The 72,089-nt window shown below is 38.0% G+C and overlaps 1 protein-coding gene across 2 annotated transcripts; it reads left to right on the top strand.

Moving 5' to 3' along the window:
- The first annotated feature begins 51,694 nt into the window (after window positions 1-51,694).
- On the top strand, window positions 51,695-68,580 carry LOC137117001 (carbohydrate sulfotransferase 1-like). 2 transcript variants are annotated; one of them, XM_067495628.1, is made up of 3 exons: window positions 51,695-52,049; window positions 52,776-52,820; window positions 53,650-68,580. In XM_067495628.1, exon 3 carries the CDS (start codon window positions 53,696-53,698, stop codon window positions 54,980-54,982), a length of 1,287 nt encoding a protein of 428 aa, XP_067351729.1. In that variant the 5' UTR covers window positions 51,695-52,049; window positions 52,776-52,820; window positions 53,650-53,695; the 3' UTR covers window positions 54,983-68,580. The 2 variants fall into 2 exon arrangements, with proteins under 2 accessions (XP_067351729.1, XP_067351728.1); XM_067495627.1 differs by lacking the exon at window positions 52,776-52,820.
- The last annotated feature ends 3,509 nt before the right edge of the window (window positions 68,581-72,089 follow it).

The following is a 72,089-nucleotide window of genomic DNA, read 5'->3' as shown; positions in this document are numbered from 1 at the left end:
CAGTCCTTGAAATTCAAGGATGACATTAGATATAGCTTAATAAAGTAATGCTGGTAATAAAGTATGAAGGAGAAATATTTCAGGAGAGCATTCTCTGGTGGAAGACATGCAACAATACACAATTCCATTCTGATTGTTTGTGAGAATATGTGGAATTTTGTGGCCCATGGTTTAGAAGTACTAACTTTACTTTTATGGAGTAATCAAAACAATGTTCCACTTTTCCAATATAAACATTTGAAACACACGTATGTGTAATTGGGCTGTGTAAAATGCATAACTTCAACAAAAGTTGAGCAAGGCTCAATGTAAATATTTTTCTTAATACTTTGCAAAACCTCCTTTTTTAGAAAAAAGTTGTTTTTTTTTTATGTGGAAAAAAATGAGACATATTCTTGAATATGTCTTGAAGCAAGACTTCTTACACAATGAATCTGACTTAGTCCTAGTCAGTACAATTTTCCGGAGCACAAGGTGACATGTTCAAAACATATTTAGCTTGAAAATTGTTGATTGTCAAGTTTTATCAAAATCTATCCATTTTCTGTGCAGGGGCTGGATCCTATCCCAGCTATTATTGGGTGAGTGGCAGGGTACACGCTGAACAGGTCGGCAATCCTTGTCATTTCATCTAATCTCAGTAAAGTAAAGTAAAAAGGGAAATAACAATGATTGAAATAAAATTATGTAATTAAAAATCAAGATGGAAATGAGATATATGGAATATATGAGAACGCTAAATTTACAAGTTGCATTTAACAGTATTTACGTTATGCAAGATGTCGATAACAGTGTATGTGGGATCCAGTGACCCAGACTCATAGTTTGTGTTCATCATTACTTCTTTTTCCCTGCCTGCATACATATTTACAAATTGTTCCATTCTATCTGATTAAGCTCCATCACACACACACACACACACACACACACACACACACACACTTTTCAGATGATCCTGCCTGCAGTTGCTTTGTTCTGTTTTCTATTTCTTTACACCAGACCTATCACCTGGAGCTCATTCAGGTCAATCCAACACATTCTCACCCCACAGTGTCACATAATGCTGCTCCTCGTGGCTTCAAATATTGCTGCATTTAAAGTCCTTTGGCAGCTCATACGGACACCACAGGTACCTTCTGGTGTCAATATTGGACTACTGGCACCATTATTCGGCACCACAAACGATTTTACATACACACACATATGTGTTTGAGTTAGGGAAAACAACTTAAGGTTAAAGTTTAGTTAAAAGACAAATTAAAGACATAAAAACTAAGCATTATATTCTTTCATACAGTGACAAAGCAAAATGTTAATTGAAAAAACAATTTAACTCCATTAAAACGAGCTGATGTGTCTGGTTCTACCATCCAACCACCCTGGCCAGCTCCCTTTAAGCACATTTCACTCTATATACCATGTCATTGCTTCAGGTGTCAAATGTTGGAGCGCTGGGCTTTTCATTGTACTTGACTGACAGCCTCATACATCTAATACTGACCAAGAGTCACCTTTAGTGTCCATATGTAACATAAAAGGACTGGACAAAGTGACACTTTTTAACACCTTGGGAATGAGAACAAGCCGTTCAATACTCCCTGCATACTGTACAAGCCATACACTACTCTCTAAACTGCTAGATCACCTCCGAAATCTTCTTTCTGGGTCCTCAGCTGTGTTTGAACTGTCTTTTCCTTGTCATGGACTCCCTTTGAGGTTAAGGGCTCTATTTGTTGTTTGGTTATAGGCACTGTAGTTCTGGTTATAATAGCATTAACTAGCCTAGCTAATTAATTGTGCTGTTATTCTCCTGCCTTCCATTGGACATCTACATGTAAACGTTAACTATGTGATCTGCCTGACATGCCTACTGCATGACTACTACTGTACCCGCCTAAATATTTACCTCATTAATGGCATTCTGTTAATTATTATCTACTTGTTTATTTGGCTTTTTCCTGTTAACTGTTGTTTTCCTGAAGGATTGCCAGCTGGCTAAGAAAAGCAGCTTGCTGAAAATCTGTGTGAATTATGTTTTTTTAGATTAGAAATTTTAAGTTTACTAATCCTACCTGTGTTTGTCAGTCTGAAATCTGAAAATGTGGCATTCTGATAGTGACGTGTTGTGTAGTCTTTTTTCTTTTTTTTTTTTTACTTTGCCTCACTCTTCTCTTTTCACTCCTCCTTAATAGTACCCTGACTGCTGGTGGAGGTCTTTGTGGATCTCACTCTTTTTCCTAAGGGAAGCTGATAAAATGAGGGCCTGGGGTGGGATGGGCAGGACATGATCTTGCCTGCATTAGGATCAGCCCGGGAGGAGTGCAGCTAATCAGAGGAGGGAAGTTTGTGGTCGATGGTTTTCTTAGCTGAACGGATAATGTGCTGCAGCCTCTGAGTGTCGTTTTTGGTCGCTGCACTGTACCAGACAGTAACGGATGATGTAAGGATGGACTCCACAGTGCCAGTGTAGAAGCAGTTTATGTTGTTTTAACTAATCAATTGTTTTAGATGCAATTACAAAGCAGCCCATGTGGCTTTGCAATAGCATGTGCCAGAAGTCGAGACTAGTCAAAATCATTGTAACATATGTTTTTATCTTAGACCAATATTAATGTCATGTTGACATCAAATAGTTGCCTTGTTGATAACCAGGCTGAACCTGTCTGCCAAGATTAAAAACAATAATTCAAATTGCCACATACACATACTGTATAAGAAAGTTTCATAGTAGGGATACAGGCTGACAGAAGTAGCAATACATTCCAAACAAATCAAAATTTGACATGTCTTTGAAAGCAATATGGTGGATTTGTTGTCTTTGATCTCTACATGCGTAGCTTCTGTCTTTTGTGCATGCAGCATTTATATATTTTTTTGGTTTAAATTGGCCCTGAGCCAGCCGGAGCTGAGGTTTGACTCCCACTTTTTTAGTGACTGACAGAGCAACGTGACAAATGAGACAATTACCTGCAGTCAAGGATGGTCTCATCTCTGCTCTCCTTTATGCACCGCTGCTCCTTCTGCCCCAGACTCACTGCTGCGTATGCCCAGGGCATATAAACTACTGCCCAATGATGTCGGGCTTTCACTTTTGACTTTTTCTTCAACCCTCATCTGATGATGTTGACCTGGAGGCGGGACATAGTGCTATCCACTTTTTTACTGCTGCAGCTATGTTTTGATGGAAGAACTTGGTGGTGGTCATTAGACAGATATCATTGTCCTGACATGCACAGACCAAAGACTGGCGATAAAAAGGAAAAGAGGAGCCTTTTAATTTTGCTTATGGTTACGGTAACATTTGGAGAGGATATGGTCAAACAAAAAGGCACATGAGCCAACTGCAGGGCATTTCAGGCTCTTTGGTATGATATTGGTAGATGTAGCGTATTTTTAAAATTATTGTTGTTATAATTAAGTATTTAGTCCTCTAGCTTTAAAACTGAGGGTGTACAGAGGGCATAATTTACATCTGTAGACGGACTTTGCATTGCAGCTAGAGAAGAAAAAAGGCCAGTGGTGAACCTAGAGTGTGTTGGGGCTCTACAAAAATGTATGCATCATAAAACCATTATGCTTAAGATATGGAAAATACAATAAAATACACACGACACTGCACAATAACTTAGAGTAATACGCTGTAGAGATTTATAGTACAATCGTCCAAATTTCTTTGCATCTAAATTTTATAACTTAGCATTCATAGCTTGACAGTTAGCTTCATTAGCACAGTTTGTTTTCACTGAACCATGTGCTACTTACATAGAGTGAGAGTCAGGGCCCCAGGGAGGTCTAAGACCCGTAGTGTCATTGCAAACTTTGCACACACCCAGTGCTGTACATAGAATAACTTTTGGCAGCCCTCGGGGCCCCCCTACTGGCCTGGGGCCCCAAGCATTTGCCTGCCTTGCCTGCTGGCATGAAACACCACTGAACAAGGCAACACGTTGGACGTGAGCTTTAAACACTAATTCCTCAACAAGCATAGCCATGGACATTATATTCCTTTAGCTGATTAACAGAAATAAATAATGTGTCTGTGCTAAAGCTAAGCTAACTGCCTCCAGCTATGTTAGAAAAAAATGATGTTATTTGTTAAGTGCCGAGTTTTATCTACAGAGTCTATTCACACCTCAACTCACTGAAGTTGTTCAGTAAGTATAATTTTCATGGTTTTGAAAATAATACAGCTCTGAGTTCAATCCTTTTTGATTTGACCTCACATTTTGCCCATATTTTCTCACTTTCTCTTTTACATTTTGTTTTTTTGAGTTGCCACAGGTAACAGGTCACTGGCTCTCAAGGCCAATCACACTGAAGTGGTGCTTAACAGAGGGCACCAACATTTAATCAATCTGTCTCTCAAATATAGACTAGCTTGATTGTATTAATGGGGTTAAAGAGAGTCATACCAGGTCATTATTGTATGAAAAGTAAAAAGAAATCTGAAGAAAAAGAGCTGAAAAGGAGGGAGAGGATAGATGGCTTACACTGGAGCCATGATTTTTCTTACACTGGTGTAGTGGAAGTTTAAAGGGGGGTTGGGAAAAAGAATGAGACTCTAAACTGCAGAGAATGGTAAAAGGTGGTGGTCTGAGAATGAAGACCAAGGGGATGAATGTGTGTAAGAATGAATAATGAGCAAGGTGGCATAGCTTACAGGGTTTTGCTGAGGTAGTAATTAAAGAGAAATGTGGAAGACCGAATACGATTTGTGAAAAGAAAGTAGAAAATGGTCAAGGCTTAATATTTTTGGCTTAATATTTTTGAGCAGAGGCATGAGACTTTTTAAACCATCAAGTCTGTTTCTAAAGGCATTTAAACAAGATGAAGAGGAACATTATTCAAAAAAAAAAAAAAATGAAAGAAACACAGCTTAAAACATCTGTCTGTGTATTGGTCATGGAGATAAGTTACTGTTTGGAGTTCTCAGATGAGTGAAGTAATTGCCTCATTCTGAATCATTCTGAGAGCTAATTTGCCAAATAATTTGAAGAGGGCAGGGCTAATTGCATGTAGCCTCCCAGGTCAACTGTTCTCCGGGTTAATGATGGTGACAATTGTGACCTTATGAGGATAACAGAGTGTGTAAATAATAAAATTTACAGTCTGTGCCCCTCAAATCTGCTTTTCATTATCACTGGTTATTTAAAACAACACTAATGATAATACATTTTAATTTTATTATTATTATTTTTTTTATTATTATCTTCTAAACATTAAAGGCACTTCTTTCAAACATTGAATGTACTTGTTTTCAGCCGATATCACAAAGTTGAAGCAACTCAGTCTGGTTTCCCCTTATTTACATTTGCACATAGGGGTCATGTTCTGGTCCATAAAGAAAGTGATTAATTGGTCTGGGCAATTTTTAAATAACCTCATTCTGCCACGTGTACTCGTGGTATTGCACCTTTCCCTTCATTTCTCTTCTTTCTTTTTCTCTGATGAAGAAAAATGTTAAAATTTGATACAGAAGATGCTCAAATAGGTTCTCAAACTCTGGTTGTCCTACTGAGTGTAATGTTGTTTGTTATTGTGGGAACACCTGCAACGTTGCAGGTGGAAGGTCAGGTCAAAAGCTTAAAAAACATCACTCACACAGTCTATTATTTCCTGCTGTTATCTCAGAATGGAGGCCATGGTTACTGTGGTTCTCACACACTCGCAAATAGAGTTGTCAGAAGTCGACTGCCATTCTTTCTTTGTTGATGATGTAATAGAAATTTGTGCATGAAAGCTTCAATTGTCAGCTGTCGGAAAATGTGTGCACTTTTAAATAGATGTTTAAATACATGATGATATTTGTCTGTGACCTTTTTATATACAGTATTTCTACAAAGACATGGTTAAATTATTGAATGTGAAATGTGATGGGTGGTGTTTTTTCCCTTTTGATTTGACTGCTATCACCCCACAAACCAGAAAATAGATTTTTTTCCAATTTTTGTTCAACTATAAAATTTTGTATTGCCAAGTCTATAATTGTATTTAATCTTATTTTTTTTGTGTGTGTGTGTGTGTGTGTGTGGGGGGGGGGGGGGGGGGGGGGGAGGGAATAGGGTGAAGTTTTGTGAATAACATAACCTTAAAATAAGTTCTAGCAGAAAGCCTGTTTTACAATGAAAGATTTTTATAAATCCGTTTAAAATATCGTTCCCTGTTTACTTTGTGCAACAGTATTCATACGTAGTTCTTGTTACAAGGTGATTTTATGCTACCCATGCTTCCCAAAGAAATACAAAGGTGATTATTTATATAGTTAAATGCATTATATGAAATATTAAGGCAAATGCATATTCTTAAAATATTAATGATCAACAAAACTATCTAAATATTTATGGCCAGTGAACCAAGTATTATTGTATTAATTGATATAAATATGCTTAAGCCAAGTGTCCTATATTGTATGTACAGTGAATCAAATACTGTTTTTACACAGACATCTTAGTGTGTAATGGGTAATAAAGCTCAAGCTGTTTTCATATAACTGTGTATATATATATTTAAACTTCAGGGACTGAACTTGATTAGCAGGGTATTGGGGGATGGAGGGGCAAAAAAACACGTAAATTCCTGCTGACTGAAAACAAGTTCTCCAAATTACATAAAAATATTGAATATTTGACTTCAAATCCTGAAAACTCACACACAAAGAGTGGTTTGTTGAACATAGTGCATCTTCATGAAAAATCATTCAATGAAGAGTTCAGCCTGTCATTCAGTGTGCAATTTCATAACACCATGTATCTCAACTAGAAAATCCATTACAGTTTTATATTAATGGCCTTTTGTAACCATAAGTCACTCTGTGATAAATATTTGTAGACATAAAATAATGAAAAGGTACTCTGGTAGCAAGCCAGCTCAGAATTCCAGTAAGGGTGATTATTTAAATTAAAATTTGCTGGTATGGGAGATTAGGGCACAATGCATATTCAGATGCAAATTTTAGGCATTTGTCTGTAAAGCAGTGGCCCATATAACTGTACTTTGCATGGTACTGTCCTGCCCTGCTTGAGACGAAGCAACAGAAATTAAAAAGTTTATTTGATGATACAAGACAAATACATAATACAGTTTTATGTATATATGTAAAATAAAAATGTATTTGATATAACCAGTGATAATGAAAAGCACATTTGAGGGGCACAGACTGTAAATAAAAATTTTACACACTCTATTATGTCGTTATCCCCGTACATCTTTAAAATAGATTCCAAAAAGGAAGTACATCAACATTGCAGCATGGAGCTGGCTGGTGGCAGTGAAATTATGTCTTGGTTGATTTTAGTTATGCACATTTAATTGCATCCCAATTTGCATCTTACCCTAATAGCCAACAATTGAATCCAAAATCCACTGTATACACAATTATTTTTTTTACATGTCGTGGTAAATCAGCTCTAAGCAAACCCTATGGCCAGAGTTGCCAAATAACAGAGATAATATCTTCGCTACATAGTACTGATAACTGCTGAAAGCCAATCCAAGGAAGACTTGCCCAAATACCGTGAGTGCTAGAATTCATACTGTAGATTGATTACGCTTACTGGCCAATTTATTGGGTAAACCTGACTAGTACCATGTTGAAAGGTGCGCTATTACATTGAGATCTGGTAGTCATGGAGGCCATCTGAGTACAGTGCACTCACTCTTTTGTTCAAGACGCTAGTTTGAGATGATTTTGTCTGTAGTGCATGGTGCCATACAACACCACTGTCTTTAATACAGAAGGTCAGTGGTTGATTCTTGACCAGGATGTGGTCAATGTCCACTGTGGGCTCATAGGCAAGGCTTTTAATTCTGTCTGCCTCCCTACCTTTTTAATAAGGAGAGGTTGAAACCCAAGAGTCACGCCACTTCCAAACAATATTTGTAATTTGATAGAACGGCAACACTTATGATCTGTAATGTCTTTATTGAATACAAATATTAAACTTACAAAGTGATGTTGGAAAAAGTATTGACAACGCTTGACTTCTGACTAAACATCAACTGGAGTCAGGTTCAATCATTTATCGATCATTAAATTATGTTTTCTATGCTGCTGTACACACGGCTATTTATATATTACTTATCTCCTGGGACAGATGCAATAAAAGGTTTGAGATCAGCCTCACTTTCCTAATCTTTTTAATATATTTTTTTATCCTTTTAGCTCATAAATTAGCATACAGTCTGACACCTCCACCATAGTCATTGTTGTGGTATCATTTTAATGTCTGAACTGGAACGGAAATCTACAGACTAGACTAACCAATGAAGTTTTTGTAAATCCTAGACACTGCAAAGTGTTGGATTGAATGATCAACAACCTTGTCTTACTATCTGCAAAAACCTCTGCTATTGAGTTGATTTAGACTACTGTATGAACGATGTTCAAAAATTTTTAAGATCATCTGAATCTATTAAATGTGTTGTGTAATCATGTACATATAATAGATCTTTGACTACCAATGTCAGACTCCTTGAACCAGATTGCAGTCTTGCTTTATCTGATAATGTAGACCATATGGTCAAACTTTGGGTTTCCTCACTGTATCATAAAACAGTGCAGGACTATAGTACTAACAATAGTAAGATTTTCTGAGGCTGGTTGGACACATTTCTGACATAGCCACACGTCAGTGAAAAATGATCCTTAGCAGTGAGACAGCATAAATCAGTAACTTAGACTTTGATTTGAAAAAAAAATTGGGCCACTGATCAACCTCTGAGGTAATGGTGAGATAGCATGTCCAAAATGCAGGAAATTATAATAGCTAGTATATAATTAAAGTGGTATATAATTAAGAGTGGGTCAAGTACATATACAAAAGAAACAGTACATACGAAAGAATCTACAGCATTTGTTTGTGCTGTTCTTAGCACGTTTGGGTGAATATATGTGTGTCTTTCGGCACCAGTGGTGGCACTGACTGATAAATAGGCCTTCAGATGTGCATGAAGCCTATCTCTGGCATTGAGGAATATTGGCCCTTCCTGCTACTTTATCATGGAAAGGCAGCTCTGACAGAAACCCTGACACAGAAACCTCTCCTAGAAGGGAAGTGGGGACAGCTTGGGCATAATTAGAATTAATGTGGGGATGCGGAATAAGGAAATGAGCCATCACAATATGGATCAGCTCTTCATTTCAATTTTATGCTTCACTCGTTGAATTTCATGGGTAATAATGGATAGGCAAGGCTGCCTATCACTATTGCTTGTGATGACAGATATGTATGCACTGTTTCTTTATGCTCCTGTAGGCAGAACAATGAGGGAGAATGATATAGAACATGTGACCAAACTAAAAAGACAAGACTGCGGTGCAGGTAGAGAACACTATTATTTATATATTCATTTATTTAGGGCTTTTAGCCTTTATGTGACATTTCACAATGGAAAGCAGGTAGGAAACAATAGCATATGAGAGAGGGGGTGTGACATGCAACAAAGGTTCATAGCTACACTCAATCCATGAGTGTTGCAGTTAAGTGGCATGCACAGCACCCAGAGTACTTCATTCTGACCTTAATGGGTTTGGCCCATTTTCTGTCATTGGAGACCTCCACCAGTTACAATGTCTATAAAAAGGGCTCACAACCTTTCTCCCCCTTAACATTTTTTGACCAAAAATAAAATTATTAAAATTAATAAAAAAACTATTATATAAAAATAAAATATAATAATGAATATAAGTAAAAGATAAACAGCTCACGGCTTGTCCCTTCAGGGCTCGCCTGTTCGGCACGTTGATTGGGCATGAGTTTTTTACGTCTGATCTCCTTCCTGCTGCAACCCTCCCATTTTATCCGGGCTCGGGACCAGTACCAAGGTGGCCCTTGATGGCTGGACGGGGCCACGCATGGTGGGTTGGGTTTCGATCCCACAGCCTTCTACATCCCAACCCAATGCTCTACCCACTGATCCACCATATAATTAATATAAATACGTTGCAATAATATTGACCCTCTTTAAATTGACTCACCTAAATCACCACTAGTGCAGCCAGTTTGTTTCCAAAAGTCACACTATTATTTAAATGAAGATTAGTGCGGTGTTCTGTAAAGTGTACTCTAAATACACCTGCTCTAAATCGTGTGTTAATTACCTAATATTTAGGTTTGATATTTTAATTCTTGTCAGGATCCTGACAATGATCAAAGCAAACTAATCTAAAGTGGCTCAGGAGGCAGATGGGTAGGTCCAATAATCACAGAGTTGGCGATTCATGCTGTCTTATAGCTTCTGGCAGGCATGACCTGCCATTGATGTTTGATTGTTACAAGCTAAAGTTTCTATTTGGTTTGGATAAAATCACTACACAAGTCAGTTTATATTAGTTTATTTTAGTCAAATATAACACAACAGTTGAGCAATAGAGCATAAAGCGATGAGTATGTAGTTTGACCAAAATAATTCTAAACTGTGTCCAGCTGCACAAACTTCACCGCCAAAACTATTTGGTGTCCACTCAAGACCTGACCTCCCCAATTCAAACTAAAATATTAACACTCTATTGCTTAAAAATAGAACAACTCAGTTGGGACTTTACCAGCACATGCTCCTTACATTGTATGCCTGAGTAAGTTTAAATGGTGCAGCATGTTACATGTAGTTCCTTTAAAGATAACTGGGATGGTAATCTCTGTTGGGTATTTCCTCTCTGCTGACAATAATTGTGGGTTTTGACAAGCACAGTTCATTAGTGGGTATTTGGACAAAGCTTACACAAGAGAGCACACTGTCAATGAGGCGTAATATCTTTCTCATAATGGAAGGTTTCAAATGCACTGGCAAACCTCCCATAGGTCTTCACTTCATCATGCCTTTGTTATGCTCTATGGGGTGATAATATAAACTAATGCATACATATAGTGCACATGTACTGACCTGAGCCACTATTCTCTGAAACTTGAGGCTAGCATGCTGTAATGAGAGCAGAACTAATTTATGAAAATGTAGGTTACTTCTTACCAGCTAGAAAGAAGAAACATCTGCTGTTTTATGCATACCAGTTAAAGATATGTTTTGCATAATTTAAAATCATTTTAGTAACATTAAAACCTCACAGCTGTGAGCTTCCTTTTGATTTCAGGATAAAAAGTTACTTCATTGACTAATGAAAAAAATAAAAAGGGCCAATTAAATTTTGTTTCAATGCAATTTGATTAAAATTAAATGGTTAAAATGATTAACCATTAAAATTGCATTTACCAACCGTTTCTGCATACAAGGGATATTTCTGAAGGGAGAAAATAAAGTCTCAAGTGTAATTCTGTCTTTGTGACTGTCTTCATTTGAACATAAGCTCATATGCATTTAGATGTTGACGTTTGAAACACTAAATAATCCCATTGAGAATAATGTGCTAAAGTAACTAGGCTACATTTTAGTTCAGTAAAGTTAAGTTGTATATAACGGTAATTTATATAGGGTTGGTTTTGGTTAACTGTGACCATGTTCTGGGGTCATTCCTAGAGAAATGGATTTTGGTGGTGGTGATTCAATGTAACAACATTTCACATTTTTTACAATGTTGAATGATTTGAAGTAAAGCACTGTGAGAGATGGGCAAAACAGGCAAAGTAGACAGAATGGAGGGAGCCAGACACAGAACTGGTTGCTCTGACTATCACAGATAACACAATAATTTAATTTTCTGTTCTTTACTGCAGTGAATATTATTCATCTAAATGGAGTGAGCAACAGTCACACTCAGAAAGGAATGATTGAATGTCTTTCAGAATCCTAAAATATTTTTCAATGAAGGGTTTGTCTGCAAACTACAACAATGTATTGAACCAAGACAATGTAACTTGTAGAGCTGGATGGGATTAGGCTGTGTTTTAGGTTGCTAAAATGCTTGTGTGGTGGGAAAAACATGTTGGTATTTAGCTCAGGAAAGTTACCTTACTAAAATCATGAAGTGCTGAGGGAATTATGATTCAGTGCATTAAGAGCAAACACTGTCTAGTTCGTTAATGCGGATTATGAAAAAAGCATAAACTAGATTGGGGTTCTCAAATTCTCAAAAATTTTAGCCAAGGACCCCTTAGAGAGCAAGGGGTTCTAATTGTTGTACCAGACACATCCAACACAAACATTTTCATAAAACACATTGTAGCTGCTTAACCTTTTTTTTCCAAATATCTGTATAATACATTTGCGGCAAAAGTGAAGTTATCTTGCAATTTAGAATGAAAAGTAAATAATGACTTAAAAGTACGTATTGACATCAGTGTGCCGTCCTTTTGTTACATAGTTTGTTTATTTGTGGAGTTATGGTTGATAGGAAGACTCTAATGTCATTTTCCACATGTGCCCTGTGCTCAATCTTTATTGTAGTCAGAGCTTAGAATGATGACTCACACAGGAGCTGTAAAGAAGTGGAACAATATTTTCATGGCCTCAGAGGTCAGATCAGGATACCACTGTGAAAGAGTGAGACCATAACTCTACACAAGACCTGCTGGATTTTCACCTTCAGTGTCCAGTCACAGGATAACTACAGAAACTGCTCTTCTGCCTTAAAAGAAAGGCAACATAAAGCTGTTGCAACTGGGACATAAGGACCTCACACCCAGTCCCACGTATCAGTGTTCGAATCAGAAAAGTATGAACTGAAGTTCTGGGTCAGTGCTGTGAGGTGAGAGGCTCGCACAATTTTTATTAAATCCACAGCCACGTTGTTTGCTTTAGCTAAGTCTTTCAACTGGGGAAATTGACTCCCTCTTCCATTCTTCCTCTCTACAAGTGATTTTTTTTATTAAATACAGCCATTTTGTCACTGACCCCAGTATGGATGTATAAGCTCCTTAGAAGGAAAGGATAAAAGCTGTGGAGTCAAGTGAACACTGATAGTTTCAGATAGACAATTTCAACAGCCACTTCGAGTCAGAAACAAGTTTTGCAACATTATCCTTCATAAACCTAGAGATTTCGCTGCATAGCTCAAACACCTGCTGCACAACAATATAAGCTCTTCAATAGTGTATGACTCTTTACCTTTTACAATAAGATGAGCTACCAAATAAGATGCCTTCTGCGCTTCTTCTGAAATAGTTGCAGGGTTAACCATTCCCTTTTTTTAGCGAGTGCATTCTGCACTGTTTCTCACTTATTTTTCCTTTTTACCTACACACTCTGGATGTCTTAGCCTGCTTCATAGCTTTATTTCATAACAACTGGAGACAGGTGGCACATTGTGGTCTCCCAGCATGTACATGCACATGGCGGCAGCTGTGGTGCAGGAGGAGTGGTTGTCCATCAGTCCCACAGTTGTTTTTCAATCCATCTAACCATTGGTTCAAAACTAGCTTTACTGTGTACATAATGGCGATTTATTGTGCGGCCTGGTGCAAGTCATTGACACCACTTGGCAAGTTATGAAGACCATTCCTAATAGAGGGGGGGCACTCTCACCCTCGGAGGTGACCCTGCTTTGAGAATCACTGGAGTAGTCTAGATTAGTAAAGGGGCGACTGTGGTGTAGGAAGGTTGAGCGGTCGTAAACCAATTTCGCAATTGTTGGTTTGATCCCCGGCTCCTCCGGTCAAATGTCGAAGTGTCCTTGAGCAAGACACTGAACCCCAACTTAGTTGCTACCACTGAGCATTGGCCAGCTGCTTAGCAGCTCCCCCATCGGTGTGTGAGTGTGTGTGTGTGTGTGTAGGAGTGTGAATGGGTGAATAAGAAGCAGTGTAAAGCGCGTTGAGTGCCAATAGGTAGAAAAGCACTATATAAGTGCAGACCATTTAAAGAGACTATAAGTAAATCTGTTATACAGAGGATGAAAACCAGAAAAGAACTTTATCAGCAAACACAGTGGTAGCTTTTTCCCCAACAGATAAACCTTAAACAATACACCATACAGCAAAAGTGAAGTATTTAATGCATGCCATGTGTAGTTGTAAATAAATAGGCATGAATAAAACAAATATGTTGTAGCTAGCATTTCAGCACTAAGTGAACTCATACTGCATGTGGCACATACTCATACTGTATGTGTATAATTGCCTAATAACCCTAGTACTCTTACAGTGCTAGTAATACAAAGTCCCATCATCCATCTTCTGCAGGGCACATGCTTCCAGCAGGCTTCCAACTCTGCTGATCTGCCTCATCATTTTTTTATCAACATCTAGCATCACCTCATCTAGCATATACTCTGTCATGCTGTCCGTGATTTTGTGCGTCCGTAGTATTAAAGTCCCTGTTAGGTAAAATCATAGATTTGTTGCAGAATATGATGTAGACATCAGCATGTAATTGCTGAAAACATGTTAGAAGTGTGTGAACTGTGTAGTAATGCACTGTGGATTAAGACCATTAAGTAGTTTGTCATCATTTCTGTGGTCATGTTTTTTTGGGTGGAGCTGAATTATTGCTCAATGATGCACTGAAGGTGTTCAACATTTGAAAGATTAACATATTAACATAAGACGCAGCCTTTTTCAACCGTATGGTAGCTTTTTGAAAAAAGGAACTAATATCGTTTATCGAATACTTCGTTTTGGAGGGAGGTTAAAAAAAACAATTTCCTATGACTCACAACATTTGCTGGCAAAAAGTCATGGCTCAACTTATGAATCGAGCATAATAAAGGGTCAGCAAATCACAGCTAGTTTACACATGTCTGAGATAACAGCAGGACACAGAGGACTGAATAATGTATATTTGTTTGTACAATGTACAGACAGATTACCGATACAATGTTGGAATAATATATTTATAACAGCATCAGGGGTTTTATGGAGGTAGACAAAACTTTATTGTATCAGTTTAACAGAAGGTTTATATTTGGAGGTAGATGATGATGATAAACAGTTGACCAAATGACTTTACCAAATAATGTTAAGAAAGTGATTTGCTGTTAGATATTTACATATTTCCACCTTTTGCTTTATTCTATTATTTCCATTACTTGCGGTCCCAAGTTCTTGGCATTGTCAGTCCCACTGAGAGGCAGCTTCTAATTTCCTACTTTCAGCCAGTTTTGTTAAATTGTCTGAGTTTGCTGGTTTGAATAGAGTTTCTCTCATCACATGTCCATTGAAACAGAATTATTAAAATCCAAAAGCCTATTTTCTGTTGTTCTGAGTTCTGAGGTTTTCAGGATTTTATTAAAAAACTCGCTCCCCATGGGTAAGTATACCTTGACATATTATAATATCCCTCCTGTAGTTGTTTCTCCTTCACAATCCCTTGATAGAGGTCATCACATTTATGTTCCTCCATTTACATTCCGAAAGTGTATGTTTTATTCCTTTTAATAAATGTACAGACATTTTTAAAGTAATGTTTTCACTTGACATTATGGGTTACTGGGTGTAGAATAATGAGAATAGCATATCCTAAATTGTACAAGCAGCATAATTAAACCTTTAAAAAATATACTTTAATGGCTCATAAAGAGATATACAGTTGGTCAAAATCTAATGGCTACAGTTTAAGATGCATAAACTCTTGTAGAAAGAAGGACCGTGTGGAAAACTGGGCCAACAAAGCAGATGACTTTGAATCCAGTGTGAAACATCTTTTGTTTTCCTTTTGCAACCACAAAAACATTACTTATATAATGTCTGCTATGTTACTTAATGGAATGTACAAAACATATTTTATGTAACATAAATAAAGCAGTCATTTAAGTCAAACCACAACATCTTTACAAAATATCTCTTGTCAGAGTATCCAGTGCCACAATATTAAAGTGAAAAAATTGATCATTCCAACCAGATTTCAAAAGAAAGAAACTTAATTCTAACAAATATACTCACAATGCTGGTTATGGTATAATACCATAACCAGCCCTGGTACAGTACCTCATAGAATAGTAAAACTAATACCATTGTGCTACTATAATGTATTTTTTAGCCTACATATTTATTTGCTTGCTTTATTTGCTTGCATCTAATGCACACACAGAAAAACTCAACCACTGTGTATTGATATAAACCATTACTCGTCACCATCTGCAAGCACTGAAGGCAGCAGATCTTTTAGTATTCCTAACATGCAGGTGGTGACTGGTCTTATTAACAATGAAGCCCAGAGGAATTTCGCTAGCAGAATTCCTCCACAAGTCCTTTATCACCTGTTGAGGGAAACTGAGCGTATGCACTGTGAAATAAACATAAGTATATGCCTACCCACTGTTAAGCCCCAGTGGCCATCATCTCCCTGACAGAATAAGTCATTGCAGTAGCCATCTGAGAACTGAGTAGAGGTGGGGATGTGAGACCTTTAGAAAAAAAACTGCAAAACACTGTGATCATTTTGAAGTGTTTCACAATATATCAAAAAGTTGTCAAACACATAAGTGTTTAGAGAATACTATCTGTGCTCAAGACACATTAAAGGTTCTGCTAGACAGGTAATGTTGGCACTAGCACTCTGCCTTTAGCTTTGTCATAATTGCCATCAGCATTATATCTCAGCACTCATTATACTTATCTTTAATATATATTCAGGTGTTTTATTGTTTTTATATGCACCATGTGACACAATATTTTAGATTAGTCCTTTTTCTATGTTTTTGCACTTCAGCACCTTGGTAAAGTAGTTGAAGAAGCAAAAACACAGTTATTTTACGATTATATATTATAAAAATATGTTGTTTTTTTAAATTAAAATAATTGAGGTCATTTCAGACAAACGTTCTCCATTGGTAAGCAGCATGATGTGTTGCTCCACATGCATCCAATGTAATACCTAATAGTTAATTTTGACAATATCACACACTCAACTGTCTTACTAGGATGGTAGAAGAGCATACAAGCATACATCCATTGTAAGCCTCATGATAGTGCTAGCTTAAGTTTCATATTGTAAACTATTATAAACAAAAAAGCACAAGTTTCATCATTTTGGTTAATGTAAAGCAAGAAAAAAAAGCATAGGTGTCATATAGCAATGTAAGTACTTTATAAAGGCTCGCATAGATTACAAATATGTAGGTATGTCAGAGTTAATTGTGATATAAAAAAGGACATTAAAAAAATTGCTAAATGAGTTTTAAAAAAAAGTGAAAAAGCATCTCATCTCACATACAACAAATATTTGAGCCGATCCACCACATTTTGTTATCACTGAACCAAGTGTGTGGGTATTTTTTCTTCTATAGCGGCTTAATTATATTACAAAATAATCTCACAACTTTACTGCACCATCACTGGAAATAAAAAGAACTACGGCGCTGTGTTTAATGCACTCAGTCATTATGAAGTGAGCTGGGATCTGATTAAAACATTTAACATTAATGCGAGGTGTGTTAAACAAAGCTCTGTTTCGTTTTCATTTGTTTATTCCACGTAGTGTTCAGTGATTAAGAGGTTGAGTAAAACTTTGCATGCAGGGCTTTGACACTGATGCAATTAAAACTCTACAAAAGTGTGTTTATGGCTGTAATTTCAGAGTTCAGAGTGCTGCTGGGTTTCTACTCTGCCAGACAATCTTCATTCTGTGTTAGTGATCTGGGGCTGTTTCAGACCTGGGATGACAGGTGTTTGCAATTAACTACCAGATGGGATAGAGAGCCAGCAGTGCTCTGGACCCTAGGGACAACATTTAAGGAAAACTGCTCCACACCAAACAGCATATAGTGTAGATGACACGTGTTTTGAACAGGGTAGAAATGTGGGTCATGAAGATACTAAACAGATAAGATTTTCTACATGTATGCAATACTTCTACCACACTTAAGATGATGATGTAAATGTGAGGTGGTGTGATAAGGGTGTGCCTGGTAACCATGGTCACTGTTATCACCTTCCAACAGTGCTTTGTAATGATTTGCATCATACTAGCTTGTCCCAGTTTAAAAAACAGAAAATGTTCTGCCCATTACTTTTTACTGTATTGCTTCACACTTATTCGACATCAAAACACATTTTGCAGGAACTCCATTAAACTCCCTCCTATTAATTACAATTTCACAAGAGTGGGTTCACAAGTTGAGTTCAGTTAAAAGGATTTTGAAGTACACTGTAATTAAAATGCATTCTGCCTCATTCTTAATAAATGGCTCGAATGGTGCATACAAAGTGGCCTTATGTGTGGCAATCTACATTTCTGTAGAAAAGACAGAAAACCTTAGAAACAAACTTCATGCTCATGAACATATGGGCCTATTGGTGGATCAGTGGTAGAGCATTGGGTTGGATTTCAGAAGGGCACAGGTTCAAATCCCACACACCAGGTGTGGCCCTGCACAGTCACCAAGTACCACCTTGGTGCTGGTCCCGAGCCCGGATAAAGTGAGAGGGTTGCCGGCAACCGGTGTAAAAACACATGCCAAATAAAGTTGTGGGACATGTTCCGCTGTGGCAACCCCTGGAGTGACAAGCTGGTGATACGATATACATTTTTTAAATGTTTTTAGGACATAAGAAAACCTTTATTGACTTTATGACATAACCATTATCATACACAAGCATTTTTACAGTTTCAGACATTCAATGTGATGAACTGAATTGTAGTAAGCAGCAAAATGATTGTTTAAGCCTTATAGAGATTAAACAAGATGAACGGAATCTGTATTATTAGCCTGACTAAAATTGACTGGATGGTTAAAAATAGATAAGTCACAAAAGTTATATTGCAGCTGGTTACATTAACACAATATACTGTATCTAGAATAGTAATGTCACTAAGCTTGAGGGCATGTATTACTGCCAACCCTACTGAGAGTCAGTATCCCAGTCTTGTGCAGCATTCAGCACTCAATGTTTTTGTTTGTTAAATAGTTTATTATATGGGTTGGAACTGCTAGATGTGCTGAATTTCGTTCCAACGAGGATGAAAAAAAAACTTTAAACATTTTACACAATCTGTTTTCAAAGTAACAAGAAGAAAGAAAATTTCATAAAATCATACAAAATGTAATTTAGGTTAATTTGTGTCAGTGTTCAATGAATGAAAACATTAAATCCTAAGTGGTGTCACAGAGTTTTATGCAGAGCATCGCATGTTTCAGATATTATCATCCCATTCCGTTGTCATCATGTGTTCCTATCAGGATCATAGATATGGGTAAAACATTTTTACACTTCAGTGAGTTGTCATTATGGACTGGACCATTGTCCTTATAGTCATGATAAATAATACTGAGTTAATCGGGTTGTAAAACAAATAAATATTTGTTTGTGTTAAAAATAACTACTTAGTTTGGACTGTATATAATTTGCAATAATATGCACTTATTGACCTACTGGTATCTGCATTTCCCCCCCTCAAGTGCATCTCTGGGGGAGTTAAAACAATTGATGGGACTAAATTGAACAGTATATACAGAGATAAACAGGATTATACTGACTTCAAGTGAAGCATGAGGGTTAATACTACTCAAAAGATTAAAGACTAGCAATTCAAAAAATGACAAATAAGGATTCATTGTGGGGTTGTCTTTTCACGATTTACCTTCACTCACACTTACATCACGCAAGTGCTTGCAGGATCTTTTTGTGACAAACAAAACAAAACAAATCAAAACACAGATAGGGGTGCAGTTGTGTGTTCGTGCAGGCAAGACCGAAGGAAAAGTGTAGTTCAGGTTTTGACACCAAATGGCAGAAAAAAATATAAAAGCTTGATAGTACCTAGTGTACCTAGTACTTACCATTTAATGGCAGCTAAACACAAACACTCAAAAGTGCTGTGAGTGTTGAGGTTAGGTTCATCCCAGATTTCTTTTGTTTTCTGTTTTCATGGGTCACAGCGAACACAGACCATTAGCACCAAACAAAACCATGAAACGGATTTATCAAGCACAGGAGCTGGATGAATAAATGTAAATATAAATGTAATGTCAATGGAGGACAAAATGGAGGAATAAAGCTTAAGACAGATACTATGCATACATGTATAGTTAATATGTGAAAATAAACCAGATAAAACATTTTCTTCTCTAGCAGGTTTAATTTCAAGTAGTTGGTGTTAGCTACCAAACATTAAGTCTCAATATAGGACACCAACAGTCTCAGGGATCAGGTTTTGCTGATGTTTCCACCACTTGGCCAGTAAAATACTCACAGGAGACTGGAATAATGCAACTCTGTTGTTGTATAGCTTCCTCTGCTGCTCACAGTGGTGTCAGTGGCAGGTTCTTTTATTATCGTAATCCAATATAGAGGAAGAAATATGACTAGATGCACATTAAAGCCAGTGCCTTGCATTCATCTGTTAGGTGTTAGTCGCACAGATTCTATGCAAAGGGGCTGACCTGAATATCCAGAGAGGATTGGAGTTAAGTATGTCAAGGATACAAGCAGTATCATAAGCGGGTTATTTTATCAAAGGTTGAGCATAATTATGAATTACTAGTGTACTGTAATATGGTTCAGTGTTGGTTGTTTGTTGGTCTCTGCTGGTGTATGTTTGCTTTAGATAGTTTACAGTTTAAATATATTGTGATTCAAAGCGCATTTCCCCAGTAACCTTATACTGGTGGTACTTATATTAAAGCAAGTACCCAAAATATCAAAGTGATTTTTGGTTGTGTGGTAAGTCAGCCAACAAAGGGAAAATGAATGTTTTCATGCTGACAGCAAAATTAGTCGTTGAAATGTAGAACATTACTCTACTTACAGTTTCTGTTTGATGTCTAAATATACTGTATTTATTTCAGCTGATTATATTAATGGTTCAGTGCCCTGACTTTCAGTGTAAGAAACCATTTCCCCCACTGCTTTTAACATTTGCCCGGTCGATGTTGAAGTTCTACTTTCACACCTTAAATCGGTATTATCTACAGATATCCCCTTACCTGCTGCCAGTCACATATATGATTGTCAAAACACAAATGTTTAAGTAGGTCATCTTACTGATGCAGTTAGTTGCATCCAGTCTGCGGTTATTCTGCTCGCAGGCATCTCCTGTCAGTTCAGGCAGCTCCACCAGTGAGGCTGTTCATTGACTGGGAGCCCAGGAGAAGCTTCATTGAAATCCAACACATCAAACATGCCTGGAAGGCATTTCCTCACCTTCTCCAAGAGCTGGTCCTTTTGCTGAGAGGAAAGATGCCTCTCAGCAAAAGACAGACGATGCATCACTTTAGACAGAGAGGAAAAAGTTACACTTTTAAAAAGTCTTTTTTCTATGTTTTGAGTTTTCCATTTTTCATTACGTGCACAGTGCTCAACGGTAATTAAATAATGATAAATATAGAAAATGCATTTCTTCATTCTTGCAAATTATTCTCTTTTATGTTCCCACCCCTCACCCACCTTTCTCCAATATATATTCTTTGGTGTTTGCATTGCCTTTCCTACTCAAACTTTTGGCTATAAGAACCATCCGACCAGTGTTAATAGAAAGACAAAACATTTAAATCCGAAAAATAAACATTTTGTGGTCTTCAGCATGTAAGTTTGAGCTTCATCTCAAAAGATGATTTTCCATTACAGGAATCTGCCAACTTATAATGTTAACCTTCAATAACCTGAACTGGTAGAGCAAATGTTGTTGATTCTGATTTGCTTTCCCATTGTATTTCACACAACAACAGCAAGTGGATGTACATAATTGAAAATGTGATTCCTTTTGGTTAAGATCAAGTGTAGTGATGCACGTTAGGTATAGTTTATTCATAATGTGATAGGAAGACAGACATCACCATTTGTTCATTCTTTATTTATCATCAAAGAGTTCTTCCAGATGTTCACACAGCAGAACAAATTGGAAAGAAACAATGCGGTTTATGTGGTTTTGTTGTTTGTTGAGATGTTACAACTCTTAAAAATGGGTTCAGTTAAGTTATGGGTTATATAGTTCTGATAAAAATTAGAAGATATTTTAATTTTAGTATTTATTTTTTTATTTTGTTATAAAAGAGGTAGTTTTGTCATTAAAGTGTGATCAGTCTAAACATGTCCCTTTATGTGTTTTCTATATTACACTTTCTATACTACACTCTATATTATATTACTATATTACACTCCATGTAATGTTAAGCAAACATGACTGGAACTTTTTAATACCAACAATTAATTTACAGTGAGGATTTTAAAGCTGTCACATGCAAATGTTTGTTCTGATTACAAACAAATTTTCCAATGAACTTAACAGTAAGCACAATTTATTTAATTGATGATTTGAACTGATTATTCATTGATAGCTTTATCAAAAAGGAAAGTTTTAAGCTTTATTTTGAAAGTAGAGCAGATGTCTATCTGGAAATGAGTTCCATAGAGGAGGAGCTTGACAACTAAGGGATCGGCCTGCCCTTCTACTTTTGAAATTTCTAGGAACCAAATAAACACTTTGAGGTCTAAGTGATGTATTGGGTTAAATTGTTAAATGGTTAAATGTTGTCACAGCGAATCATGTGCCTCCATCTAACCCTGTCCTCTTCATCCTCTTCTCTCACACCAACTAACTTCATGTCCTCTCTCACTACATCCATAAATCTCCTCTTTGGTCTACCTCTAGACCTCCTGCCTGGCAGCTCCAACCTCAGCATCCTTCTACCAATATATTCACAGTTTCTCCTCTGAACATGTCCAAACCACCTCAATCTGGCCTCTCTGACTTTATCTCTAAAACATCTAACATGAGCTGTCCCTCTGATGTCCTCTTTCCTGATCCTGTCCATCCTCATCACTCCCAAAGAGAACCTCAACATCTTAAGCTCTGCTACCTCCAGCTCTGCCTCCTGTCTTTTCTTCAGTGCCACTGTCTCTAAGCTGAACAACATCACTGGTCTCACCACCGTCTTGAACATCTTTCCTTTCATTCTCACTGATACTCTTTTATCACAAAACACTTTTCTCCACCCGTTCCAACCTGCTTGCACTCAACTCTTCACCTCTTTTCCACACTCTCCGTTGCTCTGAACCGTTGACCCGAATTACTTACAGGTCCTGCACCTTCTTCACCTCTGCTCCCTGTAACTTCACCGTTCAACTTGGGTCCCTCTCATTCACACACATGTATTCTAACTTGCTGTGACTAACATTCATTCCTCTGCTTTCCAGAGCAGACCTCCACCTCTCTAGACTTTCCTCCACCTGCTCCCTGCTCTCGCTACCGATCTATGTGTCCACATCAGGTGCTGGAGCTCTGCAATAAGTGGAAGGTAAACTGAAATCAGCCCAATATCCGAATATTTGAATGCAAAGTGTCCTACCATACGTCAAAAAGCCAAACATGAAAAGTGGATCCTTTAACAAGACGATGACCCAAAACACAAAACAAATTGAACTCGGAATGATTAAAAAGTTTATAGTTAATGTTTTTTGAAGGCCTCCAGTCGGATACATATCAAAAAATATCAAAAACATGTTGATACATTATGAAACACTAAAACACTGGAGTGTCAAAATGTTTAATTACCAGCAATTTCTAAATCAATATTTTACTATATTTTTACTATATTTACTATATTTTACGGTTTTCAATAAATATTGCTAAGCTAACCAGCTGACACTTTTCTGGCTTTAAGTGAAACTATTCCCAGTTCAACTGAGCTACAGTGAAAAACAGGTAAAGTAATTGCACTGCTCTGAAGGTCCTCATGAAAATTCAATATCAATGTATTTTCATTCTCACCACTGTATTCCTTTGGAGCACCTGTCAAAAATGGCTCTGCAGAACTGGCAATTCAACTCAATATTAACTCAAATATCCTCAGAGTCCCTCTTAATCCTCTGCTATTATCACTTTGCACCCGTCAAGTCCCAGTGGATTGATTCAATTTTTTCGACATTTGCTGTTGTAAAATGATTTTTTGGAATAGAGGAGTCAGTAGACATCTCTAGAGACAGAAGAGGTAATAAAAATATTTTAAAAATGAAGATTGAAATGCTGACAGATGACACATGACATATTGCTTATTTGTTTGGAAAAAATTATACCTTTTTTGATTAGGACTAAAATTGGAAATGATTAAAAGCTGGCCATGAATTAAGTCTATTTATTACCAGCCATACACAATATGATCAGAGGTGGTGACTTTACTTAATTACTACTGAGTACAAATTTGATGCAATTGTACATTACTGTTATACTTTATTTTCATTTACATTTAGTCGTTTGAGGTATAAGGCAAGCAAAAATCTAAGTCAAAGTGAAAACATTAAACTATGGGCTATGAGAAGAAAGGTTTGTGAAAGTGAAAGACAGAACACATAGGTTTTTATTTATTTTTGATTCTTTATTTCAGTATTTATTTACTATTAAAGCCAATCATCTGTGGGCGGAGTGCTGTAAGGCGGAGGGAGCGTAGACCTGAATGAGAAAGTTGACGTAGGTACGTGCTGTTGAGTACTTCCTTTTATTGTTACTTTAACTTTTACTCCAACACAGTTCAGAGGAAATTACTTTATTTTTGTAACATTTAGTGGACAGTTTGAGTTACTAGTTCCTAGTGATTAAATAACTTACTTCAGATTACAACATGTTAGTACATAAAATGGTTAAATTGACAATTATCAACAATATGACCTCTCTTTCAGAAGTTTTTTGATGATGTTTGATGCCTAAAACAATGTCATTTGTCTTGCAACTTAAGTTTACCCTGAAGTTTTTTGCTTAACCCTAATGCAGTCCTGTGTGTACGTGACATCATTCCCTTGACATCAAATAGTGGTGCTCCTAGGGCGTCCCGTGCTGATGCCAGAGCATACAAATGTCATCCAATGGCGATGCCAAAGAGTACCTTTGGTGTTCACTTAAGATGCCAAAGGAAATAAAAAACTGTGATATTTGACACCTTAAGCAGTGCCATTATCTGAAGCTGTGGGATGAAAATGTGTTGCAAATACACAGACTTTTATCCCGTGCTAAATAAGAACTTCTGTAACCATGGTAACTGAACACAAACTGTATATATTACATGCTGTATATTAATCTTATATTGATATACAGATATACTGTAAATATAAAAGCACAAGATAGAAATGAGAATAAACTATCACAGATGAAAACTAGACATTGTTATTTCAGTTTTTGTTAACTAAAACTAGACTAAAATCAAATATAATCAAATGACGAGTTTGACGGAAACTGTGTTACTTTTTCTTTATAAGCCTAAGACTAAAATGAAATCAGTGCCAAAATAAACAGGATTTGCTATATTCAAACACTGCCGTCTATGTTGCATTGAGTCCCTCCTGCCAAAAGTGATTTACATACAGTACTGCCTCATACATACAGATTGCCTCACCTTGTAACAATATTGGTCTTTACAGATCTAGTCCTGTGCAGTATCTTACCTGTTCCTATGGCTGCACTCTTCTGGACAGAGATCTCAGTTGATCTCAGATCTTAGGATCTTAGATTGGTCATTCTCAAACATCTACACAGGTTTGTCCCATTTTGACTTTGGGACTTTCAGCCTGTACTCGACACAGTTTTTCTACACTATTCCAGCCACTTGGTTTTGGCGTTCAATGTATGCCCTGCCTGCTAGAATCTTGTACCCCGCTGTTATGTGCTGGATCTCGGGGGCATCTTTGCACAGACTGCATCTGGAGTAGACTCCAGCCTCTCTTGATCTCAGCCTGTTTCTGTGCCTTAAGGATCAGTGCTTATGTCCTGTCTTTTAGTTCAGCTTTGTCCAGCCACTGGTAAGATTTTTATATATCAGCCACTTCTTCTATCTGCCATTGGTACATTACATGCTATGTTGTGTTCTGGCAGTACAATCCCCTCAGTTCTTATAATCTTTCCTCTCTTTGTTACCATATGACCGCACTTATTCACTTAGAATTGCATTCTGATGTCCTGGCTGTAGATCCTAGTGTGGATGTCTTGTTCAATCTTGGCATACAGCTTAATGCCATCCATGTAGAAGAGATGGCTGATTGTTGCTCCATGTTCGTTCAAGAGAAGACAATATCACATATTGTACCGTATGAATACCTACCCTATTCACATTTGTCCTGCACTGTGTGAAACCAGCATTCTCACAGGTTTGCTGCACATCATATTGTGTGATGTCAGTCTAGCACAGTCTTGTTTCTAATTTATATCAGATTGACCAGTACATATTTTGCAACATGTCAGATGAATATCAGGTGAATTATTGCAAATAGAAAATATGCTCCAGCAGAGCCACTTTCTCAGCTTGTTCCATTTTTCTGTTCCTCTAAAGAAATTGGCTGCAAAACACACTGTACATGCCAATATAGCATGTATGTTTTAGAAATGGCCTATTTTCCATGTTTGTCCAACAAATCTCTTGATATGCACCATAATGCTTCTTTTGCAATTCAGGCTTTTGAGGATTTGTGTGCCAGAGCTTGAATGAAAAGATTCTTTCATGTGGTGTGAACTGTAATACTGTAGTACCTAGCACTGTAATACCCAAACTGTCCCTCATAATGTTCCTCATCCGCACATGAATCTTGCAAAAAAGAAACAGCCAACAGTTGCTGAAAATGAGAATCTGCTGGAGAACCACTGCAGAATTAGCTGAAACTGTATGCACCCCAAGCAATTTGGTATAACTTGATCGATGACACTTTAATTAGTCCATTACATTCTCCGTTATTGTCACAGCACAGGTTTGCGTCATTGTTAAAATGTTTATTGATAAGGCTACACATTTAAAAAATGCTGCTGTCTGCTGCCTACATCATACAGAAGCCAAAATGGTCTATTTCATTTGCCTTATATCAGTTATTCTGTAAAAAAACACCCAAAAGTCACCCAATCTATGTAATCACAGTAACCATGAGTGTAACCATATTTGGAATGTTGACTGTTAGATCCATGTGCTTTTTTAACCATTTACAAGCCATTTACTGCTCACTTTCATCTGAAATAATAATTTAACTCAGTCAAATACGAATGAACCCTTAATACCCTAATAGACTTTAATATTAACATTTGTCATTTAATTATGTGTCCAGAAACTCAAGTAACTTGCTATTGTTTTAAAACCTCTTCAAATGATCAAATAGCATCTCTGACCCCTGCTTTGCACAAAAACTGTTTATAAGTCCACTGATCACTATTTATTTTGTAGGGTTCTAGTGAAGTATGATCAGCAAATTAACCACTGCTGTCAAAATTTAAGGTGGGAGGTGGGATATTTTATGTGCACCAATTTAAAACAACTCAGGGATCGAATTGGCTCATGATCTTAAACTCCAGTCATCATCATCACAGTATGCTATGTTGAAGAAACAACAATAATGCCTGCTGTGATCAAAGGATCTAAGCACAATTTTGGACCCCTGTTCAATCAAGATTATCAGAAATGCCTCTGATCCTTTCAGAAAATGTCAGTGATACTACACCAGCTACAAGCTTATGGTCTCTTGAATCGGAATGTGTGCAAGCTCAATCTCGGGCTCCCTTTGACTCACCTCAGTAATTGGTTTCACAAAGATCTACAATGGCTGTTAAGATATTCGTAAAGGGGAGCCAGCATTGCCACAGGAAGACCTGACTGAGCAGTAAACCGCAGTACAGAGCAGCAGTGTGATGCACTCACTTAGGAAGTGTAAAAAGAGGGAGCTCTCCTTTAACTGCTGCTCATGATTAATTTGAAAACAATTAAATTCAGTTGACACAGAGTTAACAATAATCAATGAGGATTTTCACCAAGCCTCATCAAAGCATAAGAAAAAATTCAAATGATGCTAACCATATTTCCATATAGGCATATTTCCATGTTACAATACTTTAAAAAAGAATGGACAATAAGATTGAATTTTGAGATGTAAAACATTTTATGTACTAAATGTATCAAGCACTCCTACCTCCAGCTTTTCAGATGTGTGGGTTTGTTTTTAAGTTCCGAGTCCGAGTCGACTGTATATATGGTAAAGTTATATGTGGAAGAAAATATGAATTATATTAAATGTATCTCCAAAATGGTTGACATTTTATGTTTGTTTTACATTGACTACTTACAACACATAATGATTACAATCATAACATTTGTATGATTACAGCTGTTTTTGTTAAATAGTGTAGCTTATTAACTCAACTCTTAATGTAATAAGCACAGCAACTTTGCAGGTCTGTGTTTAACTTGTTTAACAGGTGTATAACAAATTGCTCATACAGTTTACATTACTGGCTAACTTTGTTGCATGTTTGTTGAATGAGTATTGTGGCAGAATGATACCAGAGTGTGTATATAAGCAGCTCACCCCTCGAAATTCCTGCTCTCTGTTTAGAGACACTTCAGAGTAGAAGACAAAAAGAAATAGAGTCCCTCAGCTTGAGAACTGTAGCAGTGGAGTAGAAGTTTTGAAGTACATCCAATTTAACCAATTCTTTATATTAGTCCTATATCAGCCCTGATTTTCAGGAAATCTTTGTATATATCAGGCAAGAATGATGCCCCACAAATCAACCGTCTAGGTTAAATTGATGTAGAAGGACGAAATGTTTAATAAAAATGCCAAAGTATCCTTGGACATGTGAACGTCACTTTGGTTAAAAACATTTGCAAAATACGGCAATGTAAATGTAAGGTATGTCTGCGTAGCTGGGTTGGGTTATTCTAATAGCACCATCCAATGCCTGAAATCTCTCAGCAACACAAATTACTGTGTGCAACGCAACATGATTTCAAGTCAGTAATGGCAGTTGTCATTTCCATTTGCTTCATTGTCATTTGAGAGGCTTTTGCTCAGATTTACACAGTTGCACAGAACATATCAAATGAGCCTATTATGCGCACTAGCATTACAAATTTATAATAAACTGTAGCTCAATTAGCATTGACAACTCAGCCTGTATTTCTTGGACAATTAGTATCCTGGAAATTATTGCTACCTTCAGGCAATAATTTCATCATAGGGTGAAATTTTTCAGTCATTTTTTTCCCCATCTAACCAGAGTCATGAGTGAATTAGATATAAACTCATAAGAGCTTTTAAACGAACAGTTTGTGTATCCACACTTTTGTCCATACACTGTTTTTTTTATCTTTTGTTTTGGTAAGTCTCTAAATTTGCAAAGCTCATGGGTTGTCACATCATTCCCTTCAAGACAGGGACTTGGACAAAACATAATGAATGAACAGTCAAAGCGCTGCAGTGCAGTAATGAGAGGGAGATGTCAGAAGAGAGAGAGGCAAGTCCTGATGTGCTGTCACAGAGGATATTCTCAAGGCCTGATCAGCCTCTTCTCTGCAGGCGAGACGCTCATACAGACACACAAATGCACACACACACATTCAAGCCAAATAACATCCACAAGGCACAGTGGGTTGTGTGCAAAACAAGGGCATGCACACCATTCTGAATAAGTAGTGACTTGACTTGAGCTGTGAGGATCCTGAGGGCCTGGCATGTCACCGCAGTCCATCATTCCTCATGCGCTGCTGCTGCTGACAAGGTCACAGTCTTCAAAGCATCTTCTCAGCTCCTGCCAAATACACTTCTTTGAAAAGAGCTGTCTCATTCAATTAACCCTTTGTGATCGTATATGATTGACAACTAGAAATGCTAAACATTGCTAAGCTGTCATTTCCTCCAACAGCCATGTGAGAACCAAACCTTAAGTACTAAAGTGACAACTCTTGAGACGCCCTTCAGGGTTTTGCATTGTAAATGTAAAGTTTAAATTTGGAAAAATGGTTGTATTGCATATGAGAGAGATGCAGTAAGCAATCGGTGTTTGTATCTCTAAAATGGAAATGTGTGACATACAACTCTAAATTGGACAAACAGTAAATCCGTTCACTTTTCCAAATTTTGGAATATCCGTAAAGCATTCCATAGCAACCCTTACTTGTCCAGCTTAAACAATCATAAGAACTCCCATACTATATATCTCAGTCACTAATTTTTCAAAAGGTTTCATTATTTGCTTATTTTACATATTACCCAGGTTCAAATCCTGGCTGACTGTGGTCTTTCTGTTCTCCATGATCTCCCTGTGCTGGGGTTCCCCTGGGTGCTGCATGTTAGGTTAATGGTGACTCTAAAGTGCCTGTTGGTGTGAATGGTTGTCTTTCTGTGAATGTCTCTATTGCCACAGTTATTAACTGGGCTCCATATTTCTCTCTGTCCTCTCCTCTGGACTGGCCCCCACAGACACACAGTGTGAAGAGGAGCAGCAAGAAAGTTCTGTTTTACCTGAGTTGACCACAATGCTCATTAGCCACAACTGCAACAAAATCTTTTTTAGTTGTAGTTTTCCATTGAAGCAATCAAGACTGTAGCTAGTGTTTGGTTTTATTATTATTGCTAGCAGGCAAACGGGAAGGTTCTGCAAAGTCTTAAATTAGAGGAACAGTGTTTCATCAAATGTTTCACTGTGTATCTCTTTGCACATTGTATCACTTTATCATCAAGTTTTTAAACATTAAAAATTAAAATAAATTTTCTTGAATGAGAAACATTCTGAGTGAAAAAAAGCAGGTGGGTCTATCAGTGTCTCAAAGTTAATGTGTCTCACCCAATTCCAGATGCATATGAATGGGAAGCTACTTTCTGTGTGGCTATGGCATTAGTCATTAACTCCAGTCCACAGTTTGATTCTATCAACATCCATTTAGTTTTATATCCACCCATCACATTTTACTAATCTAATCTCATCTCCAAAAGTCATTTGAATATATGGCAGTTTAATAAAAGGTGAGCAGCACATACTGTGCTGTACAGCAGCAGCTGCTATAGTCTCCTGTCAATGCAAGTGTCAACAGAGTTGTTCCTTCCAAAAAAAGAGGAAATAAAATCCATATACTATTCCTTATCACTGAAAGCCACAGAAGACTTTATTCAGTACTGAAGATCAATATCAGCAGGATTTCTCAGTAGGGGTTGGGTGGCTAGCTGCTTTTTCAAGACTGTCTGTAGTTTTATAGTGGAGGTGCCCTGAAACCTTCAATGATCCCTGAGTCAATCTGTGAAAGTACAGCTTTCACATATTCCCGATAGTAGTCATGATGAAGAGTAGAAGGGAGAGAGGGCATCTGTGAGCAGTTGGCACCAATATTTCTTCCCATGGGGAGTGAGAACAACTCTCACATACACTTTGGTCATGGGATTACACACCCATGTGGCTTATGATTTGAAGTTAGAGCTGAGTCATCTTTCTGTTAGTATGCACATGTATTTATGCTGGAAGTCATATTGAAAGAGACTTTCAAGACATAAACTAAGTACAAAAACTGTGACAGTAAATCATATGTTTTTCACCAGACAGGATACTATGGGTAGTTTTACAGTCTATACAGTAGTTATTAGTTCCAGTAAATGTTTGGACATGCAACCTTTATAAGGATTCAGCAAATGTCATGACAATTTGTTCTATAGTTGTCAAGACATTTTGCTGAAAATTAAAAATAACAACCATGAAGTTGTGCTAGAGCAAAAGTCAGAGGATCCCAAACACCAGTAGGACTCATGCACTTGGTCTATGAATGTGTAACGCAATCTTATTTCAATCAATCCAAATTTTGAATTCTCAATCTTAGTCACCATTGTGGATTAACAGACCAACACCCCCATTAAAGAGGAACACTGCCAGCATGACTTAAAAATTATAAATGTGTACAGGTTGTGTCAGTTTAGTTACCTTTAGGAGCCAAATCCAGAGGCAGGGGATATGATGAAGCCATCTATACTTGAGTCAACACAACAGTAAGGCGAGGCAAAAGTAACACGACTTCCAAAAAAACTCTTTACTTCAGCCTGTTATTATTGATAGCAGATGTAAATAAGGGTTGACAAGCTGGAAGAGCAGCCTTACAGACTTACTCAGCAGTGGTAAAACAACAATGGCAGAACAGGCCTGGGCTCTAACAGTGGCCAAGTGGCTGTTAGTTGTAACAGACAGGAGCTTAGCAATCCTGACAGCGAGGACAAGCTTGGCAATAAACAACTTAGTGTAGCAGCAGCACTGGCAGGTTTGGTTACGACTTAGGAGGAAGTAAAATATGTTAAATTACAATCTCATTGACAATATCATTATCCATTATCTGTGTACATTGCATAACATCATGCACTACACAAGACAAGTTCATTTCGGCAAAATGTAGGTTGGAAAATGGGGCTGATGTTTTAGCAGCTGTACATTTTTGACCACACTGTCTTATGATACAAGGCAGTCCTGTACCGATAAATATTAACCTTGAAATTATAGAGTATTATGGGGAATGATTGACACATTTTACATGGAAAAGCATTGTCCTTCCTCAAATTCCTCTTCACTGTCTGTGGGAAGGGGAATAAAAAGCACTCAAATGTTATTTGTTGCTATTTTTATCATGATCATTTCACCAGAATGCTGCTGCAGCTGCTGAGAGGAAGATCAATGTGGAGGTGAATGATGAGCTAGAAAAAAATATTTTAGAGTTTAAAAAAAGGGCTGACAGTAACAGAAATGGAGAAAAATAAACTACCAGCCAGAAGAAGACCTCAGCAGAGGAAGAATTTTGTGGGAATGTATTTAGGTCTAAGAAGGGAAACTGAACTATAATGTGAAAGACAAATGGACACGAGGCAAGATCTTATTATGTGACGTGCAGTATATGTTAAATCACATTCTGTAGTCCCGGACGAGTGAAAGTTTTTTCTGTTGCCCAAAATATCTCTTGTTCAAAGGTTGATTTAGCCACTTGACCTGCTGCACTACTGTTAACAAGAAGCATTTTGCATTCAGTAACACATTCTCACATTTCCTAAAACATTGTTCATGATCTAAATTCATCTACAGTCCACAAAGTATTAGACAAGAATCTCATAACAAACCACTGAGACAAGCTGCAAAAATGCAGGCACCACGCTAATGTTCAAGGTAAGGTAGGATAGATTACCATTAAGTGCTGTGTGTTTTAATTAGATAGCTTTTATGTTGTTATTTTTTTAAATAAGTAAATGCAATGATTAATGTCTGCAGGTAATCGTCTAAATCTTAATCTAAATAAGTCAATGCTAAATAAATAGAAGTGCACTAATTTGCACAAAGATGGTGACAGATAAGCATGCTTAAATGATAAATGTTATAATTACAGGACTAAAACGAAATCATCTTAACTTTTACTTTACATTATAAAAAGTATCACACGCTTTTATTCTGTGCTGCTATCTGAAGGATTGTAAAAACTTGGAACAATAGCTTGGTGGCAGATGCAGTATTAAATGTTCATCTTGAGCTGAATAGCAGCAGTTATCACTCTGGGTGAGATGTTGTCTTGAAAGGTTAGTTTCTTCTCTGAATATTAAAGGTGATGCAACCTTTGACAACTGCTCTGGTAGATATTAATAAAAGATGCTCTATCTCAATTTTTGATTTTGCAGTATGTTTGTGTATTTATCTATAACCATCTCCAAATCCTTGACCTCGATTGCATTTTGCCTTTGTGGCATTTCAGCAAAAATACAATAGTGCCTGTCTAAAGCAACATATTGTCAATGCCATGATTTTCTATTCATTTATTTTTTTATCATATCACATAAAATGTACTAAGTACAGAATGTACAACAACTAAAAAGCTCCAGGAGTGAAGTAGAAAGATTCCAAAGTTCCTCAGAAAAAGCTGAGGCAGGCTTTTTACTGATATATGCTGGGGATCGAGTGTAACAAAACAGCCTACTAGATGTTTCTCATTAAGTCAGCTATGCTAATTAGCACTCTTTGTTTACTGTATGTTTCTATCACTTATACCACCAGAGAGCCAGAAAAGAGAAAAGAGATGTACACCCAGGGCGAACAAACATGACTGACAGATGTTGCATTTCAGTGCCTGAGCACATCTACACTCTAACCTGCACTACATCACTGTAAACTGCCTACACAAAGAAAATACCAAGCAAGGTCTCCAAGGATTAACACTTGTAGAAAACCAGCAATCCACATGTGTTATGGAAAAAAAAATAAGATGAAATGGTTGTGAATGTTTATCACACTCAAGGAAGTCTTAAAACAGTTTTACCGTATGTATAGTCATAGCTAATGCTAATGCTGAGGGAAAAGGAAAGGAGTTATTTTTCCCCTGTTTGCTGCAAAATTACATTTACATGCAAATGTCAGTACATTTTCAACAAAATCTGTGAAAACAAAACAAAGTAACTTTTAGTAAGCAGAAGGTTCAGAAGCATTAAATCCTTAAATTAAAATATTAAACATGTTAAGGTCACAGAGAATGGCTTAAATATTTGTACATTTTAAAAAAATTAGATCACTAATATACATTTTCATCAAACTAAATTAAGCAATGCTACCAAAGTGAACACCATAAAAAAACAGCAGAAAGTTTGTAAAAACATGAAACTGCCTTCTGACAGATACAGTATTAAGTATTGATCTTGTCTTTTCCAAATAGCAGAGTTATCAGTCTCTGGGTGAGATGTTGTCTTCAAAGGTTAGTGTGTTTGCTGCATTTAAAAAGTGACAAAAAGTTAGATCGAGCACCAGAGATCTGCATGAAAATGTGTCAAACCCGTTGAACCAAACACAACAGACAGATTTGTGTGTCAGCCGCTCAGTTACAGTCCAGAGCTCAGCTAGACTGGAGCATGTATACATCACTGTATACAGAGTGTTTGTGTATACACACATCAAGGATAGTTTCATACACACACTTCTATAAGCTCACACACTCACCAGACAGAACTCCGCTGTTTGTTTCCCTTCACTGAGCCACTTAGGGTTGAGTCGACAGACTAGTCCACTGAAAATAAGCTTCACATTTCTACAGTGTTTGTTTATTATGTCTCTTTAGAGAAGAGGTAACCATAGTAATCACAGCAACAGGCAGACTTAAAAATCATTAGGTAAGCCAGTTCAATGTACCTGAAGAGTTGTTATGTGTCGTAGAGTGTGTCACTGACAGATGCTGTTTACCTATGATCTTAGCTGCACTCCTTTGGCAGGGGTGTGAAGTCACACCATACAGCTCAACCAGCTTTATGTCATCAGGTAGTAAGCAGCTGATTGTTATTTGGGTTTGACAGCGAACTGCCATCATTAGTAGCTAGTGAAAAGAAAAAGTTCATTGCTTTTCTTTTTTGTCAGTCAAATTCAAAGAAACACAGACCTGACTTCCAGCCATCAGTTTGAAACCACCTTGTAACAAATGACAAACTAAAAACAATCAAATGGACTTCAGATTGTAGACTTCATTAAAAAAAGAAGAGAAAACGTCTAAATGACAACTAGCTTTTTTTTTATTGTTGGACGAACGGTGGATTGTTGGAGGAATATAAATACCCAGACCACTCCACCACACTCAAGATTCTAAGAAAATGTGCACAGTTTAGCAGTTACACAAAAACTGTTGTTTATGTGTACTGTACCTATATGATTAATTCTGCTATGCTTTAAATAAAAATTCAGACTTTAAACTCAACACAATTACACATTGTCACTACCTGAACAAATGCATGCCTAATGTCACACAATTATCAATTTAAGACATTGTTAGCTCCACAGATGTTATCACATCTCTAGCTTCACAAACCTTATAATGACACGCTTCTTTGATTCTGAGCTTGAAGGATTAACAGCACTTGAGCCACCAGACATGACATAACACATAATTTTCTTAGACAATATTAGTGGGCAGTCCCTCTTACATTAGAGCCTTTTTATTCTTACTGCTAGTATCAAACTGTCTGACACTGTCAAGACATAACATGTTGTAACATGACAATTATTATACTGTCATGCACATGATGGAAATGTTGAAATAATTATGTCTCCTACTCTCTATAGTTAAGTGTGTAACAATTACTGTGTTTTAGACTATATTCCCAGTTGCCAGATTACAGCTAAAACTAGAGCCTTTTTCACAATGTGAGGAGAAATCAGCCCTGGGCTTTGTCCAGAGTGTGAAGAGTCCTCACAGGAAAATCTCTGCTTGATTTCAGTGACCGGTCAGTGTGGACAGGAGGCACAACATGATAGAAAACGTAAGCTGGAGGAAACAGTGTTTTGTTTACAGCACATCAGAGCCATGCCCATCACTTGACTACTTGGCAATGGAGTTGTCAACATGCCCCATTCACTTAGTGTTTCACTAATCATCCAAGTAGAACTTGTTGTTGAACACACAGTTTCCTCCTCCTTAATAAGCCTGTTAAAGTGTAGTGAGAAACAAAACCACCCTGGAGGTTACATGTAGGTAGCTAACAAACTTTACTCAAACTGAATAAGCTACTTGTTGGAGTGGTGAAACATTTCAAACTAACAAATCTAACAAAATGACTAAGCTTCCAAATAACCTGACTTAAGGTTTTCACAAGTAGATGGATGATGTGCATTGTGCATCTGAGTTGTTTTATTGTGCCCACTGCATTTATTCAAATGAATTTGCCTACAAACCATGCCATATATTTTAAAAGTAAAACACCTTGGGACTACTTCTACTTCTAGAACAGTGTGTTCCAAGATGAAAACAGTTTGTATGTGTTTATTTTACATGAACACGTTTGTAAAATAGATCACAGACGTTGATCTGCTCTAACAAGATTAAAATACCAAAAGCATTTTGTAAAAAGTATGTTCGCACATACAGCTCAGGCTATTTAATTCCAGTTTCTATAAACTCTTAAAGTGCTAACACACAGTGACAAGATGAAGGTACATTAAATATTATGTACAAGCAATAGATGGGATGGAGGGTGGATGGGTTACATGTAGTTTATTTAATTAAATTAGGTAGGTGGCATAACAAGTATGTTTGTATATAGTACACAGCAGGATAGTTATGAGAGAATAGTTGTATGTATGGTACATACAGAAAATATACATGTATACAGTGTATATACATATACACTACATAAATATTATTATTATTTATGCACAGTGGTTTTATACATTTTATAATGTTATAGCACAGAGTTTCATCCATGACTGATGAAATCTTTATAATTGTGATGGTGTTCAGAAAGAAATCTTTCTTCTATCTGTTTTTTTCTGATGTGCAGTCTGATGTGTGTTTTGTGGCATCAAGCAGAGAGATGGAGAAGGAACAGTTTTTTAAAGGATTTTAGGATTAGGATTTAGGACTTTCTCTCGCTGTGTCCTGACTCTGGAGTTGTGCAGCCCATGAGCAGTGGGCAGGTCAGCACCCATGATCTTTTCTGAAGCCTTGACTGTCCATTGTTGTGCAGCTTGTCTTCTTTAGCGGCTTAGCCAAACTAGATAGTTATGTATGTGCAAAAAATACACCCAGGGATTGCAGTGTAGAATTGGATCAGCAGATTAAACATCCGGAGTTGTTGCAGAAGGTACATCATAACCTGAGCTTTTTTTTTTATTTCATTTGATTGTGATATTGAATTCTCTTTTCAGGTCATGAGAGATTGTGGATCCTTGAAACCTGACAGATTTCACAGTTGACATAGTACTGTCATATATGGCGAGGAGACTTCCTAATGAAGTCCATTGTCATCTCCACCATCTTAAGTGTGTTCAGCTCCAGGTTATTATGACTGCCCCAGAGGGCCTGCTGTTCAGCCTCTCGTCGATTTGCAGACCGGCAAATGTAATTTCAAAGCCATTGTGGTGTTACACAGAGCCAATGCATAATGATGCGCTGAATAGCACATGACATTGTTGTGGAAATGAGCCTTTACGTTGAGCTGCACTGAAGAATTTTTGAAAAACTCAGTGATAAATCATGCAGCATGACGAGAAGTGTGACCTCCTTCTACTATTTCTTGACAAAGCACCAGTACATCATTGTAAAAACATCATGCCGTGCATAACATAAGTCTTCACATATTAATGCATACATAAACACAACGATTTTTATTTTCCACAAATTGCAAACCTTTACCTTCTAATTGCTTTATGGAGCTTGCATTCAAACAAAACCTGCTTTTGTCCCCCTAAACACATATTGATAATTCAAATGAGATGCCCAAGGATCTCTTTTCAGCATCACAGAGTCTGAAATGCCTCTTTTCAGATCAGTGCAATTGGCTCCAATGAAGCATGAAAAATGGACCAGTGACACTGAAAACCCTGAACCAAAACGAAAAGAAAACATAGAGGCCCTATGTCTTTTGTTGATGAGTGCTCCTTATACATGTAAATGATATACTTTGAGTGGCCAGCCCAGAACATCCTCACTTTCATGCTGATGCTGAACTGAATGGATTTCCCAGAGGAAGGATGGGTTAAATGGGGAGGGCCAAGAGGAGGGGGCTCGAAATCTTACAGAAAGAGGTTGCTGGGTGAAAAGGGGTCTTGCTCTTGGTAAGGATTGGGTAAAAAGCCGTTTGTTCATGTCTTTATAGTTCCTCCCTCCACTTAACTCTCCCTTTTTCCACACTGTTCCTTGTCATTCCAGTTCCAGTGTCTTTTTAATTCAAGTTTTTTTTTTCTTATGGGGAGGGGGGGGGAGGGGTAGGGGGGGAGGGGGTCACATATTTGTGAGAAACAGAGAGGAACACAAAACTTGGGGTAGCTACCAGACACCTGAATCGGCCCTCTCAACCCTGGCTGCAGCTGATACAAATCACTTGCATTTGCATCCCTGTAGGGTCTGCCCATTCCCTGGTTTTTATTCCACCCCACAGATAGCTAACTGCCAATCCAGTCACTGTGGAAATCAACTTCTTTGTTGGTCATGTTTCTATAAGTGGATGTGTGTGGGTTTCTGTTTGCGTGTAGAGTAAAATAATTTTGCCATTCAAAAATAAATCCCTGATTGACTGACTCCTCTGATTTATGTCTTTCCTAATCCTCACTAAGCTAGGTTGATGCTGCAGTTTAAGCTGACAGTATAGTTAAAAAGGCTCACAATGGCAGAACAACCTCTTGACAAGTTAGAATATTTCCTCCTGAGACCTTAAGAGGTAGATTTCTCTACTTTTAAATCTTTCAGATTCTCATCCTCATTTCAAATTTCTCCTCATTCCAGATTCCTGTTTTGCCTAAGGATATACAGTACACAGGGGCTAAGTGGCAGCCCAGCCTTCAATTTCTTAGGTTCTCTTTTAGCTTTATGGAAGCATTCAAACATCGAACATTGCATTAGCTGTGTGTATTTCTAACACACACAGTAGATTAAATTCTATGTAGAAGTGTTGTCCCTTTGTGTTAACATGCATGAACTTGAGACGGTATGTCTCATGGCATATCTGGGTCAGGTTAGGTCAGCTACAAGCAACAAAACAATCGCAGTAATAGCAGTGGCAGGAGTGCATGTTACTGCTAGTTAGGATTGTTTTTAAATGAAAAAATTACATTCAAAACAGCAAGAGTTGAACGAGATGTGTGTGGCTTCTTGTAAACTATTTTTTTTTCCAATTTACTGACCACATAAGGTCAGGTTTTAGCACTTTTCTCAGCAGTGTATTAGATTTTAAATATGATAATTGTGCTAAACACAATGACTTAAAGGACATTCTCAACTCTTTCAGGGAGATGTGTAGGGACTCTACTATTTGGGAAATGCCATTAATTCAAATTGAAAAAGGTTTTGAGAATACTAGTTTACAAGTGTGTGATTTAAAATGATCTCATGGTTTCTGATACACAGCCACTAAGAACGTGGCCGTCTGCTATTCTGCAATCTTCAAATGCATATTATGCACAAAGCCTTACATGTGTTTATTAAACGGTGTTGAATACACATTAAATATGTGAACCGTGCTACTTTAAAACTGGAGTTTATTCTGCAGTGTCAGTGTAAGTCCATCTACAGCTTCATAAACTCCAGAGCTGTGGTTAGACTGTTGGACCTAAATCTGCACTCTAATCTAAGAAGCAGGTCTCCTGCTTGGAACAATTAAAATGTTTTGCTCAACCTCATTTTGAAAATCTTAGCAATAATGTGTGATTTGCTAAAATTCTAAATCTTTACCATCCACTGTCTAGTCAGAGTTGAAGAATTTACCTCTGCTTGTTTTCCTTTTCCACAGAGATCTCTATATATTGTAGATTAGCAAGTAATGTTCTTAGTCATGCACGTCATGTTGATTTGCTGCAGAAATATGACTATCCTTCTGTTATCGCAGTGGGAATAAATCCCAAATCCCAAGAAACTAAAAGTTTTACCCTATTCAGAGGGTTATTTTGATTTTTTTTTATCAGCCCATAACTGTGACTTAGTAGGCACCTTACTACATCCTAGAAGGTGTAGTAGCTTCTTATCATAACATAAGAGTCCACTCCACCTAAATTTTGGTAGGATTTTAATGAGGTCATTATCAAATTTGTTTAGGTGTAAAGTCTATGTGGTTAGGTTTTGGTACAAAGAAATCTGAGTTAGATTTAGGGGAAGATTGTTATTTGACTGTCAGTTGGAAGTAGGAAAAAACGTCATTAAAACCTCATGAAGTCATTTTTGTTTCTGTCATAAAAACTAGAGTCACTCATTATCAAACCTCTGGAAGGTAAAAAGTCACTGAATGTAAAAGAAGTGGATGACTAAAACCCTATAACTGTTCAAATTGACTGAGAAATGGACAGATATCAAAGAGTGATCTTATATTGTGCCAAAAACATATGGCGTGATAAATACTTGGGCAGAAGTATTTACATTAACTGAGGCCATTCTTAGCTACAGTTATGTTCATTGTTTAACAGGATGTTAAACAATCAGTGTTTGAATAACCATATGTGAATATTGTGTAATATATCTACCTTTAAATATAAGAGCTCGAATTATTGCTGACAAAAATAAATATACACTATACCTGCAGGTATTAAACCAAAAATGTTGTGTCAAAAGACGCTTACAATCCAGATCTGTTCTTATTTCCTCATTGTCCTGGTAGTGGAATTCTTATGGACTGCAAGAGCTGCAGCTCAGTCTTGTGTCTTTATCTTACTCGATCTGCAGCCTTTGTGATCCATCACATCGTCATGTCCACAAACACAGTTCTACCTGTCCTTTCCAAAAAATGTCTCCACTGTCTCATTATGCATTTCTAGATGCAGATAGACATCTTCAACTCCACCTCTTGAATACAAAGACAGAATTTTTGGTTTTCTCAACCAGACATTCAATGCAACACAACTTAGGATGTTCACTGATTGCCTACCAAGTCTGAGTACAATTGACCAAATCTCAGCTGTATATATCTAAAGCATGCAGCTTTGCCCTCTACAACATCAGAAACATAAAATCCACCGTTTCTGAATATGCTACCCAACTCCTCATGCAGGCCCTGGTCATATTTTGTCTTGAGTACTGCAATACCTTGGTGTGCATGCGGGCAAAATCAAACCTGTGTAGATGATCCAAAAAGTTTCAGCACTTCTCATTTTTGATCAGAAAAATGGAAAACATCAAATCACTCTGTAGATCTCTGCACTGGCTTCTTGTAGCTGCCCACATCAGGTTTAAAACTTTCACTCTTACCTACAGAGTGCTCAACCTAACAGCACCTACCTATATGAACTCCTTTATCCAGGTTTACAATCCCTCCCACCCACTGTGTTCTGTCAAATAATTTCATCTGGTGGTCCCGTCACCACACAGCAACAGATCCTAAGCAAAGCTCTTCATCTCAGTTGTCCCACAAGCTGCCAAACTCTGCAAAGCCTCACTCCCAATATTCAAAAAACGATTGAATTCAGAACTTCCGCAACTTCCCACGCACACAAAAAGACATTTTCCTATCTGTCCTATTTTGCACTTGGATCTAATGGAAGGAAGACATTTCTTCTCATAGCACTTCACATTAATGTTTTCTCCTTGATTTAGGTTTTTTTGATTTCTTTGGACCTGACTTAGAGAAAGGAAGTATTACTACATTAACCGTATGGAGAAAAATATATAGCATAAAAATGTTAGTAATCCCAGCTTTCATGCTCATTATTTCATGTTTCCAATGAGATGGTAGCTTGCAGAAAGGTGACGCATTGCAGATAAAATTACATTTTAAAATGCTGATTTTAAGGATGCAAAACTTCCACTACCAAACAGGCTTTCAGGGACCCAGATTACAGTCCACTGCATTAAGCAGGTCAATAAGAACAGAGCTCTTTAATTTCTCTTATCTCCATAATTACACATAATCTTATAGTTTGTCAGTATACTGTATAAGATAAAAATAACAGAGTTTCATGGGTATCCTGCAGGGACCAAATGATTTAACTGGAAGGCTTTTCATTCCCTTTCAGTTCTTTTAGATAACAGGGTTCTCTAATCTAGCATTAAGGACATCTGTCAAATGTAAATGAGTCATCCCACAAGCACAGTGCATGTCAGTCAGAAGAGCAGAAAGACTCATAGAGGCACATTCTTTGACCGACTGGTAATTTCTTCTATGAGGATTACAAACGTTTCACGGCTGGAACTGATGAGTGCAGAGGTGCCCTTGAGAAAACCCAAACTACGCTCAGTCGGCAGAAGTGTTCACTCCTATAGATCCTAGAGTCTGTTGGGGCCCTAGGCAAAAATGTATGAATGATAACTGCTATGCTTAACATATGGAAAATACAATAAAATACACAGGACACCACACTGCACGTAGCACACACAAATTTACAGTAATACACTGTAGCTATTTACAGTACACTTGCAACTTTCTTTGCATCTAAATGATAAAACTTAGCATTCATAACTTGACAGTTAGCTTAGTCGGACACAGCTTTTATCAGTTTACCATAGAAAGTATTGTCCAAGTTAGCTGATTTGCAGCATGCTAGCTAAGCTAACAAGTTGCCTTCTGGTGACTCTGGCAAAACTGGACACGTTAGGCTGCTCTGCTAACTTAGTTAGCTAAGTTAACTCATGTTAAATGTCAGAGTCAAAAAAATCAATGGCTTTGAGCTTGTCCCTTCAGGGGACAAGTCCCTCAGGACCGACACCAAGGTGACTCTTGAGGGGGTTTGGTGGGGCCTCACATGTTGGGGTGGGATTCAAACCTTTGGCCTTCTGTATTCCAAGCCAATGCTCTACTACTGATTCACCAGGCCCCCTCATTAAATGTCAAAGTAAACAAAGAAAGCATGTGATACCAGTGGAGGTTCTGTTATTCAACTGTCTCTTCACCACAAATAGCTGACACTACGTAGTTTATTATATTTCATTGTTAATATCTCCACTGCTTCTTGCCTTTTTTTCTCTTGTACTTCTTTTTTGCTCCCATAATGATAATGCCTCTTAATTTTCGTCAGCTTGTTTTATAAGACCTGTTTGTTTGCATAAAATCATGCATCATGCTATTTGGAGTGATAGTCATGGCCGTCTTAGTGAGTTCTGCCACTAATAGTGTCATTGCAAACTTTGCGCACAGTCAATGATGTATTTAGTTTAACTTCCGCCCTCAGGGGCCCCTTACTGGTCTCTGGCCCCAAGCGGTTACCTGCCTTGCCTGCTGGCGCGGAGCGTGTCTGGTGAATTAACACTCACATGAAGATTTGTCGAACTGCAGAAGATGTGCTCAAGTGCACATGACAATCTTATAAACTTAAACAACAAACAAAGTATTTGCATTTCCTCAAAAGTTAGAATACAGGTAAAGGTACGATAAGAAAGCTTTGAAACTGTTAATCTAAATTAAATAAATTATACAATGACTTGACTAAAACATCCAATGCATTGTCTAGATCTAGGGTGACAAACTCCTGGAGAGCCACAGCCGTGCTTGAATAGTTGAAGCAGGCAGCACCAGAATAAGCAATTGTTTATTAAGCAATTCAACTTTATTTATATAGCGCCAATTTACAACAAAGTCATCTCAAGGCACTTTCATCTAATTAACATTATCTAATTTTATTAATTTATCTAATTTTATCTAATTTTGCACTTTTATCTAATTAGTTATCTAATTAACACATTATTCCCAACATGTGGTTAAGGTTAAAATTGCGAGAAGAACATATTTGTTTACCCCAAATCGAGCATGCTGAGACTGTACACTAAGTACAAGCTCAATAGAGGCTGGGGTCTTCCATACCAGGGCTCCAGGTGCAGGTTGTGCAACACTGCCCCTGAGACAATCCAGCGCACAACAATGGGGTGCATGATGCTAGCAGGCAGGGAATACATGAAACGCCATAACCAATTGGCTGACATAGTGTACAGAAACATCTGTGCAGAGTACAGGCTGGAAGTCCCAAAATCAAAATGGGACTAACCTCCAAAGGCAGTTAAGAATGACAGAGCTAAGATCCTGCGGCACTTCCAGATACAGACTGACAATCGGGTAATGGCCAACCAGGCCGACATAATAGCTGCAGACACTGTGTGGAGAAGTTTAAATAAACAGGGGAACAAGTGAAAACAGTCAGAACTAATGAGGTAAAGAAACCAAAACGACTAACAGGAACAGGGGCTGAAGCTACAAAATCAAAGTCCAAAAATAAGAATAAATAAATCAAAACAAAAAAGTCAGAATTAAGGAGCTCATTGGGACTTCAGAAGGGAGAACGGAGGTATGCAGGACCCCATCCACCTTAACATGATGGCTGGTGAATGTGTCGCCAGCTTCAAGTTACTGTTGATCCACATGTCAGAGGACCTTCCCTGGACCCCCAACACCTCCAGCCCGGTTAAGAAGGCTCACCTGCAACTCTTCTTCTTGAGGACACTGAAGAAGAACCCCCTGTCTTCAGCCATCCTGGTAAACTTCTTAAACTGTGCTATAGAGAGCATCCTCACCAGCAGGACCACAGTCTGGTACAGGCACTGCACTGTAGCTGAGCGCAAGGCACTGAAGTGGGTGAAAATTGCCCAACGCATCACAGGGACTCCACTTCCAGCCATTGACGACGCCTATAGGAAATTCTGACTGCGCCGAGCTTGCAGGATTCTCAAGGACTCCTCTCACCCTTCCCATAGACTGTTTAACGTCCTGCCCTCCAGGAGGCGCCGCAGGAGCCTCAGGACTAAAACCACCAGACTCAGAAACAGCTTCTTTCCCACAACTGTTACATTGCTGAACTCTGCCCCCCAATGACCTCACACCCAACACACTCATCTTCCTTCCTCGTCTTTTCTGCACATACAAACATCCCATCTGTATATTATTTATTATTGGAGTTCAGTGTCTTGCCCAGGGACGCTTCGCCATGTGGTCAGGGAAAGCCAGACAGGAACCTCTGACTCTATGGTCGGCGGCCTGCCGCTCTACCAAAGGAGCCACTGCCATCCCATGTATACATAAATGAGAAGAACAAAGCCATGACTGAAACATGACTGAGCACACAAATGTCCAAATATTTTTTGAGTGACTAAAATTAGGGTTTCTGTGAATAAAAAGGCTGTAATTCTTCCCAATATTTTGACCAAATCCTTAAATTAAAGCTGACAGTCTCAATCTGTTTATTTAAAATCATTTATGGCGGCTTACAGAGGCAATTTAAGGAAATTTGTCCAACTATATACTGACCTGACTGTAGATACATAGTTAACATTTAAATATATTATCCTACACTGGGATTTTGCAGGTTGTTTTGAAGGGTTTAGTACTAACCCAGATTACCGTTTGCTGTCAGCTTGCCCTCCAGCCAACAGCTGTAGTCCACCAGCCAGCCAACGACCCAATGTTCAGTCTAGCAAATGATTAAAGGCACAGAATAAGGATAAAAATGTGCTAGACTCAACTGAATCTCTTGTTAATCTGTTGCTGGGTGTGGAGTTTGTATTAGCTTTGGCATTATTACAGCATTATTTAAAAGGTATTCACAGTGATGTCTTTTCTCCCTGCTGCTGTTAGACTTTACAGCCAGAGCTGCTCCCAGTGACTCACTATAATATACATTCCTACTACTGTACTGTATCCTGACTTTTTGTTTTTAATCCTGTACAAAAATTCTTGCTGTACATTTGCACATTTTTTTCTGCTGCTGTAACATTGAAATCTCCCCACTGTGGGACAAATAGCGGTGTACCTAATATTATTTTATCTTATCTTATCTTATCCTAAACTGTGAACCATAAAACAGCGTTTGACTGGAGCGATGGGGTTAGCTCTGGCGCTGGAGCCTTCCCCAGCTATCTCTGTGCGAAAGGTGCAAGGTGTACCCCACTTTGGACAAGTCTCCCACACAGAGAGACATACACAGACACAGTTTTTTATTGATGCATTCCTGCATCCGACGGTCTTGACTTGCAACACCTACTGTATAGTGAGGATTTAAACTGTCCATATTGTTCACGATATTGTTCATGATTTTGTCTACTGATTTGAAAAATCACCTGAAAGAGGTGCTCAAGTAGCAAACTATCTCTTTCTATGTCTGTTTGTGTATGTGTGCAGGCACATGTGGGTATGTTTCAAATGCCATATTGTTATTTTTTCCAAGACTATGAAGTCATTTGTCAAATCTGGTATCACATACTGTACATAAAGATGCATCTCAAGATGCTATATATGTGTGTCTAGCTGGTAATGGAGACCTTTGACAAAGGAGCCGGTGCAGCAGAACAACAGCCAAGGCTCTGTGGGTTTACACTGTATAAAGCTCATCCTAAGGGACTGATGTCTAGTTGGAATCTTAAGTAGGCTGTAGCACACAGTGCAATATTGCTGGTATAGAAGTGAAAAGATGGGAGCTTTTTTAGGTCGCTTACATATTCAGTGCAGGGGATGCAGATTGGGCAGTTCTTATTTTTGGTGAATACTAAACAGAAGCCCAAACCTCATTCTCTTCATCAGAATACAGAAGCATGACAGACTCTGGCAACTAGCAAGGTGTTGTGCTGAGTAAGAAACCACAAAGAAAAGAACCACAAAGCCTAAGTATAGTTCTGGGAAATGAATGTAATTGCAAAGTAGACACTTAGAGCCTTCATTCCAATTAATTCAAACCAAAAACCCTCCTTTTCCTTACACACACACAGAGCAATTAGAACACTTTGTCCCAGTTTCCACAACACAGAGTAATTGCATCATCCAAATCACAGAACACCCATGTAATTTGGTGGAAGTGTAATTGGAAACTACAATTACTACCATTAAAAAAAAATGTATTAACTCTACAACAGCAGCAACTCTAAAACTAACAAACATTATTAGTAAAGCAGTCAATCATATGCATTTGTTTCTAAGACTGTAGTTACAAAACCCAGTATTTACCAAAACTACTCTATATATAAACTTATCATGTTCACTGTATTTCATTACCAAATTCTAATTATGTGCCATTTTCCATAGAGTTAAAAAATGTACAGTTGCACTGGGTATATGTTGACTGTGAGAATGGTGGCATGAGAACACCTGAGAAGATGTTAACGGGTGCTAAAGATAAGCAGGTCATGTGCACAGGCAGAGAAGCAAGAGGTCAAAGAAAAAACAGTGTGCTTACACAGTGGAGTGTCGAGTGGCCTGTTCACAGACAGCTTATCTGTGTGAGCTCAAAGCATGATCCCTTCTTGACTTGCTTTCTGCTCTCTCTTAAAAGTTTATTGATGAGAATGGATGTAGGACTCAAACACAAATCAATGCTCTTAGGCAAATCAAAGAGAAAAGAGTCACTGATTGACCTATTTCATAAAATGTGAGCGCAATCAGCCTCATCACCTCTCATCTAAAGCTGCAGTCATCATGATCGCATGAGGATTATTAAAACTATGTCTCCAGAAAGCTGTTCTTTGTGATTTTACAATGCTTTGGATGATTTAGATAAATTAAAATTTCCAAGTCTTCGTCCACATGTTTTTATTAGTGCTTGGCATGGTCTTTTGTCTTCACTGTGTAGATGTTGCCAGGATTCTGATTCACTAGTAACTGGACCTTCCTACGTTTCTTGTTCTACTTTTTCATTCTTCCTGTTTCAGGTTCTAATCCCATTGTGATCCTGACTCCCTACATTATACAATCAGCTTGGTCAACGCACATCTCCAGACAACGTGTACAACTCTGCAAGCCTCGGCAAAATCCTACAAACAGTGACAACAGCACACATGTACTTCCTTAGTATAGTGACCAAGTGCGTCACATTCATCAATAAAGCAAACAACATCTCGTACTAGAGTTGAAACCCTGGTCTCCTGTGGAAAAGTCCTGTGGGTTGTTGTGCCATCAATCACCCTATGACACTTTTTCACTTCATATTATATGTCATTATTTTAGGCGTCAAATATAGAAGCAACTGGTTTTACAATTAACTACACTGAAAGCTCAGAGCTTCAATCACCAACTCACCAACGATTACCAAAACGTTAGCACTTAACGCAGAAGGCACTAAACAAAGCAACATTTTTTGACGCCTCAGAAATGAGAACGGGCTGACCTTCCATATAGAGATGTCCAGAGTTACTTTAAAGGATTACTGTTACATCCCAAGTTGCTAGGGGTAAGCAACATAACAGACCAATGCAATGGATTATTTTCCGTTTTATATATTTAAGATTACTTTATTTTACCTTAACGTGAAAAATCCTTTTTTTTTTTTACTTTGTCAAAAAAGCCAAATTAAATCAACAATGATTCAATGTTGGTGAATGGTGAATACTTTCTTATGGGCACAATACATGTACATGCAAAACATGTGGTTGGAGGTACTGCCCTTTTCTTATTTTTCAGTGCAGTTAAAAGTAAATAAATACCTATAAAAAGAATATTTTATGAACTAAGAAATGGTTGTCAGATGCTTTACCAATAGCACCAACACACATGGTTTTTATATTCCAAGAAACTCTCTGTTCTGCCTTCTCCTATTTGTAAATAGGAACAAGACAATCCCTTGATATCCTTGTGTGCGTGCAGTTCCAAGTTGTTAATGAAAAATGCTAAACACAAAAACCCAGCTTCTGTCACCATGTGCATTCTGGCATAAAGATGACAAAGTGGGGGAAAAAAAGCCAGTGCTCCTCTATACACATTATTTAGCCTTCAGTATTATGAATCTATTACAAATCCTTTTATAGCATGCTCAAGAACAATAGCCCTGTATGATAATGCACTGAAAGGCTATCACGCTGCAGCAGATGCCCAGCCTCAGTGTGCGAGTGTGTCCCTTGACAAGGTTTCCACAGCCTGGGTTCATTGACATCAACGCTCCAGGGACAGCCATGGAATCAGAGCTGTATAGCTGCTACTTCACTGGCCTCCTTGTGGCACTGCTATAAGCACATCCAGGGGCCTTTCATCTGCAAGGTTAATACAAATACATGAACAACTTCACAGTCCGTCCAAGTAAGGCCAGATAAATGTGACTGTAAACAAGAAAGATGTGACACTTTGAGGCAGATGAATGCCTTGCAAAGCACATTGTGATCTCTACAAGCGAATACTATATACAATAAATATATTATTCAGAAACCAGCCTGTGATCCCATCTGACAGACATTTAACAACAAATCATTTAGTTACTTTTATACAGTATAGCAGTTGAAACATTGGTAGAGCCAATCTTGGCTGCCAGAGTAAGAGGTGGGGAAGACACTGGACATGCTGCCAATCAATAACAGGGCTATTTCACTAAAACAGCAAATATAACAAATCTCAATATTTGGGGAAGTTATAATAAATGTAATAAAGTACACATTATATTATTTTACTATTCTTACATCACTGGGTGGTGCACAGACAGTTATATTATAATCAATACATAAAACAACTTTAAATGGTTGTTTAGAAGTGTTGATGACATTGTCATCAATAATCTTGCTCTGTTCACGCTCTTTCAGTTCTTACTGGAGGTTTTGCAAATAAAATCTTCTTGTGATAATCAATGTTGCTAAAATTCAGGTTGTGTTCACAAGGTTATTCAACAATGGGTGACGTGTCGGCACCAACAGCTCATCGACATCTACAGCCGCCTGCATCTCAGGGTGATTTTTACTATTTTTGGCACTATGCCACTTCAGAGCTTTTTACCTCCCTCATTGACCTCTGCCAGTGGAACACAGAACCAATTCCCCTTGGTCTGCTATTGTGACAGGCTGTTCTGTTCCTGAAAATGGTCCAGTACCCCTGAATGCAAAGCTGACTACATCACATAGGCCTGGTTTTTGGTGATTTTAGTATGGAAAGCTTCCACATGACAATCAACTTTGAAAAAAGAGAAGTCTGCCACAAATAAATACTAGCAGAAAATGCCATGTTGCTACTTTTGTTTATTGACATAATTCTCTACATTTATTTCATCTTTATTTAATTAGAACCTCTAATGTAAAACTCTGAATGACTAGCGTTTCTTAACCAGTTTAACAATCTGTGGCCGTTTTGATTAGTTCATTATTTTATCAATGGTTGCTATTGCTTTTTAACTTTAGAATTTGTATTCCCACACCAACAGTGACTGAATCCTTCAGGATGAAGCTGGGACAAAAACAGCTTCACTCTTTCTCATCTTCTTATGTGTTTGCTGCATTACAGCAAGTGTTGTGCAAGAATACACCAAAAGAGCTTTGTTCAGTGAATTCAGTGGCACATATTCTGACAAATAAGTTACAGGATTCCAGCCATAATAACTCCCTGGATGTTTTCACACTTCAAGGTGTTTGAGCCTATAAAGATATGTTCTGAGATTCTCTCCAGACTAGTATCTCTGCGTCCTGCACACATAAATGGAAAAAGTAACAGAACCCTATGGCTTTTATAGCTTTTCCAAATGATAATTGACATGATGAGTCAAATTCTGATCATAATATGATTCCTTTTTTAGGGTTTGTGACACTCAGAAAAATCTAAAACTTAAAATTTACAGCCACTCCTCCTTGATTTTCGATTGGGCCCCTACGCATCACGTGATCAACGCAGAAATTATAGTAACGCGATTTGGCTACTAGAGCCAATTTGCCACCAAGCCCACAACTGATCTTTGGGGCTTCTGTACCCAGCTGAGAAGCACATCGCATCACGTATGACATTATGACTGACCTTTACTGGTAGTGTTAGCAAAAATAGAAATACCACACTGCACAATCTACATCACTTCAGTGCTGTCACTAGGACACGTTTTTATTAATAAACCTGATTTCCCCGTGTATAACTACAACCAAACAGAACATCCTCACTGTGAACGTACTGACAGAAAAAGATTATCAGAGCAGTCATTAGAGTCTGATAGAGTCTGAAAAAAGCGTTTTAGATACATGTTAATAATTAATCTTTCCACTGCTAATTGGCCAATTGATGAGCGTGTTAGTCCCTGGTAAAACTCAGTATGCTAATTTGACACAACAACCTGGACACATGTGCCATTTAAAACTCAACAAAACAATTACAATTATAGCCTTTATTAATTATGCTGGTTAACCTTTTGTGAGCAGAATCTGTTTCATAGCACATCACTGATTGGAGAAATTACACTCTGCAACTGTCCCCTGTTGAAACTGTATCCATCCTTCAATTGAAATGTGAGGATCCCTCTTATTCTTCACTTCTTTCTTTCTCGTTGTCAACGGCTTCTTTGTTTGTCAGCATGCATTTTGTAGACTAATATTTTTTGTTTTCGGCCCATCCACTTTTTCTTTTCAATAATTGGGTTATAGATGCTCAGGAGACAAGACTTTGTAAACACAAAGCCCGAGGCGGTGATGCTGATGTGACGAGTTCAGGTCAGAGATAAATGATAAAGTTTATGCCACAAAATACATTTTAAAATGCCTTACAGTGCGCGGGATACATGTAGAAGCAGACTGATTTACATTTATAACTGTAAGCAAACCTGCAGGAAGCCATTTAATCGTTACAAAAATCATAAAGATAAAGTTTTATGCAAAACTATTAAACATTTGCATTTAATGCAAACGAAATAGTTGATAGAATCACTGCAGTCATTGCCACTGTGGCTGGGTGAAGAGAGCTGATAAGTGAGTGTGTGATGTGGCAGGGAAAAGGCTAATGTCCGTGTGTGTGTGTGTGAGAGAGAGGGAGAAAAGGAGAGAGAGAGAGAGAGAGAGAGAGAGAGGGAGAGAGAGAGACGCAGGTGGAAAGGGGGAGGGGTCTGGGGTGGTCCAGACAGTCGGTCCTTGTGTACCTCACACTCTCAGCCTCTGCGCATCATTTAAGGAAACCCAGCCGTCGCCTCCCCCCGGTCAGCCTCACCGCCTGGTTGCTTAATAATAACGCACGTACTGCCACGTTAATTTGCCACTTTTTCTCTTTTTTTGTCTGTGTCTGGAGCCAAACGTTCAACTTACTTGCACCACCACCTTTGTATGGAAAATACGGCTCTGCCAAGCGCATGAATTCTCTCCTCCATGCGAAGAAGCGCACGGAGAAAAGACGTGTGGGAGCCCAGCCGCGATTCATGGAGGCATAGCGCATCATGATAATTCCACCAACGAGGTATATCGATAACAAGTGTGAATTACTTTGCTGTGCTAAACTAGAGAATGTGCACAGGCTTTATTTCATATACTGCTTGTTGGAGCACTTGCCGCTGGGTGGGATGCGTTCATTTGTTCTATGTTGTCTTATCAGCATTAGTGAGAATGTCTGCATCGCGGAAAATCTCTGTCAGGAAGCCTTCCAGCTGCAGTATAGTGAGCTTTATTTTATTCAAAATGTCTATGAGTAGAAGGAATTGATGCTCTTTTTAAGCATAAGTCGCCTCCGTTGCTGTCTGTGGCCATGGGAGTCAGTATTTATATTGTTGCAAAAATAAGCAAACCATCAACACTGTCAGCTCTCCAAGACACACAGAAGACTGAAGGCTATGGAGAATATATGTTTCTCTGCTTTTATGGCAGTTTTGAGATACAGAGTCGAATAAGATATACTGATGCAGGATTTCTATTTTGTCATGCATGGCTTCTAAAGTGATGATGGTGAGCTTATATTTTACTTACACCATCAATGCTCCCTGTGTGCTAAGGCCATTGCATATAATACTACAGGATTATTTAAAAAGTCCGATCCTGACAGAGACAGATTTTCTATGCAAGTATCTAATTTTTCATTTGCAGCATCGTTTCCCCTTGACATGACATTGGCATTGAAGCTTGAAACTACTGTTTTGTCTAAATTGACTTTTTTGTTTGTTGATGAAAGATGCTTGGACTTTTCCATCAGGTCAAACAAGGTCCTTGGTGTAGATGCAGTAGAGAGTCAGAAAGGGTGAGTGTAAGGGGTTTAATGCACTTTGGTCTTGAAGTATGGGGTACTTGGTGACGTACTCTGTGTTCTGTGTCCTAAACTATTTTTGAACTCATAAGCACATACAGAGAATTGCTCTAATATTCCAGTAAAAGCTATTTTAAAACACTGGTGCATGGAAACAACAAAAACTGTTGCCATTCGTATGTTCTGGAAACTGCCTGTTTTGTCTTTCATTTCACTGAGGTCTGGGGTGTCATGTTTTCGCAGTCACTGTCAGATGACTGGAAAGCAACCAAAAGTCAAGGGCTCGGACCTGCCTTCTTTATCAGATGTAATTTTGTCCAATTAGGCCGTAGCAACAGAAGGTGAAACAGGAGTCCAATTCCACCGTTATATTGATACAGCAGATTTTATTTTACTGCAATTTGTTCTTTCATTTTCAATATTTATCTGGAAACCTGCCTCCATATAAGTACCAACGTGAATGACAATACAGTCTTTTGGGCCAAGGATCATAAATAAAATGTAGCCCATTCAGCTCGCTGATGACTCATACTCAGTTCTATAAGTCAGTTAAAAAACAAGTTGTCCCAGTATTAATTAATATATTTAAATGAAGTTTTATTGCGTTTTATTCTTTCTCTGCTGCTCTGTGTCGTTTCCAAAGATGTAAGATAATAGTGATTTTCGGGCAATCAGAGCTACTCTGTAATATTTTATATGTAATTTATGTAAGATTTTATAACATGGAGAAAGTTATTCACAGAACTGTTTGAACCACAAATGAGACAAATAACAATAAAGTGATTTGAAATTACAAAAAGACATAAAATTCTTTGTTTCACAGGGAGGACCTGGCATGGACCGCTGTGTCTAAATGAAGTGGTTCAGCCATGCAATGTTCCTGGAAGGCAGTGATTCTGTTGGCCTTGGCCTCCATTGCCATCCAGTACACGGCCATCCGGACTCTTACCTCCAAGCCTTTCCAGCTCTGCCCATTGCCCAGCCCCCAGAACTGTGGTCTCGGGGGCCAGGAGACAGAATCTCCCTTTGAGCGAGGAGCAGCAGGCAGTGGAGGCTGTGATGATTACCCTTACTTTTCCACCAATGCCACACGTAAAACACACATCCTGGTTCTGGCCACCACCCGTAGTGGCTCCTCATTTGTTGGCCAGCTGCTCAACCAGAACCAGGAGGTGTTTTACCTTTTTGAGCCTCTGTATCATGTTCAGACTACGCTGATTCCACGTCTGTCACACAGCCGCAATGCTGCAGACCGGCGTGTGATGCTGGGTGCCAGTCGAGACCTCCTGCGTAGCTTGTACGGTTGCGATCTGTATTTCCTGGAGAGTTATATCAAACCGACGCCAACGAACCACACAACAGATAAACTGTTCCGTCGTGGTGCCAGCCGAGCATTGTGCCAGCAACCTGTGTGTGATGCCTTTGGACCTGCTGATATCAATGTGGAAGAAGGGGACTGCGTGAAGAAATGTGCAGCTCTAAACATGACCTTAGCGACGGAGGCATGCCGCGAGAAACGGCACATAGCAATCAAAATTGTTCGTGTCCCGGAGATCGGAGATCTACGTGCTTTAGTGGAAGACCCACGGCTGAACATTAAAGTGATTCAACTTGTCAGAGACCCACGTGGCATCCTGTCATCACGGATTGAGACATTCAGGGATACGTATCGTCTCTGGCGTATTTGGAGGGCCACGGGGAGAAGGCCATATAATCTGGACTTGAGTCAGCTCACGGTTGTCTGTGAAGACTTTCTCAGTTCTGTTTCAACTGGTCTCAGCCATCCCTACTGGTTGAAAGGGAAATACATGCTGGTTCGGTATGAGGATTTAGCTAGAAATCCCCTTCTAAAAACAAAGGAGATCTATGACTATCTGGGGCTGCCTATGGATAAAAACGTGGAAGACTGGATACATGCAAACACTCGGGGCAGCAATGAGCCCTCAGCAAAACACAAGTTTGGTACAGTGAGAGATTCAGCCGCTAATGCAGAGAGCTGGCGTTTGAAACTGTCTTACGACATGGTAGAATACACACAGACTGTTTGTCAGAAAGTACTCCACCAGCTGGGCTACAAGGCTGTAAAATCAGTAGAGGAATTGAAAAATATGTCACTCTCACTGGTACAGGACAAAACTTTTGTACCTTTTTTGTAACAAAGATAGTTCTCTAATGACTATTTTTGATATATTTATAATTGTTGCCTTATCATTTCATTAGTTTGTTGGTTTTTCTTTCTGTACTTCATTTCTTCAACGTTGCACTAAACTTTAAACATTTTTAATGCACCGAATGAACTACAGACGATTCCCCAATGTTCCAAAACAGCACACTTTACACACAAAGTAATCCAACAAGCTAGTTTACAGATGTCTCATTATTTAATTTGCTCCATGCATAGAAGCAAGGCAAGGTACTGTCTTCATTAATGTCCTGTATGCAAGCTGTTCAACTAAAGTGAAATGTTGCCCTTCAAAAACATATGAAAGGAGTCGGGAGGGGTTCAGCAAAGCAGACATGTTCTTTTAGATCTGTAATTGCAAATTTGGACTGTATAAGACCTACTGTGCAATAAATAGTGAATGTTGCAGTCAACCTTTACCAATATGGCATTTCTATCCACGTGGGAAGAGATGAGATACTTCTGACAGATGCCACGCTTGTGAAAGATAATTGCAGGCAATTAATAGGCTCTCAAGTTAAAGGGACAGAATCCCACCGGAGGTCACGAGTGTATCATCAGAGGATTTACAACCATCTGTGATAGCAAAACACACACTAATAAGAGGTAATACTGAAATCTTCATTACTATAGGTGTTTAGAGAATACATGATGTTTAAAGACTTCAGCATTTAAAAAAAGAATGTACAGTAGGTTGCAATCCAAGTAGATGCTGAAGCGTTCTAATGAAGTACTGTATTTGTCAACTTAATTGATTGTGTTATTTATTTTTAATGCCTTTAATCAATTTATTCTCAATCATTCAGTATGAAATTTATGCAGCCTTTCCTGTCTTCATTTGAACATGTTTATGCCACTGTCAACCACTGACACTATAAAATTAAGTCATCTGATTTTCTTTTTTTAATTTCCCAGTGAAGATAAGAAAAAAGAAAACATGCCTAAATATAAATAGTGTACTCTATGCATTTGCTCTCAAGTATGGCTCCTTCGACAGTTCATGTTGCTTCTATGTTTATCTTGCACATGAAAGATTCATGACTGAGGAAGATGTCTTTGTAGAACAGGTTGCACTGCAGGGTCCTATTTTTTTCCAGGATGTGTGGTAAATACTGTTCTGTACAATGCAACCACATTCATAAAGTATATGTACAGTGGATGATTTATGTAGAGTATTTCATTAATGACTGTGCACAATTGGAGACAAAGCCTCTGATCATTATCACAGCAGTTGAAATACTGTTTCAGTCAGAAGATTTTAAGGTTAGTGCTGTAATCCGGTACACTACAGTCTAGTAAAGCAATGTGTCCATCTTTTTTTGTCCTACTCAATAGTTCCCAAAGCAAAATGTTATTTGTTTTTATTTATTGCTGAACTAAAATAGGCTTTTGGTTTTCTAATCCAATCCACACAACATTCCTGAACTCAAGCACAAATAAAATTTAAATAATTGCCAGACTTACTCGTTGTAAAATGAATCATAATAGAAGCTGTGTAATACTGATGGACTCCTGGACCATTATTGGCGCTAAAGTAAATATGGATTTGAGATCACCAACTGGCACAAACATAACAGTGTTTCTGGTAAACATTCCAACAGTTGGTTTATATTTAACTGTGTGTGTTTACCAGCTTATGCCCTGGCTAGTTTGAACAAATTTCTCTCCAGTTAGTGTGCATAATGCATCATTTTGTGCTACGCACTGTATTTAGAAACATCTCTCTCTGCTACTTTAACAGCTAAAATTTAATGTCATTTTGCAATAGGTAGCAACAAAACTGTCAAGGATGTGTGGAAGGATGCACCTGTAAAAAGCAGCACCTTTCAGAGTGATTATTGGTAAACACTGAACTTAATATGATGAGCATGGTGCATTTAAGACTTCACTCACATGGCACAAAAAAAAACAAGACAGCTTATTTTAGGGGTAGAAATAATTCATGACTGTATTTTTTTTTTACAAAATTAAATCAAGACTAAGGAAGAAGTAATTACACATAATAAATGTTACTTTTTATCCAGTGGAGGTGCAACCATGCTGCAGCTCTGATAAATGAGCAACTACAGTACGTCTCCGATTGTCACCCTGATGAAACTCTTGAATTTTTAGATTTTCTGTCAGTTAAGCCTTTTACAAATCTGACATTGAATTTAGATTTTTTTTAATGCCAAGCTGCAGTGAAATAGCATTGGAAGACACCCATTGATTTCCAGGCAATGGCCACTTGTTTACCCATAAGATATAAACCTTGTGAATGGAGCATCACACGCCTGGCCTCATCAGTATTGGTGACCGGATGTCCATTGAGATGCAGAGCACAAACCTTTGATCCTCCTCTGTGCTGAGGCTGGAGGCAAACTCTCTCTCTTTCTCTCTCTCTCTCTGTCTCTCTCTCTCTGTGTCTCTCTGTCTATCTCTCTTTCTCTCTCTGTGGCTCTCTCTTTCTCTTTCTCTTTCTCTCTGCCAGTGCTTTCTCTATCATCCACCTCTTTCTTTCTTACAGAACTCTCAGGGGATTGTTCCTTTGCTTCAGTGCTTACTCTCTGTTTTTCACTTTGCCTCTGAATCTTCTGGATGTGCTTGTCATTTTTTGAAAAAGGCAGCAAAGCTGGGCTTATGTACATAGAAATATTTTAGCAATTAAATTAATAATTTGAGATTTTGGGAAATGTGTCTATTTGCTAATATAATTGATTAAATGAATGTGTTTACCAGAATTTAAAACTTTTCCTTAAAAAACAAGTTGTTGTGGAGCAGTCAGTATTAAGCCTGTAAATATAGTGCCAGTAAATCTCTTATTATGGTCATACATTTATTCAAAAATGCATCTATCTAATTTACTTATTGTAAAATGATGGGAACTAATATAATTCGACAGTTTGGCAATAGTCCCACAGTTGAACATACACAGTTTTGAGCTGATAACTCAACTTCGCTCATTGTTTCTAACAGTGGACTTATACTAGTAACCTTCACACACAGTTTGCAGCCTACTTTCCATTTGTGTTCCAATGTGTTGGTGTATCTCTGGGCTTTTGTTGAGCCCCTTATGTTGTTTATTGTGTCCCAGGGCTGAACATATGGTTCAAAAGCCTCTGGAAGAAAGTACAGCAAATCCCCCTCTTCCTGCGTAAGTCTCACTCTCTCTCTTTTCTCTTTTTTATTCTTATCCCCTCATAATGTGACCTTAAAAATCTGACCCTGTGTGACTGCATGACAGGGCAGAAAGACATTTGCTGCATTGTGTCCACTGTTTACTGAGCTGAACTGACAGAACACATCCTGATAGCTAAACTACATGTTAGTAAACAAACGCTGCTGAAAGACTATATTTTTTAAGAGTGTGCAGCAATAAAGTGTTAAGCAAAGGAAGTCTGAGAGGATGCTGTTAGTACTTCACACATTTCTTCTCATTTGTATACGTGTGTGTGTCTGTTTGTGTGTGTGTGTGTAAATCTGTGAGCATGTAACTGTTTCCATTCTACTGTTTAGTCATATTATAGTTCACTGAATAGTTCACTGAACAGACCAAACCATGTGAATTATTGCACTTAAATAAGTCAGTGTCACGCTGCCTGCATAGGGCATGTGTTTTGAAAGCATTACTATGTCCTGACAAGCATGTATAGTTTTTGACCCTTCAGCGAGTCACCTGTGTGAATGATTTGTGATGGCATTAGACTCTGAATCTCAGCAGCTTAAATAAGTCAATCAGTCGTTTCTCGGGTGACCACTGATGTTCCTCCCAGCACCGTACTATGAATGAGAGCTGAGCACTGCAATCAAAACTATTCATGTGAAAATCATGAGATTGCTTTGTTCGACATTTCTGCACAGGTTGTCCAGGTTGTTATTTGATTGCTGGTAAAATGGCAGTGGGGGGGTTTACGAGCTGGGTTTTCTCAGAAGCAATATGAGGAGCTTAATTGAAGCTGTCAGCAGATCAGCAAAAGAAAGTCATAGCAACCAGGTCATTATACACTGTAGTTAGCAATCCAGTGCACCACGAGAGCAGCTTTGAATTGAAATACTAAAAAATAAAATATTCTAACTGATTCATCCCCGTAGGTAATATATTTTTATGGTTGGATTAAAATCAAATCCCAACTTTAGGTCATTTTTGGACATTAGCACATTTACTGCTGGATACTTTTACTGCTGCACAAAGCATGTTTACTAAAACAATTCAAAGTGTAAAATTGATATAAAACATAACTTGGAATATGATCACTGAATAAATTACTTATTATTACTATATTATTATTATTACTTAATTCATATTAATCTATTTTGTCATACTTAAGATTGAATATATTAAACCACGTCTCACAGCGTGTATGATCTTATTTAGAAATGAAAAGAGGAAAAACTGAAAATTACTATCCCATAAATGCTAGGAGCTACAGCTGCAACTGTCTTGCGTAGGTTACGATCTCTCTCTCTCTCTCTCTCTCTCACTCCCCCTCTCTCTCTCTCTCTCTGTCTCTCTCTTTCTCGTTTCCTCTCTCTGTTTATCTCGCTCTTGCACACACACATGCATACACATACATTCACACTGAGGAGCCATTGATGGTTAATTCCCCCGTGGAAATGTGGGTATAGGTGAGTGAGAGGGTGTGTGTGCGTTAGTGTGTATTTGTGCTTGCAGCAGTGATTGGGCTGGTCAGTGCAGCTGACGTCACTGTGGTCAGCTGTGGCTCTGTAGCCTTTCTGCCTTTGCTCAAATTCTCCCTTAAGCTGGCCTGAAAAGCCAAAATGAGATTAGAACACAAGTATGAGCAGTCATGATCCAAAAATGAAGCTCTCAGAGCTCAGGGAATATAGCAATCATGGAAATATTTAGTTGTGACATAGCGTGAGGTTATTTAATTCACAAATAAATAGCAAATATGTGCTGTGAACACATTGTGTTTTACTACCAGCACAACATGACCGAGTAATCCTGGGTGGTGGGGTATATATGTCTGGCCAAGGGCGTAAATCCCGATCAAACTCTCCCCTACCAAGCACACATTTGTTTTCTCAGACATTGGGGCTGTAAATCAGTGCTCTAAGAGGTGCAGTGATGGAGTGGTGAATGAAAGCAGTGATGCAGGTCTGGAAAATATGTAATGAAAGCATCATGGCATCTATTTTTAACATACAGGAGCTTTCCCATCTGCATCCACATGTAGGAAATAAGTACAGGAATATTTTTCTAGGTAGGATAATCATTCATAGTGGGGATTTATCTGCAACGTCAGACAGCCTTGCAGCGTAATTTGTACGTTTGTATGTTTGATTTGCATGTGATAACTGCTAGGCCTTAGTATAAGAGGGCTTATATTCAACATATTAAGCCAGTGAGATTGTTTAGAAGTAAAACACTTAGAAACATAGAAAACAACTCCTCACATCACAGACTGGTCTATTTCAGCTTTGTCAACTAGTAATATTATGATGCATATAAATACCAATGGGAAAAATGTTCATCTGATGCCTTTAACCCTATTTCTTTTCCTCAAAGCTCATTAGGATTGTTTGACTTCTTAAATATAAAAGAAACAGTCTCCGTCTAATGTAGTGGAATAGTGATTTAAGTGATTAAATTGCACAAGTCACAATAATAGTTGTATTAAATTGTGTGTTTCAGGTGTAAATACAATTTATTTATATGTAGCCTACTTGTTTTCACTTAAAGATTTAGTATTTTCTTTAACACTGTTTCTACTCTAGGTTTTTGCCAAGTGAAATAGTATAAAAGATTAATATTCCTTGAATGAGCACCACTTCATAGAGAATGGCTTTAAGTTTTTTTCCCACAGCCTGAGTGTACAGCACATACTCCAGAGAGCTTCTTAACTCACTTTCCTATGTAATCATTTTAGTACCCCTCATTAATTGTCTCATGATGAAATATCATAGCTTACAGTGGTTACTGTGTTATTACATGGACTTCTTTAGTAATATTATGTGTTAAAACCTGACCAAAACAGTCTTTTTCATGGCTTGCTACATTTCCTTATAGGGTTATAGGGTTAAACACGTAAAACCTGTATTAACTGGGCTGTAATTTGTATTGTATTTTTTATAGAAATGTTGCGGAAAAGGGGAGATATTGGCTCTGTTGGTAGAGTGGGCGCCCCGCTCTTCACGACCACATGTTGAAGTGTCTCTGGGCAAGACGCTGAACCCCCAACATTCCCAACCCCAACCGTGCGGTGCTGGTCCCAAGCCCGGTAGAAATTGGGGAGAGTTGCATCAGGAAGGGCATCAAAAGCTGTGCCAAATCAACACACGGACTAACGATCCACTGTGACGACCCTGAACTCCACAAAAAAAAAAGAAAGAGGAAATTATAATTTCCCACTGTTGTTACATATTTATTTTGTACATCCCCACAATAAGAAAAATAGAGGTAGAGCTATGAAACACTCAAATAAACATGCAGAGAATATAAGATTGTATGTAGTTGCAGAAGTGCAGGTTTTTAAAGGGATTAGTCAGCCTAGAAATAATCTTCTACTCCAATTACCAGCAGTAGCTTGCACTTTTGACACCAGGTAAAGAATATCCCTTGATTCGTGTTATTTGCACTTTATTTGCAACCGGCCTCTATTGAAAGGGAAGTATTTCACCACTTTTCATTTATCCAGTTTTCAAGATCTCGAAGCTGCTGTCACACTATCTTGTTTTTAGCTCCAAGTTACTGTCAAAAGCAATGTGCTTTGTAACAGCGCTTTAGGCAATTCTGTGATGATACAGAACATTACCAGATTCAAACTGCCACTAAAACCCCTAAAGATGAAACTGGTGCCCTGGTGCATTAAGTGCAGATTTGAGCAAATTTATGCCACGTTACATAAACCAAAGGCTGCAGATGATGTTAAAGCTTGAGAGGATACACACACATCGTGTTAACATACGGTGTGTTTGTCTGATCCTGGGTTTATTTGTGGCTAGTGTATGCATATGTTTTGACAAATCAATTACCAGTTAGCAAGCTTTCGAAGATCATCTTCAAAGTTCATAAAGAAATCAAAGTAGTACCCGGTACTTAACATGTAATTCTTGCCATAGTAATCCCCCTTTAACTGCCTGACTGACAGTTCAGGTGATGATTGCAGACACTGGGTTTGCAGTCTTTCCATGCCCGGATGTGAGCCCAGATACTGTCAATACTTTATCAGATTTTCATGTTGTCTGAAAACTAGGGAAAACATTTTTCTTCATATCTCTTTCCACTGTCTAGCAATCATATTGTAATAGTTGGATATCACCAAAATTTGGATAGTCGTGTATGGTCCTGCTCCTGCTTTTCCCTATGGTAGCATCCGGATGTGAAAACTTTAGAAAACGTTTGCACAGTAAATATCAAAATCGGCCAAGTTTGTGAACATGATTAATGTTGATTGGTGCTTTCACCCGAACCTGATGAAGGTCTCGCACTGAAATGTCTTGGTAAAATAAAAAAAAATTATATATATCTTCTTCTATGGATTCATTGCTATGATCAATATCTTTAGAAGATGTAGTATTGTGATCCACTAGTATAACCATTTCATTTAATTTCAATAATAAGATACATAATAATAATAATAATCAGTTGCATTTTGTGTGGCATTTTTTAGCTCGGTGTGAAATCAGTTTTCATTTACCTTTGTCAATCCCTTGTATTTTGTTACCTTAGAGGATCCTGGCCTGCAGGACAAACAAAAGCAACCTTTTCTCCTCCCACTGTACATTATTTAGTACCCACAATCACCTCGTCTTCCTCTCCTGTCCCAGTTATTTTGGTAGAGTAGAGCTGTGACTCAGCGCTGACTGGGTAACGGAGGTGTCGAGTCCTTGAAATGTAAGGATGGTGTATGCCCGTTGGCAGTGTTTGCAGGTGCTGAACGCACAACCGTAGCACTGGGTAGTAACATTATGTGGCACATACTTGTGTCATACAATTAGGATCATCCACATTTACACTTACACACTCTTACGTGCACGCACATGCTCGAGGCGGTCTGTGTCAGACCTATTTTTTGGAGTTAAACCTTGATAACCTCATTCACTCAGAATTTCAGCACCATTTGACGTTTCTTTATAAAATATTAACTGTATATGTTATGTCGCTTAGAAACTAGGCACTGGGTGGTTTAATACATACAATTTTAATAATGACTGTAATCTTTTTCCTTACATTAAATGTTTGTAGCTGCTATTGACCCCAGCCACCTCTTCCTGCATCTGCTGTTGATAATGTACTAACTCAATCATTAAATCTGAGCATAATACAGCCAGCGTTTATGTTTCCTACAAACATATGCCGCTTTCATTAGTTATATATAAACATATCTAAACATTTCTTATATCTAAACACTGTTGGAGTGATCATTTGTCCATCTTTGCATATGCTTTAAATTTTGTCTAATGGCTGTCTAACATCTGTCAGTAACTACATAATTATTAAGTTACAGAAAAGCAAACTTTATCACATTCTTAATCGAAATATTAAATGTGTCAGAACCTCCACGAGGGAAATACAGTAGTATTGTTATGCTCTTTAAAGAGAAGTGCCCTATACTATGAATGACATTATTATTGTCACCTTACACATTTTGATGATTCTATATGAAAAATCTAATCCACTTTTTTACAATATGCTTAATAAAATAGAAAAAAACTCCTCTGCCAATACTATTCACTTATGTTCTATATATACCAATATCACTGGGCAGCGAATACAATAAGGTTAAATTTCAATGATTTTCTGCTTTAATATCCTGTCTGCAGATGCATCCTCCTCACTTTCTCCTTCTCAGATCAATTTGCTGTGGTTGCTTTATTGGCAAAAACAAGGAAAAATTCTGGCAAGGGAAAGCCTGTTACATACATACCACGTGTCAAACCTCCCTTTTTGGCTGTTTTCAGGTCATTCATTACAGCAACAGCTGTAGAGAGTGATATATTTAGAAACTTCAGAAAGGAAGAGAGGAAGCTCCTCTACTGAGGTTGATAGCACTAAATGGAGAAAACAAAAAAGGGAAAAATGAAATGTGCCCACATGTCAGATGTTGAGGTTCTATAACAGCCACATAATCGGTGGCAGTTAGGCCGGTGTAATGTGCTATATTTTTGGGTCCAGTTCAAGAGCTACATGCACTGCAGTATTCTGAACTGTCGAGATTGGAGCAGAAAAGCTTGTGTAATAGTATATTACAGTAAAACACATTCATCTACACAGTTTTTAAATTACATATATTACATGAAAAATACATCAATAACTGATCCTGTGACTTTTGCTCAGAAAAGGAGAATTTATTTAGTCATGTTTTAAGACAAAAGCTACAGGTTAAACCAGTCCTATTTTAAGTCAAATACACCAGAGGGCTGAGAGAGATGTACCTGAAACAAGCTGAGGTTCAGTGTTTGGACAAAGTGTAATAAAAAAAGGATTAACAGTGTCTTTTGCCGACCCACTCCCTTCGCAACTGCTTTCCTCTATAGCAGCTGTTTTCCCATTTCCTTCTTACTACTATCTTGTACAAACGAATTCAAACACCCAGCATAATCAGCACTGGAACTTACTTTCCAGGGAGAAAATTGTGTTAATCCACTGGTTAACAACCAAGAAAGCATTACTGACTTGGGATGAAGCTATAGAGCACATGGCCTCTGCCTGTGCATAGCTGAAAAGAAAATCTTGTGGCATGCCTTTTAGCTTTAAAATAAAATAAAATCTATATCTGTTGTTACACGAAACATGTTTGTTTCATACGGTTTACCAGAAGAACCACAGTACCAAGAGCTGTTTCATAGTGTCAGTGCCAGAGAACAACCCCAGAAATGAGGAGGTATTAATAATATTTCTTTTTATTGGTTTTCTTATGATAAAAAAAATCTAGCAACATATCTTCATACCTTATGATTGTGGTTGCATTAAGCTGCTCATAATTAGTCAGTTGCAATTTAATTCAGGGGCATCTAGACTTCCTCAAAGAGTCTGGGTCATCTTGCGGGATGACATGTATGACATGTATCTGGCTTGGCTGCTATTTCCAGTGCTTTTACAGCCGTTCCCTGGGTCATCAAAGAGTAACCAATATATCCACAGCACACAGTTTGTAGTGGGCAGCAGCAGGGGCTCGATGACAGGATGATGCATCACATGACCTTCATGATTTAGTGACCCTGGCAACATTTGTTTCTCAGCTTGAAAAGACCACATGCAGCAATCACCAGGACATGGTGGACATCTGTGGTTTCTCCATCATGTAGAGGGCACCAAGGAACATATTTTATGGGTTTGTGCCTGTGTGTTTTTGTAGGATCATTTGTGTGGGTTCAGGGAGAGGTTGGTCCACTTGTGGTACTGCCAATGCTCTGCATGCGAACCTCTTTCCCTCCAGCCTCCTTCTGCTCTTTAATTGCAGCAGGTTCACAATCTGACTGGGTTCATGCTTGGGTGAATGTGTGTTTTGTTTTACATTTCCTGATTAAAAATCATGAACTAATCTGGCATTTTCTTTTGAATGGTACTTTATATTTCAGCACAGAGATAGATGTTGTGTGATTACTGTGTTGGTCTGCACTGTTTGCTGTGTGCGTGTGTGCGTGTGTGTGTCAGACTGTGTGCATGAGTGTATCTTTTTAGCCAATTTCCCCAGGCACAACCTGCAACACTGATTTAATGGATCAATCCACACCTTGCAGGTAGACCAGATGGGTATCATTTTGACTTCAAAATTCTAGGTTGTGCCTGCCAGAGTTGGTTTTTATGTGACAAGCTAAAAACCAATAAATAAAAATAAATAAATAAGGCCCACTGATTCAGAATGCATCTATTCAGAAATAAAAATGGTGTCTCACGAAGAGAGCATACCATCCTGTGAACAGGACTCAATGTTATCTGCCTCCCATTTCGGGGGACATTTTATTTAGCTTATACCTGACCAAATGAGACAATGCTCTAGTGCAGCAGCAATACCTATGCTAAATCTAAATGGTTCTTCCCCATATTGCAGTAAACTATGTATAAAGCACCTACATACATAATGGTACTACAGCTTCCTAACAGTATGTAATGGCCCGTGCATTTTTACACTCTCAATCCTTAAATCTATAAATCACAGTGCATCAGCTGATTATTGCCAAATTGCCAAAGTGAGTGATTAGCAGAGTAACTGAAGCTTGACTTTATTTGAAGCTTAAATTTAGAAAATTTACACTAGACATAAGAGACATTGCAGCATCAAAAACAACAAAGCATGACGAATATGCACTGTAAATGTGTATAGTAAACCTAAATAACAAAGCAAGTTCACTAAAGATTTACAAAAATGTTGAGCTTCCTAGCTGGGGTAAAGTATTCAGTGAAAACACACATTGTTTTATCAGTTCCCTTAAAATGGCTTTTCTTTAGTGGTTTTAATTAGTTCTTATCAGACACTTGACCTGCCTGTAAATGCTGGTATGTGTAATTGTCTACAGTAATTGTCTGAACTAACCAAAATGAATTAACTTATCATGGGACGTTCCACTGTTGCCACTGCCCCGGTGAAACGTGTAGATATAAGTTGAAACAAATTATATCAAACGCCAACAGAACTGCTGAACTCCTGAAAATCTTTTTTGACCTTACTGGAATATCACCATGCCGTTTTTTGTTTTATTTATTTTTTTCATATTTTCCCCATCTTGGGTCAAGGCATTGGCCAGTTCTCCAGACTCCTCAGCCTAAACACATGGCTCTAGGCACATTTATCTTCACACAGACTTTTTTTATAGTATATAGACAAATTTACTCTTGTCTAGGAAAAATCTCTGTTTGAAGAACTCTTGTCCTTTAACATTATTAACCTGAACCCTGTCATTTTCAGTGTAAATTGGAACTGAAAATGACCAAACATAACTACTTTCTTTAAAAATATTTTCCGTTGATACTTGTGCTGAGTAAGGAAGGTTGTTATCTATGAGACTTAGCCAAGAAATTAAAGATTTCTGTAAAAGGTGTACACTATATTTGCCAGAGAGATGCTGCTCCATTAGTCTGGATCCATTCAGGACAGAAGACACAGTGGAAGACCTAGGTGCACATCCACCCAAAAAGACACATACTTACAAGTGTCCTCCTAGAAAAACAGATGCTTCACTGCTCACGAATTGACTGCATCATTGAATAAAACAAGAGAAAAAACCAGTGTGCGCAGATGCTGTAAGAAGCAGACGCAGGTCAACTGGCCTCATGGGAGGAAAAAAACAACTGAAGTTGACAAATTGTAAAAAAAGGTTGTTTGTGCATAAGAGATGCACAAACAGTGGGCTTTGGAAGGCATCCTCAATCAGGATAGATACCAATCCATACTGCAGAGCCATGCTATTCCCTCTGGACAATGACTGATTGAGGATAACTTTATCTTGCAGCAAGACAATGACCTCAAGAATTAAGAGAAGTAGCTGCTGGATACTCACATGAATGGTTTCATGTGAGTTCCAGCTCAATCACCACATCTTAACCCCTTCGAGCTGGTGTGGGAGAAGCTGGATCAAAGAGTTTGGAAACACTTCACAATCAGCACAGCAGACGTTTGGGAAGTATTGCATAAGGTGTCGGAGGAAATCGCACCTGAATATATGCAAAAACTCATCAGTAGAATGCCACAGATGTTTCTGGCAGTTATGGGTGAAAGTAAAGTTTAACAAGCAGATTTTATTTGACCCATTATTCTGTGCTCAAATATCCTGAAAGTTATTTCTTTTTGTTTCATTTTTGGGGGTTTTGTGATCCATATACAGCAATTTAATTAATAAAACTAACAAAACAGAAATACAAAAGTGTGTAGTTGTTTCCAAAACGTACACTTCTGACATGTATGCCATTTTGACTTTGAGGCTTCCAGCATTAACTTGCATTAATATATTTCTGTAAACTCTTCTAGCCATTTGGTTGAGGTGTTCCATGCATGCCCTGCCTGCTAACATATTGCAACCTTCTGTTATGTATGTGCTACGTTATCTCTGAGACGTTTTGCACAACCTGCACCTGGAATCCTGCTGGGTATGGTAGATCGCAGCCTGTCTTTCTTGTACTAAAAGCCTGTTCTGGTGCTGCTGGGATTGGTGCCTCTGTGTCTTTCAATTCAGCCTTGTCCAGCCACTGGTAGGATTTTTCAATATTACCACTTTGTATGTCTGCCGGTGGTACATACCACGTAGGGGTTTGTCCTTCTATGATGTTTCCAGCTCTTTCTGGTCTTGCTCCTCTGGTGTTCTGAAGTTTTGCCTCCCTCATTCATTTTTATAAATATAGCTGGTGAAAACTTAGAATGTATGGCACAGCTACTGTACTGTTTTGAATTAGATTTTACAGGTGTTTCTAATGTTGTGTGTAATTGTTGGGTGTGTATGTGTGTGTGTTTGTGTGTGTGTGTGTGTGTGTGTGTACGTAGTCATTTTCTTTTATTTGTCTTTCTGGATGGATGAGTGTCGCTGTTTTCACTTTTTAATTGTGTTAACCTGTACATAAGAGTTATTTTATATAAAGTTTGACATTTGACTCCCTGCTGATTGGCTGGCTTACCTTGTCTGGACATGAACAGAGACCAGTGCCACATTTCCTCACTTATTTTCCCTTGTTTTTTACTTGCTTATTCAATTTAAGATTACTAGTTATAATCGTCTGATCTTATAAACATGTTTTTCTAAATTGTACTGATTTCTTGAATAAATGAACTACTGTGGCTGATTAAGTTTATAAGAAACAAAACAAGCCGACTTTACAGCGTTAATTGTTTAAGACTTTGTAGTTTGAATAAAACATTCACGACAGGTTTCTCTGTGTTTTAGTGTACAGTATATTCAAGTGTTTATTTTCACAATAATTATATATTAACACAGTTGGTAGAAACAACCTCAGTCTTTCTTATGATTTTGGTATAAGGTTATCATGTTTAATGAAAAATTGACTGAGAAGGAATCTGTTTATTTTGAGTAAAGGGTACCCATTAAAGTTTATAGTTCAGGATAAGATTGTACTTTACTTTAAAGTTATATCAGTTTTAAAAGCATCGTAATCCTGCTGAGAAGAATTACTTATGACTAAAGATTGAATTAGCAATGAATAAATGAATGAACAATGAATGAATTACCAATGAATAAATTAGTTGCCTAAATTTTGATTTTCACCTTTGCTTGGTAAAGGGGAAAAAAGATCAATAGATCAATAGATCAACCTTTTGCAAGTACTGGGTGTATTTTAATCACAAAAAAACTATGATTCAAACTTTTGCAAAGGTATTCAACTACTGAATGTATAATTGTAGTTTGCTGGCATGTGAATTATCATTGTACCAAATGGTAAATGTTCTGCACTCATATAGCACTTTTCTACCTATTGGCACTCAAAGCGCTCTACACTGCTTCTTATTCACCCATTAACACTCACAATCACACACCAGGAGCAACTAAGTTAGGGGTTCAGTGTCTTGCTCGACATGTGACCTGGAGGAGCCAGGGATTGAACCAACAACTGTGAGATTGGTGGACAACTGCTCTACCTTCCTGCGCCACAGTCGGAAAATTGGTAATGTATTTATTATTTTATTTCCAAAAACTATTGCTTGCAATTGTGATTTCATTTCTTTGGGGGGGGGTTCCCTTTTCAATCGCTTCATCTCGTCCAATCTCAATCAAATTTGAAAATTTTAGCCAAACTAAAGATATGCATTCTAACCACTAGCAGACACAGGTCAATGGCCTGCATAAATCCCAAAATGGCAACCGAGTCCCCCAGCAGTTAATACAGAGTGACATATTTTCAAGTTCTCTGTCAAGCTGGAACTTTTAAATACTTTTCTTTTGTCAATTACTGTATTTTTTAATTGATAACTTTTAATATAGATGTGTATAATCTAGTTTTTTTAAACTACCTCAGCTGTCTCCAAAATCTGTACCACTGACAACTGTCAAAGGGATTTGAATGGGTTTATTACTTGAGTTCAAATTAGCTTGTACTCTGACTTACCCGCAATATCATATTAAAGGACAGTGTTATGGCTTCAGTGATACATTTGGAAACATTTTGTCAGTAGTGAATGATATCTTCTTAGAGGCCTGAACACTGAGAGTGATTGGTTATCTCTTCAGGTGATATGCAAGGCACATCTTGTCACTGACACTCAGGGAATTGGATGTCACAGCAGAGGGACTGCATGTGCTTGACTGTGCCCTTCTGACATCACCAATCACTCTTTTGTAGCTGGAGACCTCCCCCCCCCTTTCAGCAGATCGGAATTTTGAAGGATTAGAGCTACCCTGAGGACAGTTCACCCTGCTGGGCAACAATGCCTGCCAATGAGTCTGTGGGGAGCCACAACTTCTGGTTCATTGAAATCCAAACCTTTTCCCTGGAGAAATTGTAAATTAATATAGATCACCATAAAGTGTAAGGATTAATGTAAGTATAAAATCATTCAGACTATTGTCATTTTAAAGGGAGCTGTCATTCAATCCCCCCTATTTTTTTCTTGTAAAGTCTTTGCTTTGGTAACATTCGTCGCTTTCGTAATATTTTTTCACCAAATTTTAGCTTTTTTCCAAATGACATCCCATTGCACAGATTCCCTTTTTAAATTTTGTCTTCTTGTTTCTTGTCTCAGTTGTGTGAGTATATTTCATTTTTTCTACATTTTTCGGAATGTGGATTGTAAAGCTCATGCTGTGCCGAACAACAGTGCAATTGGAGAGGGAAATAAAAATAGCTTGGCATGTCAGCAGGGGTTTATGATGGCCTCTTTTCCTCAGAGAACTCATATTACAGCAAGTCCTACCCACATCTTATACAATAGACTAATGGAGCAAAGCCTGCAAAGCTAGCTCAGGCTGACAATTTAAGACACACCAAGTAGAGCTTTCAGCACATTTAAATGTGTCTGTTCTGTCTTCCTTCCTCATTGGTGCTTGCTGTGAAAACTTCATTCAAAATAGACAATAATATGAAGCCATTAAGTATGTAGGCCTATGTAAAACTGTACATACACACACAAACACATAAACACAGATATGATTTCCTAATCAAGAAGTTTTTTAGAGTCAGTGTTGGAAGATTAAGTTATCAGTACTTTACTTCAAGTAACAGTTTGCATTAAATTTGCTTTATCAACACGTTAGTATATCCAACTGATTCACAATAGCAAATACAAGTATATGCAACATTTATATATGATAGTGATACTATGCATATGAACTTACTTTGTACAACTACCATCTGTCTCCCAACAATTATGCTGTCATTAATAAATAAATGTTTCATTCTTTAAAACCCTTAGGAGTCTACGATCACACCTGTGTGATCAACTTGTTTAATAAAAAACATATTTTGATGTGGTACATTATGGTCAAATCAAAAGTTTTTAGAAACAACTGCAGACTCTTAAGGGTTAAAGGTAAAAATAAAAGTACATACATTCCACCTGATCATTTCATTCATTGATGACAAAACAATTTAGTCACTTATATGTCTTAGAAGGTATTACAATATTTGTTTACATTTAAATATTTATTTATTTATATTAAAACATGTCTTTACCACTCCCTGATTATCAGTCAACCATATAACAGATCACTCAATACTGCACCAAGATGGTATTAATTGGTTTCTCTACTTAGCTTTGTGGTGTACTAGATGGCCGCTGAATCTTTGATGCTATTCATAATTGTCATTTAAAGTGTCTGGATAAAATCAAGTTTTTTCACACTCCTGTATCTTTATCCTGCTTCTTGACCATGTCCTTTCACAGTCTAACCCGAAACTTAACATCTACCTCAACTGGCCAGTCCAAACAAAGTTGGATGCAATGATGTTTACTTATTGAGAAAAAAGTTTGCCACTTTTTGGCCTTTTACTAGTTTGCAACTCACAGTTTCACCTAAGTAACAGCAATGAATCCGGTCTTTGCACATGCATAGAACAAACTGGGCAGGCTCCACAGTTCAGGTAGTGACAAGCCCCAATAAAAAAGGAGCACTCAGAAGAGTAAGGAAGGAAAAAGGAATCAGGATGAGTAAATTGCCAAACTGACAGAACATTTAGCCTTGGTTCATCAAACGCT

The sequence above is a fragment of the Channa argus genome, chromosome 2 (assembly GCF_033026475.1).
Source record: "Channa argus isolate prfri chromosome 2, Channa argus male v1.0, whole genome shotgun sequence".
NCBI classification, from domain to species: domain Eukaryota; kingdom Metazoa; phylum Chordata; class Actinopteri; order Anabantiformes; family Channidae; genus Channa; species Channa argus.
This window is presented reverse-complemented; position numbering and strand designations above follow the sequence as displayed.

Bases quoted from the DNA above. Each gene is read 5' to 3' on its own strand.
- LOC137117001 (XM_067495627.1), top strand. From the start codon at position 53,696: ATGCAATGTTCCTGGAAGGCAGTGATTCTGTTGGCCTTGGCCTCCATT.